Below are 72,089 nucleotides of genomic sequence, written 5' to 3'. Positions count from 1 at the left end.
TATTTTAAGCGACTGACGTCATACACCATTTTACATCTGCGAGTGAGGAATTTAAGCACCTGATACGGTTCGGGCGGGAAATGAATGAGAGAGAATAAGAACATTAGATGATTGTCGGGTCATTGCTTAATAGGGCATCGATAGTAATAAATACGGTAAACAGATTGTTTGTGTAATGCTCACAGCGCTCCGTATTGCGAAATGTGCATTCGATCGTATTTTCTTTGGCAAATATTTAGGGAAAGAAAAAACATAAAAGCTACACGAACAGCACTGTTGACTAAATTTGCGCCTTTCTTCAAGCCCAATGACTTCGGTTAGATTGCGTTAATTTATAATTTGCCAGAACGCGCACTCCCGACAGTGAAGATGGTTTACTGCAATAATGCCAAATTAGAAGCAACAGTACTTTTGTTATTTTACTACAATAACATGATTGTTCCAAGGCATTACGATAAATGCAGTTTCCGTAATTACTATCTCCACATTTTTGCGAAAACCGGCACCTGTGCTATTGAAGTTACCGCTCAGTACCGCAGCCTTCAGCGCGGGTGGTATTTATCAGTAGGTAAGTGCTCTTTCGGTCGTAAGAGTACGGACACGTTACACCAGAGCAAGCACTTGAGAGCTTCTATGCTTCCCGGATAGTGAAATTCGTTTTATGACAACAGCAAGGAAGTACATGTCTAATAAACGATTGCACGAAGTGCTTTTTTATCATGTTCGTAAGGGAGGAAATTAGAAAGACATCGGCTTGAGAAAGAACGTGACAGCAGGAAGTTTCGCTGGGTCTGGCGAAGCACCTTGCTTGGAGTTCAGTTCAGTTCAGTCGTTCAGTCGTGTCCGACTCTTCGTGATCCTATGGACCATGTCACGCCACGCTTTCCGGTCTCTCACTATCTTCCTAACATCACATAACTTCATCTGCAGCGCCTCGAGGATGCCATCTAAGCATCGCGTTCGCTGCCTACCCCTTCTCCGGCGACCCTCAACTTTTCCCAACATCAAATCTTTCTCCAGCGACTCCTCTGTTCTCATCAGATGACCAAAGTAGCTGAGCTTTAACTTTAGAATTTGGCCCTCCAATGAGCAGCCAGGGTTTATGGTCGACAATGTCGACTGATTTGATCTTCTGGCAGTCCAAGGAACTCTCAAGAGTCTTCGCCAGCACCACAATTCAAACGCGTCAATTCTTCGGTGGTCAGCCTTCTTCACAGTCCAACTCTCGCATCCATACATCACAACTGGAAAGACCATAGCACGAGTTATACGGATCTTGGTTGGCAGACTAATGTCTCTGCTCTTTACTAGGCGGTCAAGGCTAACCATTGCTCTCTTTCCCAGAAGCAGGCGTCTCCTAATTTCATGGCTGCTTGCTTGCTTGGAGACATGCCCTAAAAAGGTAAAATGACTCTCCTGGCACAAATAACAAACAGGGTTGTGGGCTAAAAGAAAAGGACGAAAAAAATGAATGTGGCGTAAAGCACGCAGCCCAGTTTCTTCATTGTGCCAGGGGAGTTCATTACACTTTTTTGTTATCCTGTGGTGCATTGTACTACAATGGACAAACCGAACGATGTGTCAATGAAACGTTGAGCTGACAATGGAGATTACTCGGTGGATATTTTCTTGATAAGGCATTGCCTAAGCGTTGCTGCACGAGCACCACGATTGATAAGAAAAAGAACTTCAAATGGCAATCGTATCTCCGATAAAACAATAAATATATTTAAGCACAAGAAACAACTTGTGCGCGAGATTATGGAAGCTTTCCATATGGGCATCAGTGGAGCTAAGTGCGTAAGACGTCACTCAGCTTTTTTGCTTAGGAATTTCGGCTCTTGGCCAAATCACTTAGATAGTCTAGGTAACCTGTTGTTCTTCTTGTCAGCGTGGTAATTTGTGTTGGTTCTTCCTATTTATTTGAGCGTATGTACTGAATAAAATTTTTGTTTTAGTTAGCGCTCGTCCTTGTTTTTCTTACTTGTCGTTGGGCCTACGCGCAGACTTCTCAGCATGCTAAGTCGGTAAACCCGTAAGCGGTTTCTGAAATTTTAAAGAAGATCCAAGGAGGATGGTGAAGAAATGAATTTAATAGTAAGGAACCTTATGCACACTTCATACCTTCGTGGACGCAATTAGTGGGTTGTAGGATATGGTGCTCTTGAACTTACATGAACCAGTCCACTAGCGGCTTCTGTAAGGTAGGTTAGGATCTAAACAGCGATCTCCAAACTTTAGAAATAGAAAGGAATGGGAACCAGAATTGTGTGTCTCTTACACATCTGAATATCGATGATTCTCAAATTAGAAATATAGCCCAGTCAAAAAATCTACAGAACTGTGTCAAAAATACGACAAAATATCCTGTAGTTCTGTAGTAACCATCAGATTTTTCTGTAGTTCTGTAGTACTTTTCTGTAATTTTGTAGTTTTTCTGTAGAATATTTCTGTTGTCTGTAGTTCTGTAGCACTTTTCTGTTGTAAATACAGGAATTTCTGATGTTACGATAGAATGTTCTGTTGTCACAACAGGTTTCCCGTCAAAAACCGCACAGAAATTCTGTCGTAACATCGGAAAATTTTCTGTAGTTTTTTCCGACTGGGAGCTTCCTGCTTTTATATGACATCGAAAAGTTGAGTACCGTGTTGTACGTTTATTTCGATGAATAGGAATAAAAAATACGACACACCTCTAAGCAGCTCACAAAATCTCTTTTAGCTGCAGATTTTGCTTTCCGAAAAATTCCTTTATGGAGAGATGAAGCGGCCGCGACGAAATCGTAATCTGCTGTTCGACGCCCATCTCTATCTCCGCTCACGATTATAAATAAATAAGATATAAAGAATGGGGCAAGAACGCTGAAGATATGCTTTGAAGGAAAAGGAAGTATCGGCAACGAAATTGATAAACGAGTCACGTTACACTCGGCGAAGAAACGCCGGCGACACTCATTGGCCGCCTTTCAATGGCGAACAACTGAACATGGATGATTTGGTTTGCTTTTGGACCAGCTTCCCAAATCTAGTCAGGCTATGTGACTCGTGAGACGATAAACATGGATGCCTCCAGCTCTTCAAAACGAATGTCACGGCGCAACATGGATTAGTGCCAAGGGAGGAGAGCTTCCGAGATCGAGAAATTACTTCTTTCTTCTCATTTATAAGACGAAAGCAATTATGAAAAGCACTTAGGTTTATATTTATTAAATTACGTAGGCCTGGCCCACCCTCTTCACGCTTAAATCACCTCCCGAAAACCGCTGACGTTTGAATTCCTTTCTCTTCAGATTAACGACAAGATTTCAATGAACCATTTCGCCTATATATGGTCTCATTAACGTTACAAAAGTCGCCGCAATCCCGGCTCACGGAAATTGAAATATTGTCGGACTCATAAGTGTGTTGCCTTTTACCTCGCACAACACTAGAGGCGATGATTTAGAGATGCTATTCATGTGTAAAATGTTGTACAACTCTGTACTACTGCGATTTGTGTTCTTTTTTGTCGTGTATTAGTGTGCAGCTATACCCCCCCCCCCCCCCCCCCCCTAGACAAATGACCGAAAGTTGGTAACAGATAAATAAAAAATTAAACGTAAGGAAGATTGTGGTAGCCAGCATAAATGGTTTTAAAGCTGAACACGTGGATTGGAAAAGATTCTGTCCCCATATCTCGCGCTTAAAATCCAGTTTACTGCGCATGGAGTTATAAACGATTTTTTTAGTTGAGATAATGTATTGATAGGCAGCACAGAATGAACTGCAGGTAGCACACGAGGGACATCAGCCGTCTAGGTTTCTTGTTTCTGTATTTACATGCCGTTTCGTTAGTTTTCTTAACAGGTTTCCTTATATTACCAAGTTTTCAATCCTTATTCAGTACGACAGCATGTTTTACGGCTGTCGTTCAACTGTCCAGCATTTGTAGATAATGCGTTTCTTGAATTGGCGCTAAGTCCTTCGTTCTAAAATCGATAACATGAAAGACGCTTGTCATCCTGTCTGCTATTATTCTTGTGTCCTCTTTACGTGCGCTAGACTTTTTAATTATAACATAGCAACTAGCCCAGCTTTCTGCCTTGAAAGAAGTTTCATTGGTTACTGTTTATTCAAGAGTTTACGTAAAGGTGGTGAAAATATAGTGCGCCCGCGTAGCCTTCTCTACTCTAGATGTATTAGTAGACAAGTACTCTATAGAGTGAATTCCTGATATAATAATTGAAAAAATTATTCACGGCTTCAAATATTTACAGGCAACAGCGACGACATGCTATATGAAAAGAAAATACTGTTTGCAGAAGAAACGTGCGTGGAAATAGGATTCTTTATATGGACGTCACAAACTCTAGATTTAGCTCAATTAGGTTCAACTGGAAGAAGTCCTGAAGTTCACAGTTTCATATAAACAAAACATCATATAATCAATATAAAAACAATCAAAACAATTTTCTTATATATTTATATGAGAGCGAGAAAGAGAGAGAGAGAGAGAAATAACAGTTATTTGCACCTAACAAAAGGTTGGTGAGAATACGAGAGGTAGCTCTGTCCCAGCATGTCCTCTCCCTCAGCCGTCGACTTGGATTTCTTGGATCTAAGCAGCGGCCAGAGCAAGACGGATGACATCCCGGTGTCTTTTTTCGTCCTGTGTGAGAAGTTGTGCCACAGGAACCATCTGTTCTGTCAGGTTCTCCAAGTCTGGGACACTTCAATATCATGTGGATCATGTCCTCTATGCCATCGCAACGTTTGCACCTGGGGCTGAAAACTTCCGGGTGCAACTTGATGTAAAGCGGGGAGTTCAGTAATACTGCAGTTTGTAGCTCATGCCACATAACCTCCGCGCTTTGGTGAGCTGCGTACACGCTTTTGGAAATTTTGATCTGTCTAGTTAGCAATGATTTAAGATATCTTGGTATGTATTATTGTTATCATCGAACTGTAGGACCCCTTAATCGCGCAATGGGTAGGGGTTGCGTATAAGACGTCTCTGGTATCCCAGGAGGTAGTTAGTCCTCGGTGGGACAATACATGCACTTTCTAGTTCCCCTCAACCTCTGGTGCGACAGTGTCGAAATGAGCACGACCTGCTCTGCCGGTGGTGCACCACTGGCCAACACTCTTGCTGGTATGATCGAAATGCGGATCGCGTCAAAGTTTCTCATCGATGATTTTCAGTGTGTAAACATAATTTTGACCTGTTGCTGGGTTATAGCTAGCGCAATGGCAATCTCTTCCGCTTCCGTTGCGGTCGAGTATCAAGTGCTGCAGCAAACTACCGAGCCCCCGTTTTCTCTAGTTGTTACTGATACGTGTCCTATACCGTCCATGCATTGGGCGGCCTCTGTATATAAGGTGGCCTGTCTGCCCTCAAAACGGACTTGCAGCGCTGCTGCTCTATCACTCCTCCTGAGCTTAGGGTAGACGGGGTGCATGTTTTTGAGGAGAAGATGTGTTTAGCTATTTAGAAACAGCTGAAGAAGTATAGAGAAACAGCTAAACATCTAAATGTCCGCAATTTCATTCTTTTACAAACTTTTTACGTTAGCCTGTTTACTCAGTTTCGGTAAAATGGATCATAATAATCCAAAATACTTCTGCTGTAAACTTTCCAGCTGATTCCAGGACCCGGCAGTTTCTGCTGTGCGCCCTGCTGAAACAATTGCAGCATATGTGCAGGAGGCCAGAAGCAATCTTTTGAATCCACCATGCCAATATATTTGTTTGACTTTCACTTCTAGCTTGCCATTTCACGCGAGTTAATGAGTAAATCAAAAAGTTCTACACCGATATAACTGTTAATCAACCAGAAAAATATTTTAGTACGCAGGAAATAAATGTCCCTGCTGTTTACTGAGAAATACAAGTTATCAGTACCTATTTTCTCATTGCAACAAAATAACCATATGATAGCACTGCGTGCTATGGTTGGTTAGTTTATATTGAAAGAACCATTTTTATTATCAAACTCTGCATTGTGGCTGTGAATATTTAACGAGTACTAGTTACACCTTCATCGTCAAATAATTGCAAGGCAATTTTTAACATCAGTCTGGTTGTTTTCAAGTTTATTTCGTGCCTACAGTATATTTGTGATCGGTAACTTTGCAAACTTTTTGAAGAAGGTAATACTAAGGAAGAAAGATATGATCGGTTGCTTGAATTTCGCCTACAACGTCTTACCGAAAAAAAAAAATCACGGCATGTGGGAGGTGTGGGCATTTAGTCTCAAAGCGATGTTGTCCCCTGTCGGATAATACCAAAGACGACTTGCAGATTATTTGTTTGAAATGTGTATATAAAAGGCAGGGTACTCTTTCTGAAGCCGCGAGTCTATATTGAACATTGTAATGTATAATGTCTGTTTTCTTCGTATCATTTTCCATACTTTTTAAATTTGTAACACCACATTTGTCTATCCGTGTTGTGTTTCTTTTCTTAATTGCGCAATATTATAGTCATACTTTTGTAATGTGTACGTTATCTCATTGTGCATTCAGAGGAAGTATTCAGAGACTTGGAATGGGAGCAGTTAGGGATAAGGGTAGTTAAGAATACCTCAGTAATCTGCGATTTGCTGATGACATTGCCTTGCTAAGCAACTCGGGAGATGAACTACAAATAATGATTGATGACCTAGACAGGAAAAGTAGAAAGGTAGGCTTGAAAATCAATATGCAGAAGACTAAGGTAATGTTCAACAGCCTCGGGAAGGAACAGCAGTTTACATTAGTTAGCGAAGTACTGGAAGTAGTAGGCGAATATGTCTACTTAGGACAGGTAGTAACCGCAGATCCGGACCATGAAAAGGAAATAACAAGAAGAATAAGATTGGGGTGGAGCGCATTTGGCAAGCACTCGCAGATTATGTCTAGCAGCTTACCGGTATCGCTAAAGAGGAAAGTATATAACAATTGCATCTTACCTGTACTCACCTATGGCGCTGAAAAGTGGAGGCTGACCAAGAGAGTTCTACTTAAGTTGAGGACAGCCCAGAGGGCTATGGAACGAAAAATGGTAGGGGTAACATTAAGAGATAGGAAGCGTGCAGAGTGGGTCAGAGAAATAACTCAAGTTACCGACATTCTAGTGGAAATTAAGAAGAAGAAATGGACATGGGCAGGACATGTAGTGCGAAGAGAGGATAACCGATGGTCGCTTAGGGTAACAAACTGGATTCCAAGGGAAAGAAAGCGTAGCAGGGGGCGGCAGAAAGTTAGGTGGGCGGATGAGATTAAGAAGTTTGCAGGGGTCAAGTGGATGCAGCTAGCACAGAACCGGGTTAAGTGGAGAAATATGGGAGAGGCCTTCGCCCTGCAGTGGGTATAGTCAGGCTGATGATGATGATGACGTTGTCTCATGTAACAAGTTTTCTTGTCTTCCATTTTGCTTATATACCAATGGTGACATAATTTTATTTGTTTGATCTTTTTATGACTCAAAATATTGATACCGCAAAGAATTTGGCGTCTTTTTTGAAATAGTGCTGTCTGACTGGTGAGCAGTAATCGGATTGCTGTTTTTCAATGCTGAAAATCAATAGGAAAATACCAGACCACGCAGAACAAAATGCGCCAATAGGGCGTTATAGGACGGCAGCTCTTGCTTGCATTTAAACTGCGCCAGGGCGCAGCGCATACCGGCATTCTAACGGCGCATATTAAAACGTGACTAGAAGTGTTATAGCCCCCGCTCTGTGCGCTACAGTCAATTTGGCCACTTAGCTCTCTTGGAGTCTCCGCTCCTTACCAAGTTCTTTCTCTGTGCGGTTCTGTAATAGGAAAACGAATAGACCTGCGAGACAGTCGAGAACATTGGTTAACCAGTGCCTGTATAACGCAGGTCGTCGGTTGAGAGTGTATAGAACCGACTGCAGAACATTTACGCTGTCAATGCAATTTCGGCCCAGTAGCGTCATCATGAAATTGCGCTTGTTTACGCTGAGAAAGAAAGCAGCTTTTTGCCAGCTAGGCAATACATTGCAGACATCGTTACAGGTTAGTCTACCGACAGCGGTGACATAGTTGCAAAGGAATACAGACCTTGGCCTAGTGCAAAACAGCGACGCAAGCTACCAAACAACGAAGCGAGTGCAAAAGTGCTGCCGCCGAAAGGACCACAATTGTATGCGCAGGAAAGAGGGCTGTCATCGAAATGAGAGGAAGCTAAAACTGACGCGACAGGAAAAGCGACCACGATCCCAATGGCAGAAATGCGCGCGTGCTGAGAAATAGCACGAATGGTGCGCAAGGATTAGGGAGAGCGGCAGGTTGTTGTGCCAAGCGGTTATGTCGTGCTCGTGTTTTTCTTCACAGAGAGAGTCGAAGGAAGGTTGGGAGAAATGGACAGCCGGAGCTTGAACGGAAGGGGCAGAAACGAAAACAGCCGCAGTACAGATGCACTCCCGTTGGCTCGAATAGTGCTAATTGCACACTCGGGTGCTTTATTAAAGTAAGTTTTCAGCACAGAACAACGGGACGCACATAACGTCGTAAACAGGACAAGGCGCCACTAACAATTCAGGTTTTATTGAAAGACAACCTCTTTATATAAGCCCTTGCTTTTATTAACAAAATTAAAAAAATGCGTACAAGGACAATACTTGACGCAAGTAACCAATCCCACGCGTAGAACTGTATCGAAAAAGCCCTATTGCGGAGAAAAAATTTAATTCTTTTTTTGAGAGCACAGCCGAAGAATGTGGCTGGCACATGCGTTACCGTGTTTTTTTATTCTCATCAGCTTGTATTACCTCTCGGCATAGTTGAGTCCTGCTCCTGCGCAACCCTGTATTGTTTGCCATTTCGGGAGTGCAGTTGCGTACTTTCAAATCTGTTCAGTTATTTTGCTGCCTGATTTGTATTTAACGATTCTGGCATGCTCCCTACGCGTCTCATTAAGGCACCTCCAGGTCTGGTCAATAAATCGTTTACCACAAGAGAGCGGTATAGTGTTCACTACGCTCCTGGAATAATGGTAGGGGCAACATTAAGAGATAGGAAGCGTGCAGAGTGGGTCAGTGAAATAACTCATGTTACCGACATTCTAGTGGAAATTAAGAAGAAATGGACATGGGCAGGACATGTAGTGCGAAGAGAGGATAACCGATGGTCGCTTAGGGTAACAAACTGGATTCCAAGGGAAGGAAAGCGTAGCAGGGGGCGGCAGAAAGTTAGGTGGGCGGATGAGATTAAGAAGTTCGCAGGGGTTAAGTCGATGCAGCTAGCACAGAACCGGGTTAAGTGGAGAAATATGGGAGAGGCCTTCGCCCTGCAGTGGGTATAGTCTGGCTGATGATGATGATGACGCTCCTGGAACACTTCACGAAGCGCTGCTGCTGACGTATTTTACAAGCGACAGTCTTGTCCTGCGCATTGACCCTCCTTCGACGCTTTGTGCCGTGCAGTGAGGGCATGGTCGCCTTCGACGAGCCTCTCGTGGCTTACATAGGACTGCTTGCAGATAATTCCCAATGATCTTAGTTCGTACATCGTTAATATGACGAAGTGTTGTTTTAACCTTGTGTACTGCCCCTAGACATTTCTCCTTCTACAGTGGGAAAAAAAGGACAGCAGTGTAGCTAATTTACTTTAAACTATGCTTTCGTCTGGTGCGTGAGGGCCGACTGAGGGTACTTATACTTATTGGTCGGTTTTAGAAGCTGCAGAACGAGCAATCGTGTTCAGTGGCGGAACGTAAAGGCATTGCACCGACCCGGCGATGCGGGTGGAGGCTACTTCGCGACATGATTGTGAGCAGAGAAGCAGTCCTGACGAGTGAAACCCGAGGTACATGGAGCCACCTCGAGCGTGGACACTGGACGTGTAATTGAGACGGCCTGGCGAATGAGTGCGTGAGGCATCCGAGCCACGTGGAAGCAGCTCGTCTTCCCGGCGCATTGTCTGATGCACTGTCCCGCTGTGTCTGGGCAAGCCGCCATTATACCGCTCAACCGAAGAGTAAAGCGTCTCCGGCTAACACCCCTTTCTAAGCCCCGATTCTGCTCCACAAGGCAGCGTCGCATCGCCCGGGTACATCGGCGAGCTTAGTGTTGCAAGACACTTGAAATTTCAGACAACCCGGCACCAGGTCCATAGCGGCAAGCCTCCTTCGAGTCCGCCGCAGATTTGAAGCGAGCGATCAGCGCACTCGCTGATTGGACTTATCGGGCCGCCGTCACGTGCTGCCTCCGGATTGCATAGTTGTAGTGCCAACGACTTTCTAGACTATATAAGCGCGCTCACTGTCTCTGGAGACTGAGATCTTCACGACGGTTGGTTCAGAGCAGTGTCGCTCGCAACAAGGAAACGCGTTGTAGTCTATCAGGTCGTCTCTGTGCGACGAAAGTTTTGTCCAGCAAGTATTCTGCGGCCCTCGTGTCGATTCTGTGCTGTAAGTAATGTTTAAAGAGCAATTTGTTTATCTCATCGACGCTGTGTTTCGTCGCGGCGCCAATGGAGCAGGCCGCGGTCGATTTCGAAACAGGTGACGTGAGCGGCGGGCCCTTACTCTTCAGCACAAGCTTAGGTAGAACGTTTGTTTACAGAAGAGTAACATACTCGAAACCGATATCGGCAGTGCATCTGATATACCTAGAAATAACAGGAGTTGCAGTCATTAGCGTAAACAACTTGTGAACGATTGGTTACATAACGCTAAATCTTTGCCAATAGGTTGCCAGTATTCAGTTTTCGGATATTGTAAAGAAGCACGCTTTGAGGAACTGTGAAACGCGTTAAAAAATTAAAAGATACAGTTGACTTCGGAAACATGATCAAGAAAAGGATGGGTGGCCCCAGTCATTGCGAGGCGCTGCGTTTCACGGAAAAGGAGTCATATGGCATGCAAGATCAAAATGAATGACTTTCAAGAAACCTTACAAGGTGAAAAATATTACACCTTCCAAACTTTTGCAATAAATGCTTGCTGATGAAATTGATCGTAAATTAGCTGGTAAGAGCTTGTCGTGAGGTTTCTAGAAGAGAACCGCGTAATTTATATTCAAGACTTCTGGTATTATCCCAACCTCAATAGTTTCTAGGAATGTTTTAGCTGTTATGAGAGCAAAGTATATTTTGGATATTATAGAGATGATATTGTGAACGCCACGACGTAAACTCATCCTTTATTTGTTAATGACTTCCATAATTTCATATTTTCTTGCAAGTCAATCGCAAACAAATCAAGACCTATAGTTAAAGCACTTGGATTAGATCTGTGATTAAAAGCCTGACCAAAAGTGATTTAGAAAACAAGCGCAGGTGGTAGATGAAACTAGATATGAATTCGGATCCCGAAGTATGCATGACTGCTCTCGCTTAGTTACGCCTCTCGAGTATTTTCTAAGGTTTGCTTTTCGAAGTGGAATTTAACGTCATGTTAAAAAAATTCAATTGTTTCAGTGCTTTTTGCTCCATCCGCTATTTTTGCCAGCTTCGACTAAAGGCGGTTTGCACATCACTTCGCTTTTCTAAAAACTTGTCTTTTTGTCACTGATGTGCTTTAAAGAGCAATGAAGGTTAATTGAATTTTTTTGTTTCATGCCTATATACTTCTATAGTTCCGGAAAGTTTATTCCTACAAATTTCCTTAGTGTCGTCTTAACGCTGCTTATGCCAACAATGGAGATGAAATCTCAAATGCCTGCACTTAATACTTTCAGTCGGTGTTCACTCAAGACAATGACAGTCTTCCATGTCTTACTGCGCATTTCTCACGAATCGCTGAGATCATTTTTAATGAGCAAGTTATATTGAACATGCTTTCAAACTTGATGGGAAGAAGTCATCCTGACGAGATAACATTCTTAAAGTATTTTTTAAGCGCTATGCGGCGTGGGTCGCTAAATATTTACATGTTTTATTCGCGAGATTTTTGAGACGGGGACATATTCTGAATGACCTGGGGACCGCAAAAGTGAGACGTTTCATAAAAGTGGAAGCAAAGATTCTTCTCAAACTTACCGTCCAGCATCCTTAACTTCGACTTTCAACCCCTAGAGCATATCATTTGTAGCCACATGTCTGAATTTCTTGAAAAAAAAAGTTATTTCACAGTGTACCAACATGGTTAGAAAGGATTTTTTAGCATGTACTCAACTTGTTAAAACGGAGCACGACTTCGCCACTTTATAATAAATAAAGTAAAACAAACGGACGCAATATTCGTGAATTTTCGCAAAACATTTCATAAGGTTTCACACAAAAAGTAAATTGAAAACAAACAACATATTCCTATATCTGCAGTTGGCCAAATGGATTTCAGCGTGTCTTACCGATAGAAAACAATACGTAACCTTTAGCTAACACATTCCTGACCCTTTAACAGTAGGTTCCGGCGTTCCCCAGGGCTCCCTACTTGGCCTTCTTCCTTTCTTGATGCTTATTAAGGACATAATTCGGGATATCCCTGTTAAAATACAACATTAGGCTAAGGATTGTGCGATTTATTTTGAGATTCACAGTATAACCGATCAATGCCTGGTAAACAAAGCTTTTCAAAGTATAACTGCATTGTGTGAATCCTGGCAAATGGCAATTAATTTTCAAAAAAACGGTTCTTTACAGTATCACACATAAATGGATTCTTTGACATTTGTATACACTGTTAACTACATTAATCTGAAGCGAACGCTTATAAATATTTGGGGCTATGGATTACCAGAGACCTCAACTGGACTAAACATATTGACAGGGTAAGTGCGACTGCAAACCTAAAACTTTTCTTTTTGAGATGCTCGCTAAAGCTTTTACTCCTTCAGTTGGTGTTATGGCTTATAAATCAGTTATCCTTCCTACTTTAGATAATGTTCCATTATGTGGGACCCTTATACAAAATCTAATATTAATATTTGGTTTATTTACAATTTTAGGTGAACTTCCGTTAATGTTTATTACCTAGAGCTAGTTTGCCATCATCCAGTCAAAGCAATCATTTAATGAACTAAAGTTCTTATTTCAATTAATTAAAGGATACTACCAAACCGACTTTCCGAAATAATCTCTTTCTCAATCGGATATTCAACTAGAAAAAAGCATTCTTTAACAATAACTCCATTTCTGCCGCGTAATAACTGTTATAAGTGCTATATTTTTTCAAGAACGGTAAATGACTGGAATTACCCTAGTGACAAAAAACTTTTGCAACCTTCACAGACATTATTTTCTTGCCTCCTTAGGTAATAGTGTTTTATTAGAACGCTCTTTTGCTACATGTTTTTCTCCAGTCGGCCAATGTTCATTTGTGCATTGTCATGGTTCTGTGTCATTGATATTTTATATCCCCCCTCTGCTAAAATGTCACATTATGGAATGGCAGTATCTGTAAATAATTTGAGATTATAATAGAGTGCTAAGTGGTAAAGCTTCCCGACTTTCGGTCCCAAACGTATGCTCATGTTTAAGGTGCATTGTGATGCACAAGTGTTGTTGATGAAACCTTGCGAACCGTAGCATTAGGTAATCAACAAACACATAAATACCCATTGTTCATCTAGCTTCGATTGAGCGACACAGTCATTCCAAGAGAAAACAAAATTTCAGTCTAATGATAAATTAGGTGTTTCTTCCGCCACGCACATTGCGCTTTACTTAGGAACAAAAAAAGAATTAAAATGAGCGGAAATAAAGGCTTCTGTTTACTTTGTTACAATAAAAACGAAATATATTTAGCGCATAAAAAATTGGGATATCTCAACTTGTTATGTGGAATGTGATTGTTTCCCTATATATTAATGTCTTTGCAATCCGTTGTGTGTTCGCTGCAGCCAAGGGGGCACGGCATCGTCCGGTACGAGTCTGCGCTTTTGTCGCATCCGCCGAGACAGTTCTGCAATAACTGTCTTGAATAAAAGAAACAAAGAAGTAATGAAGGCAAACTATGTAGCGTTATTACCCTGCAATTAGTCAAGATCCTTTCGAATCACCTGTAGCTCGCTGCAGAAATGAAATTTTCGATCATACTGTTTGTCATTCAAGTAGCTTGTCAGTGTGGTGTTGGCAACATGCCTATGGTGGCGCCTATGAAACCCTCACAGTGACTCCAACTGCAAGGGCAAAACACACATGTAAATGTACATCCGCCACATGCGAGGACCAGACTGCGAGATCAATCGATACTAAACTCAATAAACTCTGCTCCCAAAGGACATGCCACAAGACGGTATCAAGAAAGCATTCCGCCGCTGGTCATCTACACATCTCGTTTGCCAGCGTCGCTTTATATCAATGCGTGGCAGAACTTTGAAGATTTCTTTGCGGGTTTGACCATTTTCCGGCATTCTAGAATTACAGCAATCTTTTTACATTTATTGCTTTCCTTCGCACAACAAGACCGCTGCCCGGCCGCCGAGACTTGGTAGGAGGAGTTACGAAGCGACGTGCGGCAAACCTGAAGCTCTCCTGTTGAAGTTGTCCATTGTTCATGCAGGCGAGAGGAAATAGAATGACGAAAACGCTTTTCTCTAGTAAGATTAGGCCTTCATGTTTCTCTTGGCGTGACGGGATCCGCGCATTGAGACGCGCTTGCCTAAGCACCATCCAACTGTACCTTATGCACGTTATAAAAATATGTCTGTGCATACTGCTGCATTCACACTTGCCTATATATCCATTGTGACTAAGCCTTTCTGGAAGCAGCAGCAACTGTGGCCTACACACGTTTTAAAATCACTATATACGGGCAAAACCTTGTGAGCAAAGTAACATATCGAACTATTTGTAGTTGTCCGAAGATGTTGGTGCTAGAGTTTTGAGTTCTTGCGACCAAGGGATGTGAAGGAAAAGGCTGGCGAAAAAGCGGGACTACAAGTCAGCACTAGAAATGTTTATTTGCTTATTTTCTGCAAGTGTAGCAAAAAAATAGGAATCCATTTATTGTTTGAGTATTCGTTCATTAGCCATATTGTTTCCTTGAATGGTACATGGTATGCGCTGCTAATAGAATGTTGTACGCTAAATGTGTAAGCGAAGAGAGTGGCTTGTGAGAGACGTTGTGGTGCGCGGCTATTAATGAACTTGGCAGCAGGGGTTTTCTCAGAAGTCATTCAATCTCAAGGCACAGATTTACGTAGTTTCGCACTTTGCCTCTGTTTAAATTCTGCTCTAATGTCCCGCATTCGCTAGGTTTGTCGGCAAAATAGAAATTTAGTGCTCCCGCACGGTCCCTGTGGCTGCCGCCATCTAGTGTAATAAAGTGTAAACCGTACAGAACTGCTGTACTCAGGTGCCAGAATGGAAATAATATAATGAGTGCAATTTATTTCAGTAAATAGACAGTGAATACAAACAGCTTTTCGAGAATGCCGATACGAGCTCAATTCAGCTCGCCTCCGAAAGCCGACATTGGCTCGTATTTATTGCGTCCACATAAAATGATCAATATTGGCAGTGCATACAAAACTGAAACTTTCTGTATTTATGTACTGCTAAATGGCACGTTCTTCTCTTTGTAATGGTCCTTTTGTGTACTCTTTAAGAACATACGTTTCAGTCGTGATTAATAAAGCTTCGCATTAGGAAATGTTTCTGCGATGACAACAGTTAATAGTTTTGAAGTAGACGCAAGTTATGGAAGTTATATTATTTATCTCCCACATGGTTCGTCCTTTCTTTTGTCAACATTTTGATAATGCTCCTGAATTTCATACTCTCTTTAAACGCGCATTTGCATTTGTGCATGCAGACGCAATCCAAGCTCATGCCTGTTTCTGGAAACATACGAAAAATGCGAATATGTTTAGCACTACATAAACTCATTTTTTTGCAACAATTTCGCATTAAAAGTCACATGAAGAGAAGCCGCTGTTGTCATCAGCAATGCTGTAATTGCCCGCTAGGAAGCTGAAACGCTCCAAGTTAAGCAGTGAAAGAAAGGTCTCTTTCTGTTCATAAGTATAGACCAGCATGTAGCGGTGATATGGTAGCTCCCGAAGAAAATCCCTCAAAAGCATTTAAAACAAATTCTGGCTAATAATTGCTATAGAAACACACAAACTGAAATATAGATTAGACAGATATCATATTGAATAGCAGTGAGCTAAGAACTAAGTATTGTTACTCTACGAGCTTACAACTTCGCTCGTAAAAGTTGTTTGAAGAAAGCGCATTGACCAAAGGAATGCATAGAATTTGGTAATGACTCACTTGACTTGGCCGTTATTTATCTTTTCCATGAGGGCACGCAGCAAAGATCTGAGCAATGTTACGCATCGCGCTTAGCAATTGGCTTTTATAAGCTGTTCAAGGAAAGCTTATTGACCAAAGGAATACATAAAATGTGGCAGGGACTCGCTTGGCTTGGCCCCATTTACATTTCCACTAGGGCGCGCAGCAAGGAGCTGAGCAATGTTTCTCTGTGCGCTTAGCAATTGGCTCTTATAAGTTGTTTAAGGAAAACTTATTGAGCAAAGGAATGCCTAAAATTTGGCAGGGACTCACTTGGTTTGGTGCTTAGTAGACTTTCCCACGAGGACGCGCTGCTCGACATGACTATCAGGAGATTGCGCTTGCAGCGATGCAGCATTAGCACGACTGATGACGTCAGTGCTGCTCACGCGAGGAGAACACTGTCACTTCGACATCGCGAACTGGAGGCTCGCGTAGCTCATCGACACTATAAGGTGGCAATCCGTCTACCCTGAAAAAGGTTACCTTGTCTCTTAGAACCGCTGAGAGAAGAATTAATTTATTCACTGTAGAGAGAAAGCAGAGTAATCAGCTCATGCATTGGAGTTGATGTGCAGGAACGCCTCCAAGATCAAACATTTTGATGGTCGTCAGATTATTTGCAATGTCGTATTTTAGAATGCCCGTCGTCCTATCAGAGGTCCCATTTGGCTCTGCGGTAAGACGCCTTTAATGATAACTTCGTACAAAACAATGAATAAAGTATCGCTGTTATACAACAGTACCATTACACAGCTCGATTGTGAGAAATATGTTGTGATTTAAGCGTACGTTTGCTGTAAAGTCCGCGCGTCAACTCGACAGACGCAGCTAGGTCTCGTTCTATAGACCTATGTCGTCTTCAGTTGCATTATACTGAAACTGGCGACGAGTGCTACGGTGAAGGCCACTGGGACAAGACCAGCTTGCGAGGATGTCTCGCAGCCCATCATCAGCAGCGATGCAGTCATGCCCTGCTTGACAGAAGATGTGACCGCTTTCTGGTCTGCAGGGCAGCTCTTGACCACGGCCGATTCGGCACACGTTGAGAATTGTTTGATGGTACTGTACAGAGAGTTTGAGAAAATAAAAAAGGACTGTGTGCAAGCTTATAGAAACATTTCTCCGCAACTGTAGCAGCTGAAGCGGGCTGTTTATTTTAGAGAAGCGAAATATGGGAATCCTAGCTATTAATCTGCGCCACCCTTTCACGAGGAATCAAACAGACGTTCCTGGAGTTTAGTTTCTTTGCTTATATAGCATTTAACCTGCCAAAAAAAATAAAGCAATAAGGTAATTTTATCAGCAAATGCATGCTATAACGTTGTGCCTTTTGTGTGAAAAAAAGTTGTCTTTAGAGTATTTTTGTATTACACTTACATTGTACAGATGTACATTACAGAGGAGAGGGGTGGATACATAATATATATATATGTATATATATATATATATATATATATATATATATATATATATATATATATATATATATATATATATATATATATATATATATATATATATATAACGAAATAAATTTACAAACCTGAAAATCAAGGATGTTTATAGAAGTTGGCACATAAAAAGAACTACGAAGTCCATGTTCAATTTTGGAAGACGGGCATAGATGTAAAAAACAAAAAATTATAAATATATAATAAGCAACAGAGACTACAAAGAAGATTAACAAATAACTGCATAAGAATTTTGACACTAGGCGAAAAAGGTTTGCAACGCGGATTTATATTTTGTTTTACATTTACCCTTGTTGGGGGTGTTCGGTGAACAAACGAGCTAGAATAGGCAACTGTGGTTGCAGCGAAATGAAATGTAGGGCGGTGGTTGCACTTATAAGGAGCACAATGCTGAGTTATGGTAATATATTTTGTAAAAAAGTGACAGACGGGATAGTTTTCTTTGTGTCGATGAGAGTGGCAGATGTGTGTATCCTTTTATATTAGTAACATAGCTGGCCTTTGATAGTGGTTTAAGATGAACCAGGCTGAGCGATTTTGTACTACATGAACGGAGGTATGATGGTTGCTTGACCGGGGTCCCAAGCAGATCAGGCGTATTCGAATTGAGGACTACTGTATGTATTGTTATGATGATGGTACAAGGAAAAATTACGAAATTGTGCAAAGGACCTTTTTGTCACTGCCGGTTTGGCCGGTATTTATTTGCATTAAAAAGAAAACCCTCATTTAAAGCGTATCTGAGGCATCTGGTCGGCGTATATTACGTCTTTCGCGGATGATTATAAGCAATTTTTAATACGGGCTTTTGATGTAAAGTTTAGCTTTCCCTCCAAAGGTATATCATTTACAAATGAGAAAAAGTAATTATTCAAGTTTAGTAACCTGGTGAGAACAATTTTATTTGTTGACTTTTTCACTATTACATGTGCCCACGCAGTCCGATTAGCGAGTTGTACGGCCGGGATTCGGAATAGCCACATCTGTTATTAGGATTCAGAACTTTCAGCAGCTCTCTGTTTAATTAGCGATTTTATCATTTTCCTATTAGCCATATCGTGTTTTAGGATATAGAAATTGTGCCCTAGGAAGATGGAATTTAGTCCTGATGCCCATGTTATCAAATAATATTACTTGGGACACAATGAATAACTGCAAATCAAAATAACGGTTTGAACGAGGCTATAGGGGAACCTAGGAACGAATCTGTGAAAATGGTTGGAGAGATATTGGAAGTTGTTTCACATAACTCAGGAGCATTTATTTGTTCGCGAAGTAGACTAAATTCAAACCACAATATCAGAGCAGACACTTAGCTTTGGTAAGAAAGCTGGTACCTAAGATAATTTTTCAGACAGAAGTAAGACAGAATAAGACAGAAAAATTTCCAGCTGGAAATTCTGTTGTCCCGATATGCTGCCGATAGACTTTTTTATTCCATCAGTTATAGAAAACGACAGAAAGTGCTTTAGGCTAAGAAAACGCAAAAGCGTATCTATGTTGAGCTTCAAATGGGTAAGAAGTTTTTGTCGTTAGAGGTAGGTACAAAACTTCCGCAAGGTCAATGCAGCGGCGAAATTAATTACTTGTTGTAGAGCTTTTGTCAATAGCACCAAAGGAATGTTTGCAACGTGCACTCTTCACGACATAGATTGGGGTCCAGATTGATGCTGAAGTATGTTTCACTACTGTGACAAGTAGAAACTCGATTTCGCCGGTGTAAAGGAGAGTATAAAATTTTAAACTTAAATCTTAGAGCCAGTCAGTGGATTAGCTTACGGTTTCATTGTTACATTCAGTGCTCCTCCTAAAGCAAAATAAGGACTGACCCTTACCACTTATCAAAATACATACAGATTTCATACATGCATTCCAGAAAGAAATATGGAAAACTATAACACTAGAAGACCATGGATTGAGTCATCTCAGTGTAACACATAAGATGGAATTTTATTCATAAAATCATCACCGGAACGTAAGTGGTCGTTAAAGTTGCCTTGGCAGTTGCACCCCGTAATGCAACACTAAGCTAAGGAAAGGAAGAGGTTTAAAGCAGTTTTCAAGCAGTCGTAGGTAAAAGCTGAAAAATGTGTCACCATATCCAAATAGAGCAGGCTGTATATAAGCAAGGAGATATTGATTAGCAATATGCAATGATAAAACCAGCATAACGGGGGCAGTAATCTTGCGACTTGTGCTTGTTGAAATACAAAATAATAGGGCATTGTTATTTAGGCTGCAAATGTCATAGCATTAAGTAAATTTATTGTTCTGGGAGAGGAAACCACTATTACTGTATTTGTTACGCTAGATGTGAGATGTCAGAGCGCGATAAGTTCTTCTAAATGCACTTATAATAATGCATTTTTCTCTATGGCGCATGTTTTGGCATTTGCCACTTCTTGCGAAGAATATTTCATATTGCACAGCCTAAAGATAAGAAAGACGTCAATGCTTGCACTGTCACATGAATACGAACGTAAAGGATATCATTTCGTTAACGAAAAAAAAAAAAACCTGGTAGCATGTTAGAATTTAATATCTTGGATTGTCATGCGGTGTACTCAGCATATAAATATTTCCACAGTTATTCGTGTTCAACATGAATGCAGTTTGAAGAATATAGGTGTTTGAACATAAAGGTGCAGGAACCTGCACTCCTGTGGGTGTTTGGGCAAATATTATCGCTAGCAAGCTCCAGTGCTAATGTTTTGCAACACTTGGTTAGGGTAGGAATGTTTTACAACATATGAGTGGTTTCTCTTACCTGCATTCGTCTAGCTTGGGCGCATCGGACGTTGGTATCAGGTTTTTCTGACTGCATAGGAGTATCGACATGAAATCCATGCAGGATAGCAGCTTCAGAGAATCTGTTAATACGAAAGTAGAGTAAACGTAGGTGTATTTACGCACCCGTCCTCAGTTTTCAGAATTGCGTGCCTATATATATACCCAGATCTTCAACTATAACTGTGATGTAGAGCACAGTTCCCGTAAGCGTAATCGTTTACTGGGAGTAATATATATATATATATATATATATATATATATATATATATATATATATATATATATATATATATATATATATAAAAATGAACCTCCCCAAAACCAGACCAAGTTTCTCCTCCAAGCAAAAAAAATCTGTTTAATACTGATTCTGAACTGCATGTAAATTGCCGCTCTAGTAGCATGGCGCGATAGCTTCCAGCGCTCTCGTTCGTATTCTCCGCTTTCACGTCCAGGTTCGCCCAATTAAGACTAGCTAGATAGATATTGTTACTTAGCTGTATTCGCTGTTCGTGGTGAGGATGAAGAAGTGCAACAGACTCCGAGAAGACGACGACGCTGATTGTTGTGGAATCGGTGCCCTCATCAGCGTTAGCTGTGCGGAGAGCTTTCAGACTGTAGATCTTCCACGTAACGTCTCTTGGTGGAGGTGCTGGGTATCGATCCCAGTACCCAGTAACAATATAAAACACTGCCTTTAAGCCAGCCGTAATAATATGCCTGCATAGCTTAGGGCCACTTTCTTAACTCCCAGCAGAGGTAGCAGACGACATGAGCGGGAGGGAGGGGGCTCCAGGGGCGCTGCGATTGTGTTAGGATTCCCTGGCGCCAAATCGACGATCGCTTGGGACCACTACGTAAAGCGCAGTTTCCCAACTGTTTCCTATCTAAGACCGTTGGCCAAGGGTAAGCATGTGTGATTGGGAATAGAACGGACCGGGATATTTTTATTCCGTTCGGCCTCGAATCTCAATTTACAAGCCCGAGGTGGCAGCTCCTGCGAAACAAGACAAGCCACGTGGTCGTCATTACGCATTACTCTGTAAGAGTGAAATATGAGACACTCTGGTTCGCTGTAACCGCGCGACATCTCCGAGTTCGGTTATCTCAGCTGCCAGCTGCCACTTGTCAGGACATTGCTGTGGTTTGTCACTTACAACGCTGATCCTTGACATTTTTATAGAGAAGGGAGTCTTTAACGCTATCGTCTCAAAACATCCCAGTGACATAATGACTAATTATTACATTTCACAGGTGGTCACGCTGATTGTAAGGAGAAGGAGGAGAAAAGAGGGCGGAGGGCTGAAGGCAGGGATGTTAAATAGAAAGAATGAATTCTAGCTGGCTACCTTGCACTGGGGAAGGGAAATGGAGGGTTAAAGGGAGAGGGTAGAAGAGGAGAGGAGGTGCGAAAGTGACAGTCTGTCACTCATGCTAGTCTCTTTTAAAAAGCGAAGAAGTGCCTTGTGGGCTTTCAGCGCTGATGACGTTTGTGGCAATAGTCTGAAGATCTTCCCTTCCATTAAGGGGTGAGCGTCCAGACGATCAAACGCAGTACGCATCGTATGTCGTTTCGTTGCAGAAACAGGGCAATCGCAAAGGAGATGCTCAATCGTTTCATCAACACCACACAGTTCACAAGCAGGGCTGTCAGCCATCCCAATCAGAAAGGCGTATTTGTTTGCGAAAGCAACACCAAGCCATAGGCGGCACAGTAACGTTGTTTCACGACGTGTTGTGTGGGGGGAAATACGCAGGCGTTGTAAAAAACAAATTATAAACGAAGCGAGAAAGTAGAAAATAACTAAAAGAAATATAATGTTGTGCGTGCATATGAAATGTTTATACGTGAAAACATGTGAAGCCCACTAGAAGCAACACCAATGTCTTCAAAAATTTGTCTTTGAGCAGACGAAGATGCGGTATAGGGCACGGTATCTGTGCGCCATTTAATATACTGGGGAAGTTATGAGTTTGAAACAGGGAAGTAAATACTGAAACAGGAATTGTCTGTGGCCTGAGCACATGTTTCTTGTAATCGTTTAGTTAAGGTGTTGCAAGCACAGAATGCATTAAATTTGGATGGCTGATAAAAAATAAAGAATTTTCATGGAAGAATATTTTGCGTTGCGCCACTAAAACTGAAGAAATGTATTTCTGTATTAACTGAATTTTTCTTGTCCTAAACTCGAAACTAAATTTGCCTTGTTGGTGTACAGCAAAGAAACCAAATATTTCAAATCTGCGCCATATGGAGGCTTCACGAAGCATATCGACTTTTTATTAGCTTCACTCTTCACTGTTTTTGTGGTGTTAGGGATAGCCTTCATTATACAATACTCCGTCAGGAATTCTAGATCAAGGAACAATAAGGAGCTTAGAAGCATTCGATTCCTTTAAAATAGGTTCAGAACATGTAGGCTAATATGAGACCTCTAATCTTTCGTTCTGGGTCGAAGGCTCAAGAGGCACCGAACCAGATGTGTACCTAGTGATTACAAGAACATCAACTGACAGGTGAAAAAAAGCGAACCTAATCAATGGAGAAAACTTACCTTGAGTAGGCCTTTTGTTCAAAATAGAAGCTAGATTGGGCTGCAATTTCTCGAAACATTGAACCAATAAAACTGAAAGCTGAGTAAAGGGACGGACAGCCGGTGGTCTAGCGAGACACACGAACTGTTATAGGTGGTCATTTAAGGCGTGCCTGTACATCCCGACATCATGTAGTGGATTGACGCTGGACCTGCTCAAAATCTACAGGCTCGTGGATTGTCAGGGGTGCGGGGGTGGGCAAGGCATGCAGGATTTATGGAGATGGAAATATGATTGGGGCTGCTGATATGCCACGGCTTCTTTTTTTGACTAGGCCGTCTAGTGGAGGAATGTTCGGCTGTCGCCAAGGCTCTCTCGCAAATATTCTGTGTGTGAAAAATCCGTGCTTGCTACTTTCACTGAAAACAGGATCGAACATGCACCTTTCTCCGAGGTAAGCTGGCCTTATAGCCAACAGGCGAGCGAGACAGCATGCTATGTTCTGGCTTAAGTAATTCTGAGTCCTTGTTGCGCGGAATAGATTGCACGTCAATTTCATTGCGAGTGGTCGTCAGAGGTCAGTGAAAGCGTTTGGATGACAACAGCGCTTGAACTGCGACTAAGGACAATGCAGCAGCACACTTACACAGCGGGGCATCTGGACTGGAATCTGAGTAATACTATATGTAAAGCGTTCACTTACCTTCTAAGGCATTTTTGTCACAATTCATCTCACGAAGCTGCTTATAGCCTTCTTCGAAAGAGCTGAGATTAGCCTTCACGTAAGCAGGACAGGCGCTGAGCTGGTTGAAACATGGGGATGGTAGGGTCATCTTTCTGTAAATAAAGAATATCAAAAATTTTATTTTATATAGTATTTCAGGTTAACGATATCGAAACATGATTTGGTTTGGTTTATGTGGTTGAACATTCTAAAGCGACTGAGGCTGTGAGAATAAGAGACGCTGTTGTCGAGGGCTCCAAAAACTTCGACATCCTAGGGTTCATTACCGTGCACAAATATCGCACCGTTAGCGTGTCCCTTGATTTTCGGCTTTATGAAAAGCAGATACCGCGGCCAGGAGAAATCACACCATGGTTAAAAGAACGTTAACAAAATACTTGTTCCACAATGGTCGCGTAGTAGCAAATATTATCACATTGATTCATTTCGTAGTTTGTTCTCAAAACTTCTTGCAATATGCCGTAAACCCTATTATTCCAGAACCGTGATGATGCTCTGTAACTAATGTCTTTAGAAAACAAAAACTTGCTTGCATCAGTATATGTTCGGCAGCACATTTGTTGAGGCACGCCGCTTAGACCGTGCGAACGTGAATTTGAGTCTCGTGTGAATGCTGTAACAAGAACCAACTTTTTAAGCGTAGGTGCTCGAGACGGGGCTGGCACTCAAAAGGAGGTCACAAAGCATGGGTACATCATGCTTCGTTACTGTCGAAAACTGACCACAATGTCATCGCCAGAATAACCGATTATTTAAGTGGCCTTCATGCCGGCGCTTCGATGCACAGTAATCAGTATGAAGAAAACTTCAAATTCAAGCCAGGATTTCAAGGTAGCCCACTCTATAATTTCAAAACTGTGTCTCTTTTTAACTTGCAGTGAATCATGTGGCGTATTTCGTTCGCAATGTTACTGCAACAAAGAGCGGACTGTTGCTTCGCAGTGTAGCGCTGTGCGCGGCTGGGAATGGCGCCCTCTCTCAGCGGATCCTCACCATTAATCGGGCAGGCCACCACCTCTCCTGTCGTCTTGTAGATATTTGTAGCGCACGCCTCTAAAATTCGTCGGTTTTGTGTGTTTGCAAGATTTTATTACAAAAAATATCACTTCCTTGCTGTTATCCTCGAGTGCTTTTGCAAAGTTCATTAATGGTTACGGCTTGAAGTGCATATTATGATGTTGTTTATTTTTTGTATTAAAAGTAGGTAGACCCATGAGAAAAAAACATAAATATGGCTCAAATACTCCGGGTATGTATTCAAACGCGCTGCAGCGGAAACCGATCATCTTCGCGGGCCACTGCGAGGGAGCAACACGGTGTATCCCCCGCCGATCACAGATCGTGGTGAACTGTCACTCTCGCACGCTGTGCCTCTCTGGCCGATACCTTCCTCGAAATTTGGAACATATCGCTGTCCAGGTTGTCGCAGAGAGAGCGTTAGAGGTGTAAAAATAATAAAGCGCCCTTCTACTAAGGTGCCCAATAATTGATTTCACCGATTTTGCCTAAAGCCTAGGCATGAAACCCTATATCCCCGAACGAAAACCGAAGCGAAATACGAAGGGCGGCATTTTGTAGTTCAGATTACAAGAATGCAGCATTTTTGTGGCGAGTGAATTATGAATTAGCCCATGGTATACAAGCTGAACAAATTTTAGGATTTCATCGATCAAAACGAGGCACCAACGCGATTCAATGTTTTTTTCCTGATTACATACTAGCTTGTGTATAGTCGGACACAGGTCAAGAAAAAGCGGCATACAGCCATAAAAGGGTCCCACTCCAACCAATGACTGCCGAGCTATACCAAGACGTCACGGCCGACCACTTTGTACCCGTCAGTAGCACTTGGAACGTAGTTTCTTCGAGTAAGTCTCTGCTGTCAAATAGTTCCTAAATGCTTCGTAACTTTCAACAAAAATACATACCTTTATTTAATTCGATCGATAGTGGTTTGCTCATCAGAGTACAAAAGATAAAACGACGAATTGTGATGGTAAATTTCAGCGCTGTTTAGTTTTCACGAAACCGCTTCGCTGTTCTGCGCTTCACTGCATCGCTTTTTCGTTACGGAGCCCTACGAGGTGACACCGTTGGCGACACTGACGGATGGACGCGAACACAGCGACAACCGGAGGTGGCCATTTTGGTACACATCCGCGAGACAGTGAGCGCGGAAGAACACGTTTTCCTGTTTTTGTTTTCTTTTCACCTGTGTACCGCAACATCATACATTTATAGCGATGCCACTGGCTGGAGGAGGGTCCTTTGAGGGCGGTTTGCCGCTTTTTTATTGACCTGTATCCGACCTTAGCTATGTTTGCCTCCGCCACGTTGGTACGGGAGTGAATTTTTGCAACACCTTTTGAGTTACTTGTTTGTTGTCTCCTTTTCGTTTGGCTTCAGCAATATGCTGCTCAATTGAAGGCCGCGAGATTCGACCTGGTTGCAGTTTGATTTGGACGAAATATGAGAATCGTATCGCGTTAACACTGCTTTGTATCTTATGCCAGGTGGTTAAAATCGCAGTCTTAGTGCTGTCATTAAGGCACCGCGTCCGTGCTTGTCTACCTAATGCAGCTTTACGGTGGAAGCTCGTGTAATGTACGGAGGATTAAAGAAACTATCTCCTGAACCGGGGCTATGTAATACGGAGTTGCCCACCCTCGGTATACCACCCGGAGTCGTTAAACCTGTAAACCCCTGCCACGCCATGCATTTTGTTGGCCTTGAATGGTACATCATTTTGAGCTCTGGGGCCGGTGTCGGCAGAGCGCAAGGACTGTAATGCTCCGCCGTAGTACGACGTAGGAATATATTTCGATTGAGGTTTGTCATGCGTGTTTTATTCGTGCGGCACAGAGACACAATATTTACTCATGCTCTCAGGGTTTACCGGCGCACTCTGCAATTTCAGGAAGACATGTGTAATTCCTATCGTATCATAGATGTATCTGACACTGGTGACACCCTGCCTTGCATGCCTATAATATGGTTCCTGCCTGCATCTGCTTTCCTTAATACTACACAAGTTGTTTCTCTAGTGAGCAACCTGCTTCAAGCCTCGGACGGACCCATACTGCTTCCCCACGTTTAGGCAGCGGCGACACAAATTGCACAATCTGCAAAAGCTGGCTATAGATGAAACATTAAGCTAGCTTCATGTATTGGGACCAGGCGCACACTTGTGGGTGCGGTCTCAACACGTGCGATCAACACACGAGCAAAGAAGTGGTGCAGTCGCCTGAATTGTCAGTCACAAAGAGGGATGGCGTAGTGCCCGACGCACGCCACCGAATTCCACCGCTAGGTGGAAACCGCGGCACTGTCTTCGCGCAGCGAAACTTCAGTCTTAGATCTCTACAGTCATAATTGCCTAAACATTCATAAAAGCGCTCCTTTTTAGCTTCCGCACATTCATTTAGTTTCCTTGTTGCACGCTAAACAACACTGAGTTCATTGTATGGGTTGCCGTTTTTTTTCAGGTCTAACCATGACAAGCTGAATAGCTTTTTTTTTTATTAGCGAATTAGAGTACCCGTGGCCGCCTACGCACTGCATACATGACATTCTGCACGATTTTCTCGGTGGATGAAAGTTAATACTTTCGTCTTCGATTCTCTTATGAGTTTCAACATCTAGTCACCTAATATCGCACCTTTGTGTTCGAAATGGCAGCTGAACAATAAACACAGAAGGACTGTTGCATTGACTATAACATGCAAAAAAAAAATCTTGTATGTCTAAGAGAAACAGCACGTACTGCTTGCATGCAGCGTTCAGTTACAACAATTTGCATAATAATTATTAAAATCCTAATTAGAACAAACGCGTAACCGGAAATTACTATAAAATAATGATGAAATATTGCGTTTAACGTGAACCATGTCAACCGCTTCACCTGAAGATAATATTGGACTTGAAAACAACCCTCCGTCCTCTTTAGCAGTATTATATTATTTCCTGTTAGCTCCAAATACAAAATAACATGTCTTAAACCACGCAGAAGCAATTGACATATTTGCTCATCTGACAGAAGTTTTGGGCAGTTTCTAATTCCCAATTCTGCTAAGGCAAGGTTATACTCACGAAATATGTTCGGAATGTTCCCCTCACGGAACAAACAACTTGTTGAACAAACACTTTGCATGATGTAACATAGTCATCTCACCTGCACATCTCGGTGAACATCTTGTCAGAGATATGAAGGCCCTGGCCCTGGTTCATTGTGATCATGTTCTGCAAACCAAGGTTCGAGTAGCACTTTCTCATCCCCACCCACGAACAGGTGTCTGGCTGGGAGGGCACTGCAACAACCAAACGCACTTTGTGAACATGGTCGTCCGCCACCCTAAATATAACCCAGCTTATAGACAGCAAGAAATATTCAGCTCAGTGGAACAAATTCAGAGCCGTGTCGCGTGTCACAGTATTTTATTTCTGGAATGTTTATTAACTAGTTAACGCTAATTATCTAAATTTTTAGCTGACTGCAGCCTTCGTTTCACTGTATTTTTTACGTAGTCCTTTTTTGTCGCCAAAACGTTTGTAGAAGCTGCAGTAGCAACCTAGCTAAAATTAGTGCATGGCAAAGACTACTCCCACGTCTCTCCAGTTAATCCAATTTTCTGCCATGCGCGACGGCCGGCTCTAGAAAGATTTCTTAATTGCATCAGCACTGTTGACGTTCTGCCATATTGTGCTACGCTCGCCTTCTGTCTAAATCCAGTGCGTTACCCACAGCTACCATCGGTTATACACCCTTCGAATCAAGTGCCATGCCAAGGACAGTTATTATTCATTTTCACTATAATGTTACTACTGAAGTTTCAATAACTTATAAACAGGGCCTTTGACCTGACATTTTTTCTTTCTTTCAAGACCGATGATATCACACATGGCTGGTGATATCACAGCAATGCTGCGGATATATGTAGATGTCTTTCTCCACAACAGAGTTGCTTGAAGTTGGCGCTGTGTAGGCATTCGTACATCTAATGCGCTGCCGCGTGTTAAAAGACTGCCTCTTTTACCGAATTGTTGTGAGTAGCAATAAGGTAAAGCAGCCGGTTGAACGTTTTTTAACAGCACGGGTAAATTGCGCTTAAAAAAAAACTTCAGCGGTTTTGTAGTCTTTTTTCGTTATAAGCTTCTCCCTGCTTCTGAGAAATTCTTGTCTGTGCATTAGGATGTTGAAGAAACAATTAAAAAATAGCATTCAAACATCAGAAAACTAAGACCGCCATTCGAATTTGAGAAAGCGAGAAGGATAATACGGAAGGGTGCGGAAACGGCCTAGGCGTATTCGCGTGAGTTGTTGTCACACGAGGAGCAATGTTTATTGTGCCGCCGTTAGCGCCTAGGCCCTATTGCTCGCCCTTTTCGCTCCGCTGTGTGTTTTGTATCGCCGCGGTAAAGCCCTGACATATTCCCCGCTTCGGTGTTCTATTGTCGCGCACATGAACACCAAACTCTTCTCACCCCGTGTAAAGGCTAGGGAAGACTAACGAGTGGGTGCTCCTGCGCCTGCTCACCAATACAATGTTGTGCCCTGCTAATCTAAAACATTTTAATCCACAATTCGACGGGATGTGCTCGCACTGTGGGGAGGTGTCTGACACCTACCATATGGTGTGGGTCTGCCAGAAAAACCCATCTTTGCCCCCTATCCCAACCCCACGCGAGAGAACTGGGAGGCGACCCTGTCCGGCTGCTGCACCCTAGAGGACAAAAAGGGCAGGGCGCGCGTGCTGCGGCGAACGCCAATGAAGTGCCTGTCTAGGCATCCCACCTAGTGTACGTACCTCTGTAATATAATAAATGTTTTCACCACCACCACCACCACCACCATGAACAGCATGTTCTCAGTGCAGTAGCGCCTGATGTTGTTTCTTTTTATTAAGTGCTTTATGTGTAGTCGGAATAAACCGGTGTTTTTTAAGAGACTGGATTTGTCACTCGTCGGGCGAGACCATGGCTCGCGGACCCGCTTTTTTTTGAAGACGAAGCCTTCAATTTACACTATAGTTTGGGATCAATCCGCAAATAGAATCCACCATGTTTTCTAGACGTTAGTGCATTTTGTCCCCCTTCATGTGTATCTCGTAATGGTAGCCTTATATTCCGTACATTTATTAACTAATTAGGCGAAAGAAACCCTGTAGTAAGTCTTGATGGGTCGAGGTTATATACAAAAGAGCATTAAGGTAAACGCCTTGCTTGGCTCATGGGTGGTGTGAACAAAACTGGCGGCCGGTGTTGGAAAAAGCGTTAGCCGATTAGGTGCACTGCGCGCGTCTCTAGAACTACCATTCATATTGCCGCGAACTATTTAAATCTTTATGTGTACTTATTCTACAGCTGCTGGCATGCGGCCTTATTATAGCGATTCTAGCGCGCTTATCGATTCTGTGGTTCGAATTTTTTCATGCTCATCGTCACGAGTCGAGGCTTTATTATTGCCGTTGTCGCGAAAGATCTCTCTGGATGAATCTCGAAGATTCCAGACGCTCGAGTGTGTTTATACAATGTTCAAAGTCATGCTAGTACCGCTTTTTCTATAACTTTCCTTGCCACCTTTAAATTCAGTGCTGACGAGTGTAACAGGCATTCTTTGTTGGACGACCGAAGATCACTATTGTTGCTATCGCCGCCGCCGAATGGATTAGGTCTTTTGCGTGCGCAAGTCGGCCCATTAAAGGGTTTCTTAAGTGCACTCAGAGATTCCTAATTTGTGTCATCGACCTTTTCACCATCACGTGATAATATAGGTAATGTTATAAATAGTGATGTAGGTATAGTAATATGACACACACACTATATAATATATATGCATTATAACGAGCACCCTCATTTCCCCTTCATTTATCTGCTTGTAGCTTACGCGGGTCTCGTTTCTGCAGTCTTGAAGCCATAGAAGGTTCTAGCACAGGTAAGAAGGTTCTAGCACAGCTTTCGCCCTCGCTCTTGATCACGTTGTACGTGACGCTGGAGTTAAGACTGGACGTACCACGTCCGCCGCTATGGTTGAGGGTGGCGCTGGTGAACACTCTGAAGGTTCGTATACAGACAACTTTAATACCCAAGAAAGTACCAGGTGAGACAGCGGCCGATGTAGCTCAGTTGGAAGAGAACCGAACGCGATATTCGGAGGTCGTGGGTTCGGTTCCCACCATCGGCACGTTGTGTTTCCTTCTACTTTGTGTTTATTATCTTTCCCCTAAACAGATTCCATTACTAATGTATGTGATTATCGAAGTAAAAATGAAAAAAAAAAGACGAAGTACAATGCCCAATGCTTTCCTGGGCCTCACGGACTGTTGGCTTATTTACTTCATATATGTGTGTTTATATATATATATATATATATATATATATATATATATATATATATATATATATATATATATATATATATACATATATATATACATTATATATATGTATATATATATATATATATATATATATATATATATACATATATATATACATTATATATATATATATATATATATATATATATATATATATACATTATATGAAGGAAAGAAGCCAACAGTCGGCGAGGCATATATATATATATATATATATATATATATATATATATATATATATATATATATATATATATTGTATATATAATTGAATGCGAGCCGCTTATAGTGATAATGGTAGTTAAAATAGTTACTGAGAGTTTATGGTGACATTGGCGATGACAACTGTAGTTGTGGCTTTCATTATGTAGTGGCGATGACGATGTAGCTAGCTATCGTTATACTGATGACACTGCTGATGAGGATCATGATGCAGTTATTGATATTAGTTATGATAGTGATTTTGATCTTCATAATACCTAGGGATAGTAGTTAGAGGGATGGTGGCAGTTTGTGATAGTGATAACAATGTTAGTGATAGCATATTGTCATGGCTTTGAGAGATAAGAGCTCCGCTTTCGAGTATTCGGTTTGTTTCGCTTTAAACCACATGAGCGAAATGGTGTAATTTTTAATAGATAAGCGTGACAGATACGACGCTGTTCCTACCCTGTATACCAATGTACAATTTATATCAATTTACATAGCATGGTTTTCTATCATACAAGTCTGACAACTCCACTTCACAAAGAAACTTGTTTTAGTCTGGACATTTTGAATGCTTGATCAGTGAGGCGCCATCTAGAAATGACCATTAAATGCTGTCTGCAACTATTGCTCTTGCCCCCTGAAAACAGCATAGTTAATTGTTTTTCTTTTCGTTCTTTTTAATTTTAAGGTCGCTTTATTAAAAAACAAACAATTGCTACTAAATCTTTCAACTGACTTTTTCGCTAATTGATTGTGCATGAACGGTCTGAAAGTTTGGAACTTGAAGACAGTTTACTTGAATGACTGTAGGCTCGGCCACTATCCGTAAACAGCCAAATTTTGACCAATCAGAATCGCCATATTTTGATGCATAGGCCTTCTGAGAAGTTTCGAGACTGGCAATATTAAATTGCTGGGGTATGCAAAGACAACACCCACTCTCCCATTCAAAACGTGTTCTACGTCACACTGGTGTCATTAAGAGCATTCCACGTCCATTGTTATGGATGAGGGTGGCACAGGGCAAACATCCTTGAGGGTACCTTATTCGTATCAGATATACCTAAGGAAGTTTAATTATTAGCAGCCTCTGTCGATAGAGCACAAGGAGGAAATTCCGTGGTCATTCGGAAAGCACCGCTCCCATTAGGTTTTCTTCTACTTTCTTATCGTTTATTTTCCGTGAAGACACAATTTTTTCACAGTGATCAACAGACAAGAAATCTCATCGTTTTCTTGGTGTCAGTGACAGCTGTTAGTGTGTCTGTCCAAGATTGTCACTCTGAGCGCCCCCACGCTGTGTTCCCAACAGTGAGGGGTGCAGGTTATGCGCTGGCACTCATCCTGCCAAAACACGTCTGTATCTGTATCACAAGCCCGCCTCAGTGATATCCAATTTGTACTACTACTAAAAGACCTTATCTCCTGAGAAAACATTCTGTGGATTTAAGCATGCCTTGAACCTAGTAGTAGAGTAAAAGCTGTTAGTGTTGAAGCGATAGCCTCTTTAAGACCCCTTATATACTACGATTTACTTCATAATTTTTAATAAAATTAGGTTTTGGGGAAAGAAAAGGGCTTTATACTATTGAATGGATGCCATGAAATTGTGCACACCTACACCTAACCGGGTCAAGATCTTGTTTTCATTTTTCTTGTTTACACTGTTTTATAAGGAAAGAAAGGTGCGGTGTCTTGCAGATTTGGTAGAAGGAAGACTGAAGTAGACGCGGAGAGAAAGAGGTCTCCCGTAAGAAGGCTACGGAGTAATATTGGTCAACTCCGTCTTTAACGTGCGCGGGCATCGCACAACCAGGAGCTGCCTCTCCGTGTAAGTCACGTTTGGGGAAAGAAGAACCACAATACATTTCAGTGAACATCACGGAATCGTGAACACCCACACTTATTTAGGTCATGTTCACTTGAAGGGCACACGTAGTGTCACACGAAGGCCTGATATGCATAGCGTAGTGAAGCATTTGATTTAATTGTAAATTGGTTTATAAGAAAGTAAAGGCGCATTATCTGTCATGATCACATGAATTTGAAAACCTACGTGTCACTGACGGCTCGAGAAGCTGGAGTAGTGAAGCTGCCGCTTCAATACAACTTAGTGTCGGCTACAAGATCCAGAGCTCAGAGCGTCCGACCTCCTACTGAGTCGGAGCAAAACTTCTTGATGATCGTATCAGGCATCACCGTCGCGGTGGTGCAGTAGTTAAGATGCCCGACTACTGTGCCGGGGTACCCTGGTTCGATCCTGACCACCAGCGGGTGCAATTCGGTGGAGGCGAAACGAAGTGGCGTTTTGGTGGTCTTCCTTTTCTTTTAGTGTTTTCCTGGATATGAAAGTATTTAACGAACGTTTTCTTTGAATAAAAATCAGTGGCGAGTCCGCGCTTTTGTTGTATCTTTCTTCATTCGTCTCGTTTTCCGCGCTGTTTTCACTATGAATCAGTGCCAAATCGCAGCCTGAATTTCTATAGGAGCTTACGACGATTATATTTTGCGCAAATATTGTTATCATGATGAAGGAGGTATTTAAGCCATTATGGTATATTCTGAAGCCCGTGATACAATTGGAGCAAAACGTGTTTTTCCTTTGAATGCTGTATTTTCTTAGTTTCAAAACAAGTCTAACGCTAACTGCTAAACTATCTGAGGTGTCGCCGTGGACTGCATATGCTCAAAGGATTTCAAAGTATTTAAGAGTGTCGCTGCCACTGAGATAGATTTTTGAAACAGAAAAACACTATAATGAAAATACGTTGAGAATGTGTTCTCTCTACACACCTTGTGCTGAAGCTGCGAGGTCTAGGAGAAACAAACATAATGCCGGAGCGATGATCATGGCCATATCAGTAGAGGCACCGTGTTGCGCTATTGCTGCTTTTGACAAGGGGTAACGCATCCGCCCGCTCTTTTATATCTCTCTTTCACACGAGTGCCAGCGATGCTATCCTTTACGTAATATCCGATGGCGTATCTCTAGGTGTGCCTTGAGTATGATACGCAATAACGGACGAATTTTTCTTCACACTATTATCCGAACCATAGTGACGCAAGATTGGTGGTTTCTCTTTTTTATATTGTTGCCTATTCCAGTTACTAATGTTTGCCTTCCTCATCAAGTTAGATAAGGACGCGCCATGTGCTTGTGTACACTACCTTTTTCGCAGATTTACTGCAGGCGGCTGAGAGGGGCTTTCCAACCGCCTATTTTTATCTTATCTTAAAACAGGCTCTCGTGTGTAATACCAATGTGGGTGTGACGGAACGATTGGGCACATTCTTTGTGACTGCCCTTGGTTTGCCTTCCTGACTGCTACACTCCGGCGCTTTTCCCCTTGTCTTCCTCAAGGAAATATTCCAGGGAGCTGGAAGGAACTTTCAATACAAAGGAAAGCGGTGATTGTGCGTGCTCCTGAAGGTTTTAAAGACTCAGGGCAAAAGTTTTTTTTTTTTGTACGCTAGCCCTTAGGGCGAGGGTGCAGAGTAAAACTCGATGGCTTTGTAGTTCGAAATCTTCCGCGTGCAAACTCCAAGTGATCGTGTCCTGGATGTTTTTCCACTGCCTCGCACAAACTGTAAAAAACAGAATATAAAAGGAGGGTACAAAAACGCCACGCCAGGCTTTGAAGGAAAAAGGAAATTTTCAGAAATAGAAAAAGAGCAGTGACGAAAGTGGTAAAATGGTCGTATGTTGGCGAAGGAACACTAAAAAAAAAAGAAACTACCCACTTAACGACCACTTAGTAAGCCGCCAACAGCGACGCTCGACTCCGCACGTCATTCTTCCAATCGCAGCTGTGAGTTAGGTAATTAAGCACCTCCCCAAGGCTGTCGCGGACGAAGAATGCACCGTGTATGAACAACTTAGACGAAGGTCGGGGCAAGCTGCTTGGCTGGTATTTACTAAAATAAATAGATATTATTAAATTATCTTGCTCACAGCGCTCTCTATTGTCGATTGGAAATTAGATATTACATTGTCGAGCAAAATTAGGAGGAAACACAAAATCGCTAATACTACACTAAATACACAATTGACAAAAAATGAGGCGACGCCGATGCGGCGTTCATGACACGATTGCCTGCTTATCACGATGGCCTTGCCCAGCCTTGGTGGGCCAACAGTTGAGCCACCCGGCTACTGAATCAGAGTACCTGGGTTCAAAGCTGACCACTGCGACTGCATTTTGATGAAGGCGAAACGAAGAGGAGCCCTGGTTCTGTGCGATGACAGTGCACGTTAGATATCCCCGGTTGGTCGAAATTACTCCTGAGCTTTCCACTATGTCACTTATTTAAATTTAACTCACATCTTTCTCCTGTCACGGCGCGATCAGATATCCTTGTGTTGTATGTGCTTTCGCTGTGATGTATCGGTGTATGCAATGTACGCTCAAGGTCACATCGCGGAATAAGGCTACCGCGAAGAATTATCAAAACACAGCTCACGCTGTGAAGTTCTGAATTTATAGTTCCTTTATTCCGCTCAGATTGCGCCATATTGTAATTAGCCTCAACGCGCACTCCTGACAGCGAGCATGCTTCAATGCAATTATGCTAAGTTAGAAGTCAAACTAATTGTGTTCCTTGTACTATCCTCAAAATATTGTTACTGCAGGGATGCGTTTGTTTACAGATGAACGCAGATGATCGGGATGGACTCAGAGCAGAACAGGCAGCCATGCCAACGTCTTTCACACTTCGTCCGCCTCCTCTTCTCAGCGCCGTCATTTTCACTTCTTTTCCCATGAGTCGCTCCGTAGCACGTGACAATATTGCTTAAGACCTTACCAGAAATTCAGTTTTAGTGGATGTTATCTCCACATTGCTATCCAAACCGGTACTTACGTTAATGGAATTATTGCAAACTTGTGCAGCCGTCATCGGGGGTATATATTTATCAGAAGATAAGCGCTGTATCTTTCGGGCTGTCGACAAACACAGGAGTACGGACCCATTTCATCAGAACGAACACTTTACAGCTTCCAAGCATCGCGGATAGGAGTTGAGTCTTGTGACCGCAAAATGAAAGTCCGTGTCCAATAAATGAGTGCAGAAATGTCTTTTTATTGTACTCGTAAAGAAGCAATTTTAAAAAGACGGAAACCTACATCCGGATCATAAAAAAATAGAAAATCATGTCATACACGGACACTCCCAAGCTTTCTTCATGCGATCAAACAGCGCGAGGCGAACCAAATGTCGCAGTTTCCAATCGCGATCGAAAAAAGCAGGAGTGTTGTTTGGAATTCATTGCTAACCCAGAGTAGGACGACAGGCTACCACATGTCAAATCGTTGAGAAAATTGTCAAAAAGAGATGAATACTAAGCCTTCATACGGGCCAGCAATCTAAACACGAAGCCGTGTTTGGTCAGAGGGTGCTCTTGCTGCCTCACAGCTAACTTGCCTTTTTGCTCGTAAGAAAAGAAAAATAGCCACCGACCTGAACTAAACTATACAAAACTAAAACTAAATAAAAATAAATAAAATAATATAAACATATAAAATTGAAACCTAATTAAAACTGAACACGGATGCTAATTATCCCGATAAACCGTTTACTAGGCAGCTTAAAGTCTAATGATATTACCAAGAAAAATGCATTGCATTAAAAACATTTTTTAATTATTCATTCTGCAAGCAGTTTTGAAATTTTGAAGATCATGCAAGGACTATGGTGATGGAAACAGTTGTTAGTAAGAGGCCATATGTACACTTCTCACTGTTGGGTTAGTTCGGGGTCGCAAGCAGCGGCCGGTAGCCTACTGCACTCGGCGACTTGCATGAACCAGTCCACTATAGCCGTTTGTGTACGACTGGATTAGAGCTGAAAGCGCAATTTCCCCAAAAAAAGTAGACTAATGAGGTGGAAAAGGGATGGCAGTTGCAACTGTGTATCTCCGACATATGTGGACATCGATAGATATATCGCTGAAACTATTTCTGCTTCCTCTCTTTGATGAAATCAAACGTTGGGAATGTTGCGAGATCATTTTGATGAATAACGCCGAGAAAAATGCGACAGACTTCAAAGCACATCACAAAATGTTATTTGTGTTCTAAATGTGAAAAGGGAAGTGTTTTAAGGAATGGAGCGTCTGCAGAGAATGCCAAAGCTATTGGCCACCGTGCTTTCTTTGTCTCCGAGCGCACTTTATGAACAAATAAAACAATAGGTCAATAGCATAGAAGCCCCGCCGCAGTGGTGCAGCGGTAAGAGGCCCGACCCCTGTGCCGGAGTTCCCGGGTTCGAACCCGACCACGGCGGCTGCGTTTCGATGGAGGCGAAACGAAGAGACGTCCGTGTGCTGTGCGATGTCAGCGCACGTTAAACATCCCCAGGTGGTCGAAATTACTCCGTAGCCCTCCACTAGCTCCCCTTTCTCTCTTTCCACTTTCACTCCCACCTTCATCCCTCCCCTTACGGCGCGGTTCAGGTGTCCACAGAGCAAGTGTGACAGATACTGCGCCTTTCCCTTCCTGTGAACCAATTATTATTATTGTTATTATTAATAGCATCGAAGATATGTTTTCAAAGAAGAGCAAATATTGGCATAAAATTGATAAAGGTGTCCCAGGACATTTGACGAAGAATGCGGGCAATAGCCACGGCCCTTTCAATGGCAACAAAAAAAATAATAAGCACGGACGCTTCCAGCTCTTCAAAGCAAACGCACATACGGTGGATGGAATGGCGGGCAGGGAGGAGAGGTTCGGAAAGTGCGTTGATGATCTCACAGAATTTTGGCGTGCTGGAGCCATTGGAAGTTTTCACAGGCAGAAAATCGAAAACGCCGTTCGTTGCATACAATTACTCGCTGTACACCAGTCTGCTTATATACCGCCTGCAAGAACACGCCACGCAAGGCATCGTTATCATGACCACTGAAACCTTATAATGATAGAAGAGATACGTTTAATTTTAACTTTCTGCGTCGGAGAATATGCGAGTTCAACAATGGTTTACAAGGTCTCTTGCAGTGTGACTAATTCTGTAAAACTTTCCATAAATTTTTGTTATTCTTGTTCTTTTTCTTGTTTGTATGCACTTATGCCTCCCTGCTTGGACGCATAGGTCCAAAATATGTAATAATAATAATAATAATAATAACAATAATAATAATAATTGGTTCACAGGAAGGGAAAGGCGCAATATCTGTCACACTTGCCCTGTGGGCACATGAGCAGCGCCGTACGGGAAGGGATTTAACTGATTTATTTATAGGAACGGAAAGGCGCGGTAACTGTCTCACTCGTTTTCTGTGGACACCTCAACAGCACCGTAAGGGAAGGGATTTAACTGATTTATTTATAGGAAGGGAAAGGCGCGGTAACTGTCTCACTTGTTTTCTGTGGACACCTCAACAGCGCCGTAAGGGAAGGGATTTAACTGATTGCTGTTATAGGAAGGGAAAGGCGCGGTAACTGTCTCACTTGTTTTCTGTGGACACCTCAACCGTACCGTAAGGGAAGGGAGGAAGTTGGGAGTGAAAGTGGAAAGAGAGAAAGAGGAGCCGTAGTGGAGGGCTTCTGAGCAATTTCGACCACCTGGGGATCTTTAACGTGCGCTGACATCGCACAGCACACGGACGCCTCTTCGTTTCGCTTCCATCGAAACGCAGCCGCCGAGGTCATGTTCGAACCCGGGTACTCCGGCACAGTAGTCGGGCGTCTTACCACTGCACCACCCCGGCGGGGCCCAAAGTATGTAAGAAATAAGTTTGAGGGAAACCGTAAAAGCCGTCATAAACGCGGGGTCTGAAAATTTGAATTAAAAAGTAATGCTTTCCATACTATTTTATTCCACTTTACTGTGCGCCTAGCTGCCATTGACATTTCAATTCATATGGTGTAATCATCTCCAGGAAACAGGCAAATTGCATCAGTCCTGTGAGATCACTGTCTTTATATTTCCATGTGGTTCAGCTGGGTTCTCATCAGGTATCCAAATTATGACCATTTTATTCCATGCCCAATGGGGAAAAATGATTTTGATGTTGAAAATGATGAATTCCAAGCAACGCCTTCCTTCCAAATGCATGAAGTATCTCACTTTAAATTTGTAAAGGAAATAAATTCCGTTGGTCACTATGCATACTTCCTAGCAAAGGGCTGCAAACGGTATTCGAAATATAGGGCTCCCGTGCAGCCTTCCCAACTTCCGACTTATAGGCAAAAAAGGTACTATCTGGATTTCATTCGTGATATGTTATTTGAAAACATTTTTCGGCTCCGAAAAGAACAGCTATAGCACTGTCGGCTTGTTACATTAATGCCAAATGCTGTTCATAATAAAAGGTGCGTAGAAGTATAATTTTACAGTGCCACGGACAACGTTCGCTTGAGCTCAGCAAATCCAACTAGATGTATACTGAAAGCGCATAAACTATTACAATAATGATTAACAAGAAAACATTTTCTTTCCATTGATATAAATGAGATTTGGTAGAATGCTAATGAAATTGACTTATTAGCAATATGAGTAATACGGAAAGGAATAAATACCAGCGGGTATCAGGAAACAGGTCTAGCAGGAGGTCTGTAACTTATCATGGAGCGAGTCGCTTGGAAAGATGCCACTAGTTCTCGTACTAAATGACAAAAGCCAGAGCAATAACTGCGAAACTTAAGTGTATATAATTGAGTGATCTGTACGCTAGCGTCTGCTTATGCGCACTTTAAACTCGTTGCACCACTAAGCAGGCAACCTAGCAACGGACACTTTACTAATTCTATATTATTAAAGGAGATATTCAACGCAAAATAGCCCCAGAGTTCTATTAGCTCAGTACCTATTCACATCTGAAGTGATTATCGTTCAGAATGAACACACAATAGGAATGGGTACAATAATTCACAATGAATAACGAGTGAACTGCATTTTATGTCGAATTATTTGGTTGCTATACCAGTATGGGTACACTGGAGGTGAACATAGTCTGCACTCTCGTCCACTTTCAAGGTCACAGTAAAGGCTTCATTTTCCTGACGAGTAAATAAGAAAAAACTAAATTACTTCCCCACTTGCATGAGAGAAGTGGGAGAGGTTGCAGTAAGGATTACTGTCCAAAATAAGAAGAGACGAAAATTTGTAAGAAAATGTCAATAATTGCAATCAGTACTTGCGCTAGGGTAGGACACAACGAGGAAACACATGCGACCTGTGCAATCAGGAGATAAAAAGAGTGGCGGATCGTCGGTATGACAACGCGTCGGTATGAAAACGCATAAAATGATTATTGCAGTTGTCTCCTCGCGCGGTAATTTATACATCCTCGAAATTTGAGCTCATTCGGTGCAGTGGATAAACTTAAAATGAATCGTTATTTTATTATCGAAAGCTGCTTTCCGGTCTGGCCATCATTAGTCGGTGACGTCACAACGCGATATCCCCATGTCGTCTGCTATTCACGGTGTCGCCTGCACACTTGCATGTACATCGTTGACGGTGGACACTGAGAGTTGTTTTTTCAGCAAGAATAGTCCATTCGCATATTCTGTTTTATTTCACAAGCCTTCACTATATTATGCTCCCTTAGTGATCCTCGCTTCTCTAGCGCGCGGATGCTAGGCAAACGCACCGACCGACTCCCGAGCTTCACGTTGCGTTTTTTCTAGTGATTCTGCAGCAAATGAGCCGTGAGTGGTTCAACGTAAACATTCACCATTTAGTGTTTAATTAGTCAGCCCTAAACTCCAGCATGAATGCGCCGATTCGCGGATTACAACTGTGCGGTCCCCTGCCCCAGAGTGTTTGTGTACATAACTTTTGTAAAGACTGGATGTATGCTGCTGATTCGCACGACATAAAATGCAAGCTGACCTAGCAATACCAAAACTATCCACTTCTTTTCGCACCTGTTTCACCTTTATCTGTTCACAAACTACAACTGCGCTGCTAGAAGTGCCGTAGATGCTACGTCCCCCGGCCTGCACCGGGTATCCGCAAGCGGCGCCGACAACTGCCGGCTGCGCTCGCACGACAGGGTCACATCAACGTGTCCCGCGCAATGTGCACGTGCTTTCTAATTTAAGAAGTCATCGATTTGTGGTCACTACTGTCAAAACTACACCCAGCTGCCATAAGCAACCCTAAACGTTGTGAATACGCTCTCCGTAATCGGTGAAATTCTAGACCCGAATTCGGTGTACTCAGCCTACTTGTCGCTGAACGAACCAGATGGAACGAACCGCAGTTTGGCGCCGACTAACATTCCTGGCCAAGTCATTGGTGATGAGAAGTGGAAACATATAAAGATTAGCAGCTTGTTTTCTTCTCTTTTTCTAACCGTACGCATCTGTTCAACTCATCGGGTGTAAAGATCTCACTCGACCTCCGATCCGACCAGAACAGACTGGGCGACCGTCCGCTAATCCGTTTCGGCGGCGTCGCGAGGCCATAAACCTTACATGATGGCAGGCGACTGTGCTGGTGTCGTCGCTGGTGTGATGCAACAGATCAGTGCGTCGATAAGCCAAGGAACTTAACCATGGAGCCAACTGACTGTGACCGCGCGCCTTATGCTGAAGAAAGCTTGTGTTACTCTATATTGGTTTCTTGCGGTAACATCTTCGTCAAGCACTTCTGCAAGAGGGGCGACCACTTGCCTATGATCCACAAGAAAAAAGAAAATAGAGACATGTCCTTCGACAAGGCAGCCTGCGTTTCAGACGACGCTTCGCCGCGGATTCTCTTCTCACGTCACACGAGCATTTCAAAATGGCGGCCGCTGTCAGTGAGAGGAGCTTCTCGATTCTGACTTCTATTGCTTGTTTTTGTAATATGCGCAGCGCGCTAGGCACTAAAACATTGCGAGTGGAATCATAGACCTGTATATTATTCATGGAAGAATAAAACGGCAATACTTAAAATGACCATGTCATCGCCCCTTAAGAAAGAACGTGTCAAATTTGTAATGATATTTGAATTGATTTTTCACGACCTCTCGCGGCCATTTTGGATTCCCTGCATAAGTGCCCGGAGCTTAGACATGGCTCAGACGGAAGCTTTTTTACCCAGGGGATGGGTGGCGTTGGTGGTGGTAGGAAATACTCATTTGTTCTTTTGTCCAAGAAGGAGATGTTAGGAAACCGTCGCCCTGCCTATTTAACCTATATGCAGAGTGCATCATGAGGATGGCCGGTCTGGACGAGTCTTCAGCTGGAGTGAAGATTGCTGAAAAACGTGTCAACAACCTTAGGTATGCGGATGATACCACTTTAATGGCAGAAAGTGAAGTGGAACTCAAGAGACTTCTGATGCGCGTACAAGAAGAGAGTGAGAAGTTTGGGCTTAAGCTGAACATTAAAAAGACAAAGATCATGGCGTCTTGCCCTATCAAGTCCTGGAGCATCAATGGACAAGAAGTGGAAGCTGTGACAGATTTTCTCTTCTTGAGCTCCAAGATTACCCCGGACGGAGACTGCAGCCATGAAATTAGGAGACGCCTGCTTCTGGGAAAGAGAGCCATGGTTAGCCTTGACCGCCTAGTAAAGAGCAGAGACATTAGTCTGTCAACCAAGATCCGTATAACTCGTGCTATTGTCTTTCCAGTTGTGATGTATGGATGCGAGAGTTGGACTGTGAAGAAGGCTGACCGCCGAAGAATTGACGCGTTTGAATTGTGGTGCTGGCGGAGACTCTTGAGAGTTCCTTGGACTTCCAGAAGATCAAATCAGTTGATACTGTCGACCATAAACCCTGACTGCTCATTGGAGAGTCAAATTTTAAAGTTAAAGCTCAGATTCTTTGGTCATCTGGTGAGAAGAGAGGAGTCGCTGGAGAAAGATTTGATGTTGGGAAAGGTTGAGGGTCGCCGGAGAAGGGGTAGGCAGCGAACGCTTTTGTTAGATGGCATCCTCGAGGCGCTGCAGATAAAGTTATGTGATGTTAGCAAGGTAGTGAGAGACCGGAAAGCGTGGCGTGACATGGTCTATAGGGTCACGAAGAGTCGGACACGACTGAACGACTGAACTGACTGACAAGAAGGTGTTAGCATCCGTACATTATTGGTTCAGGTCCTCACAAATAAAAATTACAAGGTTTCAACGCTGCTGAACCAAATATTGAGCTAAAGCATTAGCTGCAGATGACCGAGCGTTCGATCCTGTTTTCCTTTTCTTCTCCCTCAACCCACATATAAAGCCTCGTTTTAATCAAGCTGTATGAACGTACCTTAGTGGCTTATAGGGGTAACGTGAATTCCAGGGTCCTAGCAGGCTGATTCGGACATAACCATCTTATGTAAAACGAGAGACCCAAGTTGGTAGCGCCTGCCGACCGCTTGAGTTGGTAGTCCAGCTATCATCCTTCTGTCACATGGGGTGTAACGTCACAGCGTCACGTGGGTAAGACCTGGCTTCCGGCCGCGCTGCGCTGAAGGCTCAAAACCTAGAGTAGTATTGCTTTCGCAATAATAGGCGAAGCTCCTATCCTGGAGCCCAAGTGGAGTCTAACGCTACTCGCGCCCTGGCGATCAAGAGCCGCTGTGACCGTATGTCATGGCAGCTGAGCAACTCCGCCTCCCAGGCCTCCACAGAAGGGTGGGTAATGAAAGATTAAAAACAGGTGATATTGGATGGACAAGCTGGGACTTTTTGAAAACTTCCGAGAATGTCGCTCCACACAGGCTGCAGCCTTCTTCAAAGTGTGTATTGAAGTTCATTAGGGCTGCCAGGCCAATCATTGTATTTGTAAAAATGTTTTAGGAAACTTTCGTTCGCTCTTTAAGAACCCTTACAGGGTTCTGGAAAGCGGCGGTGGCTGTCTTTCTAATAAGTGGTAATTTCTTTCAATAGGATTAGATATTGTGTGGGTTCGGAGATGACATTCCGAGCTAGTCTACGTGCTTGGAGAAAGAGCACGCGGGCCGCCAGATTAGCTAACTTATTACCAACGGGTCTCTCACGGCCGGGAGCCAAGATGGAATTGCAATTTGGAGGGTCGCTGAACCGACAGCAATTTGTAGGATGCGCTTGGTGAGAGGCGGTATCCAAACCAGCTCATAATTCTGGCAGGCCCCCTTGGAGTCGGTGATGATGTGTTTCACTTGTGGGTGGGATAGGGCCTTCCGTTGCCCAAATAGAGGCATCCGCATATGACATATCGGGTGCCAGGCATAGAGCTTAATTTTGCGGAATGGTCTTTTGTTGCAAGGTTGACGACAAGAGGGGACTACACTGCGGCCTTTGGTGTACCCAGGGATCCAATTTAAAGATTTCACGTTCGTTGTCCTGAACTTGAGTATAGACCTGTGGACCCGTGAGAGAAATTTCCAGATATATTGGTAAGTATTCTAACTATAGATGATATCTTGTGGGTGGCTGAGTAGTACTTCATATTTGACATTATCAAAGGCTCCTTTCAAATCTAAGGACAGGACTACCTTGTCATTATAAGGAAGTCCTGCTATAGCATTTGCGCAATTTTGGAAATTCGCATTTTTATGAGTACAACTCCAGCTATAAAATAAATGTGATAAAAGTTACCAGTTCAAGACCATAAATTCCTAATCAACTCTCTAATACAGTTTAACAGCCCAAAATATTTCATAGCACTTTTTAAGCGTTAAATGACAGTCCACTTCCCCTGTACAAGAAAACGCTCATCAGCAAAACATGCTTGCTCACACTTCTGGAACTATATTAATTATGCAGCTCCTCTATTTACACAATAACGAGAACACTACGCTTTAGTAGGAAATTTGGTTCTTGCTTGCAGAACATGAAGCAGTGCCAATTTACGCACCCTATAGATGTTTCAAAACTAAACAATTACATAGATTTTGAGTGTTCGCCCACACCATGGAGAAAAATGCCTTGAGCAGATATTTATTTATTCTCAACTTTTTAAATGCAGAACACGAGATTGCACAGGTTTTCTACCAAAAGACTTCTACTATTAAAATCTGTAAAAATGCTGTATTTTGTATTGCTGCAGATTACGCCTTAGTTATACCGTAACTGCTCTGTGACCACATATAAGATTTTGTACGTGTTTTCACGTGGTGGTAACTGCTGTAGACGACAAGCAGATCGGCAGGATTATTACTGGTATCAGGTATGTATTGGGCTGACTTGCGCTCACAGAGAAACTAAGCAACTGAGTGGCAGCGCTTGCAGTAAATGTGCTCACTGGGCATCGAACATAAATTCCGAAGATTACGTATGGAAGGATTTCATCACATTTCTTATGTTCTACATCCGCGTATATGACAATCATGTCGGCGATAGCTAGTTTTGCTAAGATGTTTTGTAGGCCAGTTCCCCGGATTATACGGTGTTGTTCGTCGGGGGCTTTTATGATTCGAGTCCAAGATGGCTTGCGTCAGCTGCGTCGTAACTTAATGCCATGTCCGTGGGGAGCATTAATGTGGCAGCGTGCCAACAGAGAATTTGTTCGACAACAGCCTTGGCGAATTTTTCAAGAGTACCATTAGGCAGAGCTCTCGCTTCGGCTTAGGGGTAAAGTAGTGAATGGTTACTATAATCCAACCAAGGTGATCCATCTCGATTTGCTGAAAGAGCATAGTCGGGAGTGGTACAGTGTTTAGCGGTCCATACGGCCTCATTGACAGCATCTTGCATCGCTGACACGTCACCTTTTCATGTAATGTTCAACGCAAGCAGGCAATCGCGTCCAGTAGTATATATCCTGAAATTGCTGCAAAGTGCACGCACACCCGACATGTCTTGCGGTCGGCTTATCCTGCAGCGCACGAAGAATATCCTGCCAGAGGAGTTTAGGCACAAGAAGAAGCTGCGTGGTCCTATTGGCAGCGTTCTTCACGGAGACGTCATGTTTTACGGTGAACGAGGATAAATAAAGCCTGCACGAAGTGTGATGGGAAGCGGTCTTGCCTTCCAGGTATCTGCTAGGGCTTTCATTCAAGTTCTTATCTCTGCTGTTGCGTGAAGCTGCTTGTGTTTATCAGCACTAAGAAGTCGTCGCCTTCATCTTCTCTCGAGGCAGCACCCACGGGGGCTCGGGATAAGCCGTTTGTGTCAGAATTCTTGCAGATATACTCGTAGGCTACAGAAATGCCGAACTTTTGAAGATGTACACTACATCGGGTGAGGCTTCAAAAGGGGTCTCAAATTGGCCAGCCAGCAGAGCGCGTTTCCAGCCAGTGAGCAGAGCACAGCTTGGGATAAGCAGCATGCATAGGAACGCTTGCGGCTAGACTAGTAGGCTACAGAAATGTCAAATGTTTGAAGACGTAGGCTCCATTGGGCTAGGCCACGGTGTAAGAGTAGTTTAGGTGAGTGAACGGCGAGAGCCAGCCGCTACGTAGAGACGAGGGCGCAAGATTCTGCTTGCGCAGAGCTTAAACAGATTGCGCTCGCAACTATTGCCCTATTTCGCCCTTCGCGCCATTCGTGTTCTTCTCTGCCGCGACATGCTTCTGCTTTTATGTTCGCGTTTAATGAAATCTGGGTCTCTCTGGTCAAGTTATTTTATGCGGCGGTGTTATGGTGAAGTGTTTTGGGCCCTTTTGTAATAGCGGCTACAAATCGTGCAAGGAGAAGTAGTCGCTTTTCAAGCCGCCGGACGACGAATCAAGGCTTGAAGCGTGGCGGCGAGAATACCTCGCAAAGATCGTGTACTGCAATGAACCGATCGTGTTTGCGAAATACATTTTGCTCCCCACTTCATCTTGAAGACATGGTCAGCGGAAATTGATGGCCGCGTGTTAATGTCCGGGAAGAGAAGAGCTGGCCTCACAAAAGACGCTATTCCGTCTATCTTCGTAAGGGCGCCCAGCTACCTCTCCAAGCGGATCAAGAGTTCTCGCAAGACAGCGAAGCGACTGTCTGATCGTACAGCTTCAGTCTCTCAAAGCAGCAGCAGCAGCGGCGTCAGATCAACATTGCCCACCGACACAACTTTCCCTGCGGCAACCGCTCTTGATGAAAACGACGTTGCGTCATCCTGTGAGACTGTCACGGTTAGCTCACCATTTGAAACGCTCTTCAACGAATCAGGAAGCATTTGCCTGCCTCAGCATTCGTGGGCAGTGCATCGCACCGATGCTGCAGGGGTGAAGGACATTGTGTTTATCGACGCACAGGTAACACACAGGCAAAGGGACGGTTCTTCAGAAATTTTCAATAGAAAGACTTTGCATCTGAAGAGTTACCTGACAGTTCAGGCGTATGTCTTCGGCAGGCCTATGGATTGTGCTGCCGTTGGTATAAATTCGGTTGTCGCATAATCATCTGAAATTAAGTTATGCTCCAAACTATTGATAGCCTTGATGTGTGCCTGGGAGGGCGAGTTTGAAGTACTTCCCGCGCGTGCATCCGGAGTCTGCTTCCGTCGACTGCTACAAGAGATGGAGACACAACAAGTTCCTATTACTGTCACCTGGAGGTGTCATATGTCATCACTGCCGCGGTCTCGCCGACACCTCTAGGTTGCATGCCGACCGCCAAGCTGCAAGATGAAACAGGAGCGACCATTGAAGCGCATTAGGCTTTCGTGCCGCCTTCCCAGCAGGAGAAGCTCAAAGCTTTGCGCCGTGCAAAATCACCGTTGCAGCAGTCACGAGTGCAGCCTATAAAGCGCAACAAGCTCTTGATCAAGCAAATACTAAACACCAGAACAGAGCTAAAAAAATTGCAGGAATAAGACGTGAGTAGTAAACTGCAAGCCCTGAATATGCCACCAGCGCAAATGCTTTTGCTAGAGGAATATATATTTCAGCTGCCCGGAGCGCAACAAAGAGAAACCGGCGATACACTGTATGACTGGATTCTGTTGTGCCTATTGCAGTGCTTCGTACGCCTTTTTACGAAGCAATGATATTTTGCCCTTGCCATGTGTTACTGCTGTGAGCAAGTACATAAGCATGGTGGGCCTGAAATGTGGTTTTGACGATAACTTCTTTCGCTTGAAGGTGAAAATCTCTAAGGAGACTCCTTTCCAGCGCCGAGGAATGCTGATAATGGATAAAATTCAGGTAAGAAAAGAATTGTCTGTGAACTCTAAAATGATGACCTACGCCGGTCTCATCGATCATGGGGAGAGCGACAACCAAACCAATGAGCTTGTGGACCATGGCCTTATTTTTGCATTTTCGCCTTTCGGCGAAAATTACTTACAGCCAGTGGCTATTTTTGCATCGAAGGGATCAACAAAGGGAACGCTCCTTGCTTAGCTTTTTGATACAGTGAATTGTTCATATAGAGAAGGCCGGTTTGTTTGTCGATGGAGCTGTGTGCGACAGCGCTTTCACGAACCATGCAATGTGGAAGCAGCTCGGCATCAGTGGCGCACTGGGACATGTCGTTAATTGCTTTGAACATCGAACGGACGTTTCAAGAAAGTTGTATATTTTTCCCGACGCACCTCATCCCTTTAAGTGCATTAGGAACCGTCTGCACAACAAAAAAGTCCTGAAGAAAGATGGCCAATTTAATACATGGTCATGCTACGACGCTGTGTTTGTTGCCGACAGCAAGAACACTGGAGCGCTTCGAGTCTTCCCCAAGCGCCACTTACAATCATGTAAACCCATCCAACATGCTGAAAATGAAAGTAAAGCTAGCCAAGCAGCTCTTCAGTAAATCTGTTGCCAAAGGAATAATGTTTTATGCTCGCAGAGGTGCGACAAGGCTGCCTAATGCGGAACCGACAGCGATGTTCACACTTTTTCTGAATGATCTGTTCGACGCTCTAAACCGCCGCTACCCTGGAGAAGGCATTCGACTAGGATTCAGAGATTTCACTACTCTCCAGACTGCATGTGAGTGGCGGGACTCATGGGAACAAGAGGTCATAAACGGTGACATTCCAAAAGACCTCTCTCTCACCCAGTCGACTGCCGAAGGTTTGCGCGTTACGCTGAAATCTGCATGTACTGCAGGCCAAAATGAATCAGGATCCGTAGTACCTGCGAGCGGGATAGGTGGCTATACGGCTCCGACGACCTCCGGCGCTGCATGGTTATACACAAAAGAGAATTAAACCAGGAGCGCATCATCTGTGTTAACGTTCTGGTTTAATTCTCTTGTGTGTATATTGTTTTTTGTGTATAACATTGCAGCGCCGGAGGTCGTCGGAATCAGGATTCGCTAGAATGCTTCTTCGGTATCATCAGACAAGCGGGAGGACCAAATGAACATCTGACGACCTTTCCCACATTCTTGCAGCTCTATCGCATGCTAAGCATGTATTATTTGCTAAAACTTTGTATATTGTAAAAGAAGGCAAGGTCGAGACGGCGAGGTCGTGACGGCAAGGAGAGCTAAGCCTTGTCTCGCGTTTTAATCTGATCACGAACCCAGGCGCGCGCCGGAGCCGGCGCCGCGGGACGATGATGATGGTATGTACAAATAAAAAAAGATCATGGCATATACAAATGAAAGAAGGTCCACAGAAGGCTCACACAATCTGCCCGGGGGGTCGGAAGCGGCCAGCCTGGCCGCTCCTAACTAACCGATGTACCGCGGCGCACAAACGGTTTCAAGCGAGAAACATGAACAATTTCAGTTCCACGGTGGCGTCGATCGGCTGGAGGATCAACAGGCGTGACTTTGTAGTTAACTGCAGAAGTTTGGCTGATGATCTCGTAGGGACCAAGGTAGCGGTGGTGGAATTTGTCACTAAGGCAGGAGTTTGCAGTGGTGTATAAAGCAGTACTTCGTCACCGGGACGATAAGAGACCACGCGATGCGTAGAATCGTAGCGACTCTTGCGGTCTTCCTGGCACGCTGCTGTGTTCAGGCGGGCAAGATGACGGCATCTGGCCACACGAGATAAGAACTGGATAGGTACTGATGTGGAGTAGTCGGGCGTAGAGAAGAAGGAAGCGTCGAGAATTGTAGTGGGAGGACGGCCATAAACGAGGAAAAATGGAGAATAACCGGTCCTCGTCCTCGTGCATAGGTATTTGCCAATAACCTGAGGGGAGGTCCAAAGTCGAGCAATATTCTGCGCCTTGGAGAGAGTTTAGAGCGTCATCAATTCTTGGCATTGGGTATACATCTTTGCGGGTAATTTCGTTGAGTGCGCGGTAGTCAACACAAAAGCGTACCCAGTTGTCCTTTTTGTAACTAACACTATTGGGGAGGACCATGGGCTTGTCGAGGGACGAATAATATTGCGATGGAGCATGTCATTTTAATTTTCTTCAATTACTTTTCGTTCAGAGAGAGAAACTCGATAAGGCCGTCGGCGAACGCTAGAGTTACCTTCAGTAATGATGCGATGGTGCGCAACACTAGTCCATCCCAGTGGTGGGGAAGTAGCATCAAAAATGGCTTGGTGGTGTCGAAGCAATGTCAGCAGTTCTTGGCGTTGGTTTGGCGTGAGGTTAGGAATAATAGTCTTTGTGAGAACAGAGAGACGTCTGGCGAAACACGGTGATGAGGCAGAGGGGCGGTGAGCACCATCAGGGAAAAAGGTTGAACATCCACCATGCAGGGGAGAGGAGTTCCTTTCGGGAGCACGAGGGATTCACGTGAAGTTTTAGTGGCCGCTACTGTCGCTGAGCCGTTGCGGAACCTTACAAGACTAGACGGGAAGGCGATACCGCGTGCAATATGACGATAAGATGGTGCGATGAGTACGTCCCCGTCAGCGATGTGGTCAGAAGCAACGGAAAGCAGTTTTTCGCACTGAGGAGGCAAAACAGTATCAGCGGCGGCAACGAGGGGATGATGTCGTTCGGAAACCTCAGATGAAAAATCGCTGTCTGTCATAAGGATAACACGGTCGCCACAAGAAATTAACGCCGAAGCGGTTGACAAAAAATCCCATCCAAAAATCATCAGATGCGCACATGGTGAGAGCACAGCAAACTGCACATGATGGCGGACGCCGTCAATAACAACTCATACGGTGCACTTTGCTACAGGGAGCAAAGGGACGTCATTGGCTCCACGGAGTTCAGGCCCATCATATGGCGGACAGGGAGAGTTGTTGTGGGGCGGAGAGGGGAAACTGAGCGGCGGTATGGGGATATAGACCGACGTCGGGATGCATGGGTTCCACGAGGCTCAGACGAGGATTCTGGAGGTGGGGATGATCTTCGAGGTGCGCTTGGAATAAACCGGCGTTGATAATATGACGTTGAAGGCATGTCACTTTCGAAGATATCGTAACCACGGCGCTCGTTCTGGAGGCGGCGACGACAGAAGCGGGATATATGTCCTCTAATGCCACAGTAATAGCGAATTGGTCGGGAGGGGCGCCAAGGTGCGTAATAGGGTGGTGCAGGTTGAGCCGTCGCTATTGCATTGACGTGATTGTAGGTTGGTGCCGGTCGGGGCGGGGGAACCAAAGGAGGGTGGATGCTGCGATGTGCGCGTAAGTCGGTACTGGGCGGGGTGCCGGAGGGTCAGATGCCATAGGTTGGGGGATTGTTGCCAGCTCTTCTTTGATGATGCTGCGGAGACCGGCGTCATTAGAAGTTACCGAAGAATGATCGCACCCGTGTCGACAGACAGGCTTGAAGGCCTGGAGCTCCTCGCGGATGATGGCTCGAATAAGTGCCCGCAGATCGAGATCAGCATAGGTCGGGCCAGTAGCGTTGGCGGGCTGCAATCTGGAGGGCTGTAGCTGGTCGATGCATTGGCAGGTCGTAATAATGGAATCAATAGTTGAAGGATTCTGAGCAACTAGGATGTTATACGCCATAGAATTGATTCCTTTCAAGACGTGGTGTACTCGTTCAGGTTCCGCCATGGTGGGACTAATACGCCGGCAGAGTGCAAGTATGACCTCTATGTAGAACGCATATGACTTATCAGGACCTTGAAGGCGTGAAGCGAGCTTGGTCTTCGCGATCTCAGTCCGAACTGCCGGGTCGGCAAAGTACTGTCGGAACTGCTGTTTGAAGGTGGGCCAGTTAGTTGTGTGGGGCTCGCGGTTGATGAACCAATTCCTGGCGATCTCAATAAGGTAGAAAGAGATGTTGAAAGATTTCAGAGCATCGTCCCACCGGTTGTAGGCACTGCAGCGTTCGTAGGTGTCAAGCCAGTCGTCGACGTCTTCATCGCGGCGACCAGCGAACAGCGGCAGGTCGCGCTGTCGTGTGGGCACAGTGGGAGGGGCTGGTGCAGCCGAGGTAGAGGGACCGGCCTGTTCTTGGGTACTGTCAGTAGACATAGCGATGGTAGCAGTTGCCAAACGCCGACCGGAACGTAGCTCCAGCTAGAGGCAGGGCCCAAGGCAGCAAGGGGATTAAATTTCACCTCCACCACTTGTAAAAAAATTCAAGGTCGAGACGGCGAGGTCGTGACGGCAAGGACAGCGAAGCCTTGTCTAGCGTTTTAATCTGATCACGAACCCAGGCGCGCGCCGGAGCCGGCGCCGCGGGACGATGATGATGGTATGTACAAATGAAAGAAGATCATGGCATATACAAATGAAAGAAGGTCCACAGAAGGCTCACAATATGTATTTCATATGCCTTCTCCCACATCGTCATTCATCATGACCTTCTTTCTTCTCTCCTTCCCCTTCCCCAGTGCAGAGTAGCAGGCCTGATTTGAATTATTCCAGCCAACCTCTCTTTTTTCCTTTCAATAAATGCATCTATCTTGTTAAAACATCCACAGTTTGGAATTATAACAATATTTTTAATTTTAGTTTTATTTTAATTAACAATATTTTTTTCTTCACTACCCTACTGAGCTTTTACTGAATTGTATCGATGTGCTCATATATGCAAGGATCAGACGAAGTGGTCAGATTCTTCACTCAAATAGGACTAGGAAAACAAACTTCACTTACAAAAAAAGCCAGGATGAAAGTTCAGTACCCCAAAGACTTCTGCGATTGGCAGCCTCGCTAGCTACTTCCAGGCGACATGCGAAATTTTCTAAAAACCCAGAACCTGAGCGACAGCGACGAGCGGCAATGCTTGGCGCCCTTCAGCCCCTCACGCGCGACGCCGTCGCGCAGCATGCGGCCGCGAATTCTCGCCCCATGTGGTTGGCGCTTTAGTGTGAAGCGTGCAAAGCACACAAAATGTGGTGCTTTATTAAAACGCGTGCCGCCAACGCCGTGTCAGCTTTGCCTTCTTGAGCGGCAGTTATGTTGGTTTTGACGCTCTGCTTTACCCGAACTAAAATTCTTCTTCTTATAAAGCATTATTTACACCCCCCTAGCTAAATACCAGAGAAGAAAGTTTTAAGGTGCATACTGACACAGTGGTGCCAAATGCATGCCGACAGCACCCATAGCGCCGACGTGGCCCGGCGGCTCGCGAAACGGGCCACAGTTGCTCGCGCCATCTGTCGGCAGCTCTTAGAAGTTGAATTCCTCGGCAGAGGGCTGGACGCGGCCATTATCTCACCTAATCTACTCTTACACCGTGGGCTAGGCAAAAAGCGGAGTTTCTCAAACTGGATAGCCAGCAGAGCGCACGGTGATCGCTTACCACCTTGAAAAGTTGTTCGTATAGGGGCGATCCGAACATTGTAGCCCAGATGATTGCGAGGCACTCTTTCTCAGTCGTCGAGTAATTGATTTCAGATTTTGAGAGGAACGTGCTAGCGAACGCGATAATTTTCTCCCCTCCGGCACTCTTCTTAACGAGAATGGCGGCCATGCCAACACTCTTTTCGTCAGCCTGAATATCAGTCTCGGCGTTTTCATCAAATTGGCCTAGACCATGAAGGGATTGTAGGCTGCATTTAAGTTCATTGAAGGCTTCTACCAGCGGCACTTCCCACTTAAAAGGCACGTCCAACTTTGTTAATTGCGTCAGCAATTCGGCAGTGCATGTGAAGGTCTCTACAAATGAGCGATATTACGCTTCTTGTGCAAGATTTAGGGGAAAAACTTTCCTTCCCCAAGCTGTGAAAACAGTTCTAAACAGCCGTTTTTTAAAGGTCTAGGTCACCGTCATTTCTTACGATATGACCCAGGAACAGCAGCGCGTTGTAGGCGAAGTGACGTTTCTCTGGTTTCAGAGTTAGCACTGGTGACTTGATTCGTTCCAGCACTGTCCGAAGCATTTTAGATGACTTTAAAATCATGAGGAGAATACATTTTAGCCAAGTATACCAGAAATATCAGCCACTTCAAGCCCGCAAAAGCCATTACTCGCTGGAACGTAGCTGGGGCGGAGCAGAGACCGAGTGGCATTACCTTGGTTTCCAACAGGCCATCCGGTGGGAAGAACGCGGTCTCCAAACGAACGTTTTGTCAACTTCATTTGCCAGTAGCCGCTCTTATGGTACACTGATGGTATGTATTTAGCACTGCATAACCGGTCCAGTGTGGCGTCGATGCAGGGAGAGGGACAGTTGTCTTTCTTCGTTATGCTGTACAGCCGGACTTAATCGCCGCAAAAGTCGTGTGCCGTCTTCTTCACAAGAAAGCCTGGTGCTGTCTAGGAGCTCTTCACGACGCATTTCGTCCAATTTCTTGCGGATAGCTTGGCTGTACACGATAGTGGCTTTGGCGCAAATTTGGGGCATGCTGGTCTGTGAAGATGCGGTGCTTGGCCAGCACAGCTTGTCGCAGTTTCAATGCTGACAGAAAACACTCATTGCAGCTTTGAATAGCTGTTTGTAATCGGTCTTGCCGCTTCAGGATAGGGCTGTTATGATATCAATATGGGCAGGTGGCTTTGCAAGGTTATTTTTTCGTAGGGTCGTCTGGGAGGGCGAAGACGTCTCCAGTGTCTACTATTTCATTGAGAAGAGCGACCATTGTCGCAAAGGTGAGGTGCTGATTATGCATTTTAATGTTCGTTACCAGCCCCTCAGCTTATTAATTCCGGCAACCGGTGCTGCCTATTGCGATACCCAGTATGCGGTCAAATAGCAGCTATGCATTTCGCTTAACGACTCCTTCACTGGTTGCAGTGTGTTCGATATCCACGGAGTCGAGGATAATATTGATAGGGGTGAAGCGCTCAAATTATTCATCGAGGTTATCTAGAGCACCGTTATGAGCTCAGCTTCCCGCTTAAGCTACAGCTTTAATAGCCAAAAGCTAGATGAACTTTGAGCGAAGGTCGATGATGGCCCGGTGTTTACTCAGAATATCTATGCCTAAACTGACGTCGCGCGAACACTGGTGTATGACCACGAGGCCCCTAGGGTAAGTACGTCCGTTTAAGGTTATTGTTCAGTGAACCTCCCCGACGGAGTAATGAGGTTGCTACCACAGGTACGAATCCGTGGGGCATTCCAAGCGGTTGTTAGTTTCCTTTGTTGAGAGGCCAAACGTTCGCTGATGACTGAATAACCGGCTCTGGTTTCTACTAGAGCAGTCACCATACCAGCGTCGACAACAAATTCAATTTCGGGTGTTCGCGTCCAGGCATTATGTGTGGATCTTCGTGTTTGATCTCGGCTCCATCGTGATGTTTAGTGGAGGCCAATCACACTGTTGTCAATTCACTGGGCGGTGTTATTGTTTGGAGTCGTGTTTATTCTTTGTCGATGTCTTCGTTTAAAGCGTTGATGTAATGGCTGCCGAGTCGTCGTTCGTCGTCTGTGGTACAGAATCTTCATTTTTCCGGCTTTAGAAACAGCAGCTCCAAACGTCTCTGCCTTCAGTTTCCCATACAGTGGCTAAGGGACGTTCTTTGAACACTTCCATCGTAGTTGTGGCCCTGCGACGCAAATTTGGCAGTGTACGGGATGGGGACCTAAACCGACGGCTGGATAGCGCAAACTCTCTGCTGCTCAAATAGTTATCAAGTCCTAGGGCGCCTGTTGAGAAAGCGTGAAGGCCGATGCGAAAGGCAGTGGCGCAGAATAACCGGCTTCAGCGCAATGAAAACAGTGTGGCCGATTGTTTGAAGGACAGACCTCAGGACTGCGCTTTTACTTTGATGAAAGCACTAGCGAAGGTTTTCAAACGCTCTCGCTTGAATTTGTCCAAGTCATTTAAAGAAGCCATATGGTTTTCTGGACAGGTTAGCGCAGGCTTCCGAAGAGCGAAATAAACTCCCAACGTCTAAAACTTCCATCCAGTATTCACCATCATTGGGCGGTGCTTGGACAATGGGTGGTCCCAGGTGCCGCACGAAGATTTTGGCATAGAGGCTAGCGCACAAGAAACATGTACACAGAAGGTAAGGGGACAAGGCACACGATAGCCTCCTTTTGTGTGCGTCGGGTGCGGTAGCCTTTATATCAGGAGCTGCGCACCAAATAGCTCAATTAAGACAATTGTCTGCGTGAAGGCCAGCATTGGTCGGCAGACACGTTTGGATGTAATCCATGTGGATGCAATTCAGCGCCTCCACTCCATGTCTCGTGGTGGTGACAATCCCGTCAGCGACCAACAGACAGGTGTGGCACTGTAGTCAACTCTTTATTTTGCTGACTTACGCCTGCAAACTGAACTAAGCAACGCGACTGCGGTGATAGCATCAACATGGCTTGCTGGTCGCCAACAGAGAATGACATTTACATTCGTCAGTGCTGAATTTATAGTCGGCTCAATAACACCGAGATACACCAGCGAAGGGATCCTGGAAAATTCTGGAATGAAGCGGGAGCAGTTGTGCTTGCAAGCAATCCCTCGAGACTGATCTTGGCTCACCTCACGCTACAAAGAAAATTTCAAAGCCGCATTTCGGCATCCCGCATAAGCAAGCGAGCAACACAAGATCGTTTCATACGCTACAGTCACAGTGACAAGGCCACATGCCGAGTATGTTTCTAAGGCGGCCAATGCGGAGTCAGCTATACATTAGAAGACATACAGATACCGAGAAAAAGCCAGCAACAAAAGTTTTTTATAAGATTTAGTCTCGACTATTCGCAACTATTAGCACTGAAACGTTGTACTTCTTCAGTTCAGTTCAGGCGTTCAGTCGTGTCCGACTCTTCGTGACCCTATGGACCATGTCACGCCACGCTTTCCGGTCTCTCACTATCTTCTTAACATCACATAGCTTCATCTGCAATGCCTCGAGAATGCCATCTAACCATCGCGTTCGCTGCCTACCCCTTCTCCGGCGACCCTCAACCTTTCCCAACATCAAATCTTTCTCCAGCGACTCCTCTCTTCTCATCAGATGACCAAAGTAGCTGAGCTTTAACTTTAGAATTTGACCCTCCAATGAGCAGTCAGGGTTTATGGTCGACAATATCGACTGATTTGATCTTCTGGCAGTCGAAGGAACTCTTAAGAGTCTTCGCCAGCACCACAATTCAAACGCGTCAATTCTTCGGCGGTCAGCCTTTTTCACAGTCCAACTCTCGCATCCATACATCACAACTGGAAAGACCATAGCACGGGTTATACGGATCTTGGTTGGCAGACTAATGTCTCTGCTCTTTACTAGGCGGTCAAGGCTAACCATTGCTCTCTTTCCCAGAAGCAGGCGTCTCCTAATTTCATGGCTGCAGTCTCCTTCCGAGGTAATCTTGGCGCCCAAGAACAGAAAATCTGTCACAGCTTCCACTTCTTGTCCATTGATGCTCCAGGACTTGATAGGGCAAGACGCCATGATCTTCGTCTTTTTAATGTTCAGTTTAAGCCCAAACTTCTCACTCTCTTCTTGTACGCGCATCAGAAGTCTCTTGAGTTCCACTTCACTTTCTGCCATTAAAGTGGTATCATCCGCATATCTAAGGTTGTTGATACGTTTTCCAGCAATCTTCACTCCAGCTGAAGACTCGTCCAGACCGGCCTTCCTCATGATGCACTCTGCATATAGGTTAAATAGGCAGGGCGACAGTATGCAGCCTTCCCTCACCCCTTTCTCAATCGGAAACCAATCAGTAAGACCATGCCCAGTTCTGACTGTGGCCTCTTGCCCTTCATAAAGGTTCCTGAGGAGACAGATGAGGTGAATTGGAACTCCCATCTCTCGGAGAGCTTGCCACAATCTGCTGTGATCTACGCAGTCAAACGCTTTCGCATAATCAATAAAGCAGAAGTAAATGGGTTTCTGGAACTCTCTTGCTTTTTCCATGATCCAGCGAAGGTTGGCAATTTGGTCTCTAGTTCCTCTGCCCTTGCGAAACCCAGCTTGCACGTCCGGAAGCTCCCGATCCACATACTGCTGCAGCCTACCTTGCAGGATTTTTAACATCACCTTGCTAGCATGCGAAATAAGCGCGATCGTGCGGTAGTTGGAACAATCTTTGGCACTGCCTTTCTTTGGAATGGGGATGTAAACTGACCTCCTCCAATCCTGTGGCCACTGCAGGGTTGTCCAAATCTTTTGACATAATGTATGCAGTGTATTAACAGCGTCGTGGTTGAGGTTTTGAAGCAACTCAGCTGGAATACCATCAATTCCGCTTGCTTTGTTCTTAGCAAGGCTGGCTAAGGCCCATTCAACTTCACTCTTCAGGATGCCCGGCTCGAGATCAGGAATCACAACCGTCCTAGGTTGGGATTGCACATTCGGGTCCTTCTTGTACAGTTCTTCTGTGTATTCCTGCCACCTCTTCTTTATCTCTGAGGCTTCAGTGAGGTCCTTGCCTCGTTTGTCCTTTATCACGCCCAGCTTAGCACAGAAGCTTCCTTTGATATCTTTGATTGTCTTATAGTTGTACTTCTTAACCAAGGATAATACAGCAATTAAAGACACGGACGAGGAAAGAATGAGGAGGGGCTCATACTCGCGACTAGTTTTATTTAGGAAAACACGCGCATATTCACCGCTTCATGCCTGTCAAATCATTACCTACAGCGCACGGGACAGCAACCTTTTTTGTTTTTCATGATTAGTTTGATACATCGATTACTCAATCTCAAAGAAGAAGTCTCTGCCAGCTTTCGTTACGTGTGTTTAAGACTGCGCCCCAAGATTTTGGTTCTAGCCAGCAAAGGCTGGCATGGCTTATCAGGCGTCGCCAGTCATGCTCGGCAATTTAAGGGCATATTGGGCTCTTTATCATTATTAATCTAAAGCTGATGCTCCTCTACTCGTTTACTTTATACAACGACCTGTTTGGCCTATTTATGCTATTACGAATGTCAAAGGGAATCCATATACAACCAGCATTGGGAAGCCTGCCATACATAGTGGCGTGTCATTTTTTTGCATTCTCGCACAAGACGCAAAGCTGTCGACAAAAGCAGTGCAGAAAAAAATCCGTGACCACTGTAGAATCTACACTGCAGAAATGCGAAAGACAGCACTGCTGGTGCATACGGAGCATCACATTTGCTCTTATTATCAACTAAAGGCACTGTCGTTATCATTTTATCATTGCTATTGGCATCACCGTTGTTATCAAATTTCAGCATCATTATCATCGCTACTATTATCCTTACGGCAGACTAGGAGAATTATGATGTGCGTTTCACGATCCCAAGCGTGGCACTGTTGTTTAACGCGCTCAGCTGGGGATCCGAGGGATAGAGGCCTGATTCCCCGTGGAGACCGGATTTTATTTTTCTGATGACGTCATCAGGATGAATGACAAATGACAGATCAGTGCACAGATCCGGCGCACAAGATCCGACGCAGAAATCACGCGCACATCTTGCGCACGGGATTTCGTTCCATGAGCCTTGAAAAGCTTTTGCCGTAAACCCACAGGGGCACCGTAGTGATTGGCTTTATTCTGGACATTGTGGAACGCCTTATGAATATAGGACAAAAACTGCCGATCCAATATTTTGTCGACCGACATCTTCCAGGGGTGTTCCTGCTTTCACACTTTGCACAACCTACTCTGCCACAGTGAATACCCATACAAAAATGATCTATGTACTTCAATGGAAAAGTTTATAGTCAGCTATATCTATCTATAGACTTTTATAGTCGGCTATAAAGTGCCATTGAAATATTTAGAGGCAGCTATAGAAAATCCTATAGCACTTTGTCTATAGCTTCTGGACCATACAAAATCTCTTTAGCTAACTATAGAAAACCATATGTCCATGAAGCTACAGACTTTTAGTGATAGAGTTATCTTTAGCTGTCTATAGAATTTTGAATGGCTCTAAAGCTACAGACTGCAAGCCATAGAATCAGTTTTAGTAAGCTATAGAAAAGTTTATGCTCCTGGAGCTATAGATTATTAGTCATTCAGTTATCTTTAGCTGTCTATAGAAATTTGAATGGCTCTAAAGTTACAGACTGCAAGCCATAGAATCAGTTTTAGCAAGCTATAGAAAAGTTTATGCTCCTGAAGCTATAGAATATTAGTAATACCGATATCTTTAGATGTCTATAGAAATTTGAATGCCTCTAAAACTACAGACTACAAGTCATATAAGCTGCTTGAGCTGGTTATAGAAAAGTGTATGTTCCTGAAGCTATAGACTACTAGTCATACAGTTACCTTTAGCGGTCTATAGAAATGTGAATGTCTGTAAAGCTACAGACTACAAGCCATATAAGCTGCTTAGCTGGCTATGGAACAGTGTATGCTCCTAAAGCTATATACTTTTTGTCATACAGTTATCTTTAGCTGTGTATAGAAATTTAAATGGCTCTAAAGCTACAGACTTATAGCCATATAAGCTGCTTTAGCTGGCTATAGAAAAGTGTATGCGCCTGAAGCTATAGACTAGTAGTCATAGTTATCTTTAGCTGTCTATAGAAATGTCAACGCCTCTAAAGCTACAGACTGCAAGTCATATAAGTTGCTTTAACTGGCTATAGAAAAGTGCATGCTCTCGAAGCTATAAACTAGTAGCCATACAGTTATCTTTAGCCAGCTATAGAAATTTCAATGGTTGTAAAGCTACAGACTGCAAGTCATATAACCTGTTTTAGCTGGCTATAGAATATTGTATATACCAAAAGCTATAGACCAGTAGGGGTACACCCCTATATGAAAGTACATATATCGTCGGTTCGAATCCCTCGCGCGACTTGTACTCTAGCTTGATTAAGAGTTGTGTGCTGTATGCAACGAGAAACCGTATGTCATCAACTACAACGCTGTACGACAAATGAATTACGTCACAATCTTGATATAACTGGTGGGAGCACTGTCGCCGCATGGAAGTACGCCTACTGTGAGTACCTCCGAACCATGATGGTTTTAGTCGTGGGGACTGCTGGCCAATTTTCAGTTATTTATTCATCGAACTGAAAATAAAACCGAAGATATAGAGCATGACACACATGCACATACACGCTTGCGCATACACAGACGCACGAACATACATACACGCGCGCGCGCACGCGAATTTTGTATAGCTGACCATAGAAAATGCTAAAGACTGCAGTACACAGGAAGCCATAAGTCTATAGAATAAGTTAAAGACGTCGATAGAATAGATTATAGAAAAACCTAGAGACTACCATAGGAACGGCTATAGCTTTTCGGGTCAAACATCTGTAGCCGACCATACGAAGAATTTTCTATAGCTGAGCATAAAAATTTATACCTGACCATAAAAAATGCTAAAGACTGTAGTAAATAGTTAGGCGTAAGTCCATAGAACAGGTTAAAGACTTCTATAGAACTGACTATAGAAAAATCTAGACAGCCATAGAAGCGGCTATAGATATTTGGGTCAAATTTCTATAGCCGACCATACAAAGGATTTTCTATAGCTGACCATAGGAAATTTTTGTATGGGTAGAACCGACATAGGAAAGCTAGCTTTCTGAAATCCGCAAACCAGATTGTTCAGGTGGTCAATGACCAGGTGAACACATGACCTTTACAAAGCTCCCTTCAGACACAACATGTCAATGCCGCGTTTTAATGTCTTAGAATGCGCAGATTCATACAGAAACACGTTTTTTCGGGCTCGCCGAGTTCGTCAAACACGTGTGATCTGATGTTAGGGTGAAGTTAATATCTAAAAACTGCAATCAAACTGATAGTTCGTTATTGAAGGTTATAACAATGCGTTTTTTCTGAATAAAGGGAGTCTTGAGTATGCGCCTCTGCTTGTGTTCTCCTCGTCCGTATGCATTTGCGCATTTTCCTTGCTTATATATGTAAGATCGACTCGGTTATGCCGTGACCTTATCGAGTTAAGACTAGGTGGGCAAGAAAAAGTTAGACATGTTGCCCCTTGCTCTCTCCAAAAAACCGCACAAAACAAAAGATTGTAAAAAAATTCTCGGTGTGGAAAGGTGATATTACAGGTGCTATCACGTCAACTCTCATTGAGCGTCCCTCTTATTCTACCCACGTGCACCTTGTTAAATAATGCAAATATATCCTTAATGATAGCTTTTGCCCGTATAGTTAGGTTCAATCAGTGAATAAATTCCCAGCAGTTTATGAGGTTCCCGACAAAGCAGCATTAATCTCATTAGTTTTGAGCACCCGCATCGCCCACGAGTGATTCGTGTTTTATTTTTCTGCACATCGGCACCACCACAGCTGATCGAGAAAACAGGGGAAGACACGGCCTGGAGCGCGGGTCCAAGGGCTCCAGGCCGTCGTGTCGGCGGGTAGCTTGACGCCTACCCTGTATCTGTTGGAAATTAAAGTTTTTGTCACCCACCACTAGAGGAGGATTATCAAAAATAGCTGCACAGATGGCTATGATCGTGCGTGTTTCGACCTATTCTTAGTCGGTACGATGAAAGACTGCAGAGCAAGCCAGCTATGACAGAATGGCAGGGTAGTCACCGCATTAGTCAGATGAGAGGAAGCACATATCGCCGCAGAAGTTGCTGCAGCTTCCAAACTGTGATACTTATTAAAGTGCCACAACGGCTTGCACTTGCTACAAATTAAATATACAGTGCGCCGCGGTGCAAATTAAATTGGTTTCCACATTTTCAGATCACACTAAAACAACATTTTGCGTTAGATTATTTACAGCCCACTGACACATATTCCGCCGCATTATTTTGAGATAACACTATGCTGAAGATCTGTATTTCATCCTCAACGCTAGCAAACATTGCTTTCTCCCTTAAGCTCCTTATTGTGGAATAAATCTTTGCTTGAAAGTTAGCGCTTGCCTATGTCCTCTCGCTCATGCTGTCTTTTGCGCGCTGTAATTTTTCATATAAGGAAATAGTTAACGTGTCACATTCGTTTTTGAAAATAAGCTGCAGAAGCGTTAGTTTCAACTTCAATTCTAAATTTTCTCACAATGCACTATATCCCACTATATCTCAATACCAAAGGCTACGTAAAATTTCGATAATTTGCTCCTAATTAGACGCAATTACAGTGTGGATAGTATTCTTGAACACGTAAGAGGCAAAAGGACAGAAAATGGTCCCTGTCCTGTTTCTGCAACGCATTAAACCCGCGACTAGACTCAACTGTTTTCGACCTATGACTTGAAAATATACTATGAAGGGTTTCTGTAGCTGCACGGAAGATTACCTAACTGTAGTCAGATTATTTACTAATCTTCATGCGACAATGACTTGGAGTTGCATAGTTCGAAAAGTTAAAGCGCGAATATAGCGCGCATTTTCCATTTTGTTACTTGAAGTGTCTAGCAATTAACGTTGCCAGGGTGACTTTCTAGCCAGTGAAGCCTGTTTAGCAGTGATAGAAGAACTAGATGGTACGAAATGAGAGGGCTTAGTGAGGTTAGGCGGCCGAATGAGGTATAAACTGTATCTGAAGGATGGGCATGAACTGTGTTATCGAAGGTTACCGTAGAGGCGAGAACTTGGAGTAGGTTTTGTTGTCTATACGTATGTAGCTGTTAATAAAGATGTATTCATACCATTTCATACCAAAGTTATGTGATGTCAGGAAGATAGTGAGAGACCGGAAAGCGTGGCGTGACATGGTCAATATGGTCACGAAGAGTCGGACACGACTGAACGACTGAACTGACTGACTGACATTCATACCATTATTGAGAGGGTGGCTGGCATTGTAGTTAGCTTAATAAGCTGCATAAACTGAATGGTGTACAGGCCTAAGCACCTGCATGTAGTCATGATGACCAGGAGTTTGAAAGCTTCTAAGAAGATGTAGAATTGTCAATTCGGAAACGAAAGACGCTGTATACTGTATTAATAGGTGACGTCGGTGCCAAGTAGGAAAAAAGCAGGCAGTAGACCAGGCACTGGGCGATTATGGCATTGGTACTATGGATAGCAGGGTGAGTTACTAGTTGGGTTTGCGGAGCGCAATAACTTTCGGATTATGAATTAATTCTTCAGCAAACGAAGAGCCGGAATTTGGCATGGAAAAGTCCTAACGGGGAGACTAAAAATGAAATTGAGTTCATACTGTGTTCTAAGCCCGCCATTATGCGGGATGTAGAGGTACTTTGGAAAGTGCGATGCAGTGACCACAGGTTCGTAAGGTCTCGAATTAGTGTAAATCGGAAGAGGGAACGAAAAATATTTGTAGTGGTTTAGCTCTGTTAACCTTAGTTTAATTGTGAAAGCAACAGCGGATGCTTCTTTTGCCTGCTGTTATAATTCCCTACTTGATTGCGTGTCGTCGGGGTTACCAGAATGGAAACGGTTCTGATAGGCGGATTCTGATATCACTCTTCCGAATGAAAGCAGCGTGAATTTAAAATTCATGGCAGGCTTATTTCTTCATCAGGGAACATGAACTTGGACACGGAAACGGCACACAGTGACGAGCGGTTAGACCTGGCGTAGTATTGCTTTCGCAATAAACTTAGTAGGTAAGAAGTAAATGAAAGACTTAGCGGTGAGGGGGAGCGCAGAACAGTTCAGAATCTCGCTACAAAATAAGTATTCGATTCTAAGCGAGGTTGATCAGATTAGCCTAGAAGCAATAAAAATAATTTCACAGATAGTCTACTGCGTGCACTGTAGAAGAAAGCGATAGGATAGTTAGAGAGGATGCCGGTAAGCTGTCTAAGTAGACTAAAGATTTGATTAAGAAACGCCAAAGTATGAAAGATTCAATCCAACAGACCAGATAGAATTGGCAGAGATAACAAAGCTAATCAATAAGCGCAAAGTGGCCGATGTAAGGAAGAGTAAGGTGGAAAAAATTGAGAATGTTGTAAAAAACAGGGGAAGCCTAAAAGCGACGAAGAAATTGGGCACAGGCAAAGATCAGATGTATACGCTAAGGGACAAGGCGCACAACATCATTAGGTATATGGACAAGATAATCAAAGTAGCCGAGGAGTTCTATACTGATCTCAACAGTAGCCAAATTAGGGAAGACAATAATGAGATTAACGGCAGGGCAAAGCAGTCAGACATTCGGCTAGTGACGAATAACAAGGTTAAGAAAGCGTTAGAAACTATGAAAAGGGAGAAAGCAGTTGGAGAGGATCAGGTTGAAGGATGGGAAAGTATCGTGTTACAAAAACTGGCCACTCTATCTATGCAGTGCCTGGTGTCATCGTCAGTTCCGGAACCTTGGAAGACCACAAAAATGATTTTAATGCATAAGGGGAAGCGAATGACTTCAAAAATTAGACAAATCAGATTGCTGTATGTTATGTATAAGGTATTCAATCAGGTAATCGCTAATAAAATCATGAAAATCGTAGACTGCAAACAAGCAAAAGATCAAGCAGGTATTCGGAAAGGGTACTCTACATTGATCATATTTATACCATCAAGCAGGTGATAAAAAAATGATCGCAATACAACCAGCCCGTATGCATAGCATTCATTGATTACGAAAAAGCATTTGACTCAGTAGAAACCTCGGAAGTCTTTCGGATTGCGAAATTAGGATGTAGACGAGCCGTACATAAAAGTGCTGGAAGATATATATAGTGGCTCCACAGCAACCATAGTTCTGCATAAAGAAAGCAATAGAATTTCAATAAATTAATGTGTTATGAAAAGAGACAATCTCCCCAGTACTGTTCATAACTTGATTAGAGGAAGTATTCAGAGACTTGAAATGGGAGCAAGTAGGGATACGGGTAGACAGAGAATACCACTGTAAACAACGATTTGCTGATTGACATTGCTTTGCTAAGTACCTTTGGGGATGAACTGCAAAAAAAAAATGATTGATGACCTAGACAGGAAAAGTAGAAATGTGGGATTGAAAATCAATATGCAGAAGGCTAAGCAAATGTTCAACAGCCTCGGGAAGGAACAGCAGTTTACGTTATGTAGCGAAGCACAGGTAGTAGTAGTTGAATATGTCTACCTAGGATAGGTAGTAACCGCTGATCCGGTATATCAACAGGAAATGACAAGGACAATAAGGTTGGGATTGAGCGCAATTGCAAGCACTCGCCGATTATGACTAGCAGCTTGCCGGTATCGCTCAAGAGAAAAGTACGCAAAAGTTGCATCTTATCTGTACTCATCTTTGGCATTGAAACGCGGAGGCTAACCAAGAGGGTTATACCTAAGTTGAGGATAACGCGAAGGGCTATAGAACGAAAAATGGTAGAGATAACGTTAAAAAATTTGGAAACGTACATAGTGGGTCAGAAAAATAACTCAAGTTACTGACATTCGAGACGAAATCGACAAGAAATGGGCATGAGCAGGACATGTAGTGCCAAGAGAGGAATATCAATAGTCGCTTAGGACAACGCACTGGGTTCCATTGGAAGGACAGAGTAGAAGTCAGAAGTCATGGGCAGAAATTCAGGGGGGGGGAGGAGGTTAATAAGTTCGAAGGGGTCAAGTAGGAGCTAGCACAGGACCGGGTTTATTGGCGAATTATGGGAGAGGCCTTCGCCCTTCAGTAGATATATTCATGGTGCTGATAATAATGGTGATGACATGAAGTTTCTGCGATGACAATTGCAAGAAAACGGCGAGAATTTCAATCCTGTCTTTTTGCCATTCAAATTTTCCCCACACGCCCAAAAGCTTCATTATAGACCATGAGATAGATATTCAAGAGACTCATCAGTTTTGTCCACGTACTTAATCTAGATTATCACATTCTAACAATGGGTGCCGGGTTTATGGTGTGCACAGATATTTTTAAGAACACCAGCCGCACGCCTCCCGTTTGTTGACTCGGTCAAATAATAATTGATGTAGCCTATGCTTTCCATAATTTTCTCTTCGCGTATATTGCTCCTGATTCTGGATGGATACAAAATCTTCCTAAATAAATACCATCGCGAACTCTCTCAATGCCGCTACAATCCACATTGTTATTTCGCGCTGTGCTGGGTGCGCACAGCATTCCGAGCAACTGACGGATGCAAATGTTAGCGACTGAGAATGTCAGTGGCTTGCCGTCAGTTGAGAATACTGAAAATTGGCCGAATATAACAATGCTAACCTTTGGAATGAAATTTTTCTCTAGAATGAGAGGCTGAATAAATGCGGCTGAGAACATTGGCTGCGTCTAATGATGCTCGCGCACCCTGAAGGTTCTAGCGGTAAACTGAACAGCTGCACCATTTTTAGGTGTATTCATGCCAACCACACATCGTGCCACGAAAACATAACTTTGTTCTTGAAAGATGCGTGCCTTACAACCGAATAGACAATTTACGTCGACAATAGTTCTCTAGAAATTGTCACCTCAGCAGCACACCCCTAATTAGAGTTCGGGAGCCTCGTGTCGGAGGTGAGGCGGAGTGTTGCTTTAAGGCACTTCATTAGGAGCTCCGGTTCGCTGTCAGCATTTCTCGGCGTGTGGTGACGAATGAGGAGAAAGCGTCAAGAAACACTGAACAATCTATGCTTTCGTTCTGTGCACATAAAATAAAGATAAATACACACAGACAGCGTACATTTCTTTCTGGCGTCACTTATTCACAATGCTAGGGTCGGTATCATGAAACCTATGGTTCACAGGAAGTCGGCCGCTCTGCGTGACCTTTGAAAATCGTAGGCGATTTTGACAATTCTTCACGCAAAGTAAATATGTTTATTTCAGTGATCGAACAAATGACTTATGTAAAGCAAGAAAATGGGACTTGAGTATCCAAACGCGTGTTATATACAATTCTTCCACATTAAATCACTGTATTCAGACCAAATTCGCTGTTATTTCTATGCAATGATTTGTTCCTATCCGCATCAATGTCTAAGTGGCCAAATATGAGCGGACATGGAAAAGAACAAGCTCTGGTGCTAACGCGCGTTCTCGCTGCTGTGCATAAAATAGTTCGTGGCCTATAGTCACTCAGGTCAGCGATTAGGATATGCGACAAGAATAGTAGATATCACGAGTATTAAGCCTAAACGAAAGAAAACGGCACACTACGTTTATCCGTCGGCTTAGAGATTGAATCATTGAAGGCCTCCTTTTTGAGGCGCCAACAATACCCAAGAGGCTGCATTAGAATGTAGTATTTTTAAAGACGAAGTATCATTTGTCAGCCTTCAAAGGAAGCCTGTCTAAAGGAGTCTTTTAAAAACAAGCCCACAACATTTGGCACGCTCCAACTATTTCAGAGAAATTGAGGTAGAGATTTAGGACGCACGACGGCTATGGTTTGCCAGACAGCACAATATTTGTCTTTCGTTTCAATGTTGAGGATTTGAGCACCAGCCAGACGAGAGTCCTTCAAGCTCGTCTAAATATCTGGAACCAGAACAGAGAGTAATATGTAGGGTCAAGCTTCTTTACTTCTGTTTTTACGGGACCTCTATAGGTCCTATTTTCGCATGGTGTGAAGCTTTGAAAATGCCGTTAACTCTGAAAAAAAATTGTATTATTAAAAAACACTCACTAAAAGAAGGTGTTATCTTTCAGCTATTCTATTAACGCCTTGACACTGACAGAAGTAACAAAATGTTAATATATAGGGCGCTGGTGGATCACTAAAAAGTTTAGTTCGAATAAACATGTTGACTTCATAACGTGTAACGCTTTCGTAAATTATTTTTTCGGAAGGGCATTGCGGTTCTATACACATCTGTACACCTACTTGTTTACAAATGAATTGCTCTGCCTGGATTAGATTATGATAATATCATTTGGTACCCATTCACACAATTTAACACGAATAATTTAGAGAAGGTTCAAAGGATGGAGGTACGATAGATATATGATAGTTACCCACGCGCATCAGTAACACATTTTTTTATTTCAACATGGCCTTCCGACAATAACGGAGTGAAATCGTTGTGCATGTCTTAAATTGAGGTACCAACTGAGCAAAAGACCCAACAAAACGGGACTCACCGATTTGCTTGTTTTTTCGTCTAGATATGCGACGCGACAACGACACCAGCCATCTTTAACTCGTTTTCGCGTTCGAAATAACTGCTTCAAATACTCATTCTTTGCACGAAATATTTCCGACTTGAATATTCTCACGAACAAATTAAATGCTGCAGCCGTTGCTAACGTTGTTCTCGCAATATATCACCTAATTTATTTTTTTATTCTTCATAGCTCTAATTATTTCCCTGCTGTGTTGCATATGTTGAATTGTGGTATTCTTAATGATGCAGAAAAGATTCAACTTTGTCTGGTATTTTTATTTGCTTTTGCCACTTTTGTTAAACTGCTTAGTTTATATTCCCACCCTACTAAAAGCCCAACACCGGGATGGAAGTAGCAATGAAAAAAATAAAAATAGTAATTTGCGCAATCTTATAAGCTATTCATGACGTTCATGACATCATTAATAGCAAAGCAGGACGAAAGAGCGCTCGGCAGCGCATGTCCCTTTGTGTCTTTTCTTGTGAACGTCTTTTTTTTTGCACCTTACTTTCCGAAGCATCAAATACATCGATAAATGAAGAAAGCACGTAGCGCATACCAGCTTGGAGGTCTCGAAAGTCAGCTATGTGTGGAAGGGTGCCAACAGTTTTCGGACGTGGTTGAGCGTCTCTAATTTACAGCGAACATTTGTACAAATACTAAGTTTCCAAAAATAGAATGCAATGTTTGGTGGACAGTCGTCGTTCATATTACGTCGTCCAAGAGTGCACCTCTCACTTGGCAGAAGGTGGCATCACCCTCCTTAACACGAAACAAGATACTGGGACAGAGAGTGTTATTGGGTTCATATAGATAAATATTCTGTTTATTCGTATATAGAGACATCTTTCGCAGACTAAACGCCGCGGAAAAACATTTGTGGGAAGTGTTAATGAGGCTTTTATTGAAGATTTTGCTTCAGTTACAATGCTCATTTCCTGACAAGTGCTCCTGGCTTTAGCCGTATTTTCGTGGATACACGAGATGTTGGATTGGAGGCACTAAGAGGGACGTTTGCCAGGTTTTTTAGAAGAAGCGCTATGCTACTTTCCATGTCAGATGTTGCGGTTGAAAGCTATTTATTCAGCAGCATTACTGAGCGTGTTCGGCAAGTTCAATAAGTAGTCCAGCTGGCCAATCTTGCGAAGCTTGAACGAGAAACTTCCTTCCTGAAGCGGCTTTAGATGTTTAACACTTCAGCATGCTAAACGTTCTTCGTCCTGATGGGCATTGCGTTTGGTTGTCGCTCTGAGGGTCTCGAACAGAGCAGCAGTTCATAAGGATGAAAAACATACCATCAAATCCAGGTGGGCAAAGAGCACACCGTGGTATTTAAGAGAACGCATCAGCCACTCTTGTAGATGCATCGCACAACCGAGGCAAAGGATTGAATTAACGTGACGAACAGAACAGAACACTGGAGGCATAGGCGCCAACCAGTGTTAGCACATCACTACAAGATGAGAAGGCCCATGCTCAAAACGAAGGCGCAAAACATTTAAGCAGCTTTGTGACAAGGAGGTAGCATAAAACAGAAAATTGGCACCTGTATTCACATGTAAAATTGCAACATAGCTTCTACAAGTTGCTAGAAAGCCTGAATAAAGCCTTTCACAGAGCATCGATGTGGTCTTCTGATCTTGTCGTCATTCGGGCATTTGCGGTAAATATATGGGTTGACGTCTGTTAACTCGATTTTCGCCATCGGTCCCATCGCCGAAGGATACTGAGTTTTATTTTCCCGGCAAGAGAAAGTGTCACTGAATTTGGCCAGAGGTAAAGAGGTGACTTATTGATGAAGGCTGGCTTTGTAAAGGTGATCTAATTTAGCTTCTCAACAGGTACGTATGCTCAATATGCTGCGCTCTCTGACCTTTTATAATGGTGCTGCGGTGCGTTCAATATCAATTCTAAACCTCTTCCCAGGGCAAGCAAATTAGACGAAATGACCAGTTGGCCTGCGATCAAGGAGCAGTTCATCTTGATGAGCACGCGACTAGTTGTTGCTTAGGTTTTAGGCTGCAGAGTCCATACCACCCGGCTCGACATGGGGTGGATAACGCGAGGTTGATTGGGTAGCGGAGCTGAAATAGTTCTCGGTCGGAATAGCGCTTTGTACAGTATCGCTATATGTAATGATCTTTGCTTGTGCAGCAGGTGGTTGATGCATCGCTCGCCGGAATGCAGCCCGGGTGAGGACCAGTCCACCAGGGCTTCGCAATGAAGCTTTTAAGTACACGTTTTCATTGGTTGACGCACATTCGGGTGTGCGAGTTATGGAAGCGCCATCACTCAGGTGACGGTAAGGCAGGTAGACGCAGAAGAAAGAGGCCGCCCAGTCGACAGAAACTACAGAATTGTGTCAAAAATACGACAAAATATCCTGTAGTTCGTCGCAACCATTAGAATTTTTTGTAGTTCTGTAGTACTTTTCTGTAGTTCTGTAGTTCCTCTGTAGTATATTTTTGTTGTCTTTAGTTCTGTAGCACATCTCTGTTGTAAATACCAAAATTTCTGATGTTACTACAGATTGCTCTGTTGTCACAACAGGTTTCCCGTCAAAAACCGCACAGAAATATCTGTCGTAACAGAAAATTTGGTGTAGTTTTTTTCTGACTGGGCACTACGTTACTATGACGATGGCTTTCTCCCCATCAGTCCTGAAAAACTTTCTGTTCTAATTGCTTTTCTAGCATTGCTAGGGATGTTGACACCAGGTATCACGACTTACGATTTGGTTCTTCATCGCGCCAATGAGGTGGCGAACCTTCTTGGATTCACGCATATGGCGTAAGGGTTGTGACCAAATATTTTGTTTACTTCGATGTCCTGGACCGAAGGATCGTTTTTTTATTTTT

General features: G+C 43.6%; 1 protein-coding gene across 3 annotated transcripts; it reads right to left on the bottom strand.

Moving 5' to 3' along the window:
• Nucleotides 1–16,670: 16,670 nt before the first annotated feature.
• On the bottom strand, nucleotides 16,671–69,339 carry LOC146174286 (uncharacterized). 3 transcript variants are annotated; one of them, XM_084584072.1, is made up of 6 exons: nucleotides 69,208–69,333; nucleotides 68,504–68,604; nucleotides 27,883–28,018; nucleotides 23,670–23,803; nucleotides 20,409–20,511; nucleotides 16,671–17,231 (listed from the first exon to the last, which is right to left on the bottom strand). In XM_084584072.1, the coding sequence occupies exons 3-6, from the start codon at nucleotides 27,981–27,983 to the stop codon at nucleotides 17,018–17,020; spliced, it is 552 nt and encodes a 183-aa protein (XP_084440198.1). In that variant the 5' UTR covers nucleotides 27,984–28,018; nucleotides 68,504–68,604; nucleotides 69,208–69,333; the 3' UTR covers nucleotides 16,671–17,017. The 3 variants fall into 3 exon arrangements, with proteins under 3 accessions (XP_084440198.1, XP_084440199.1, XP_084440197.1); XM_084584073.1 differs by lacking the exon at nucleotides 68,504–68,604 and having other exon boundaries at nucleotides 69,208–69,339; XM_084584071.1 differs by lacking the exons at nucleotides 68,504–68,604; nucleotides 69,208–69,333 and adding an exon at nucleotides 34,091–34,172.
• Between the last annotated feature and the right edge of the window lie 2,750 nt (nucleotides 69,340–72,089).

This window comes from Amblyomma maculatum, chromosome 11 (assembly GCF_055883805.1).
Source record: "Amblyomma maculatum isolate TAMU_Amacu chromosome 11, ASM5588380v1, whole genome shotgun sequence".
Taxonomy (NCBI): Eukaryota; Metazoa; Arthropoda; class Arachnida; order Ixodida; family Ixodidae; genus Amblyomma; species Amblyomma maculatum.
The sequence above is the reverse complement of the archived record's forward strand: the minus strand, read 5'-3'. Positions and strand labels throughout refer to the sequence as shown.

Coding starts and splice junctions, on each gene's coding strand:
- LOC146174286 (XM_084584071.1), bottom strand. CDS start 34,154: ATGGCCATGATCATCGCTCCGGCATTATGTTTGTTTCTCCTAGACCTC. Junction 20,512..23,669: donor TGACAAAAATGCCTTAGAAG/GTAAGTGAACGC, acceptor TCGTATTAACAG/ATTCTCTGAAGCTGCTATCC. Junction 17,232..20,408: donor CCCAAGCTAGACGAATGCAG/GTAAGAGAAACC, acceptor CTCTCTGTACAG/TACCATCAAACAATTCTCAA.